Here is a 70,629-nt window from a genome sequence, read left to right on the forward strand (position 1 = left end):
CCGAGGCTTAGGGGTCACCCCCTCGTTGTCTCTACCGGGTCCTGGGTGCTTAGGGCAGGTGGTAGTCGCCCTGAGTGTGAGGGCCTGATCCAGAAGGCGGCTGGGGCTTTGGGATCTGGACTGGTAGGCTTGCACGTGAAAGGCACACTCCAGACTGAATCATTGACTGTTTCTAGGAATCAGCTAGCCCAGGAAGGTGGGGGGAGTCCCTTCTGGGTCAGCAAGGCCCCAGATGTCAGAGCCTCAGAGCCACACGGCTGCTACACAGGCAACACCTGTGTTCTGTGGAGAGAGTCTCTGGAGAGGAAATTGATGGGATCTGCCATTGGGTTACATGCAGGTCATGAGGGAGCAGGCGGAGTCAAGGATGCTGCCCGGCTGTGGGCTTAAGCGATTGGGTCCCCTCACTCTCAAGCAAGTCTTCGAGGGCTGAGGAGACACAGCTACACTCAGGGAGCCTAAATTCTCGTAGGGGAGCCAGGCTTCAAGTAGGGACGGTTGGCAAGTCAAGTCGGTGGCGCTGGGCTGCCTGGAGGACTGGTGTGCCTCACCTTAAGTGACAGAAATGTTACTGAAAAGCAATACATAAGGCAACTTTCATATTAACAATCTAATAAGAATAGAGTAATGTAATAATATTCAGATGCAAGATTTCCCTCTTGTTCCTGTGTTATCATTTCAGCGATCGTGATTTCTAAAAGACGTTCATTTATCCGAGGCCCAGGACTCGAGATGAGGGTTTCTGCTGCTACAGTCCAGGGATTTCATGCTTCTGTAAACCCATCTCATCTGTGTTAGGAAATGTCTTTATCAGAATTTAAGATTAAGGCTTTAAAATATATAGATTCTTTTGGGGGGAGGCGGTAATTAACTTTATTTATTTTAATGGTAGTGCTGAAGATTGAACCCAGGACCTCGTATGTGCTAAGCACAAGCTATACCCTCCACCCTAGACTCTTTGGACTGTGTAAATAATTGCCTTTTAACTTTTTATTTCATAAGATCTACTTCTGTTAAATTCAATAATATGTAACAGCAAACAACTTTTATTATTATTAATTATTTTAAAATCAAGATGAAGAAAACAGAGCACCCATGACATAAAATAAGTGCTCAATAGACGTTTTTTTCCTGTAATTTTGATGGTGTAGCTTCCATGAAAGGCAGGACTGGTGATGCATTTATATCTGCTGCAAAGCTACAAAGATGCTCTCCCTGCCGAATAGAATAACCTTAAGCCGGTGAGGGGCTAACTGAGCTGGGGCTGTCCTGTCACCTGAAGTGAACATTCTCAAGGTCTTGCTGGTTTAGGAGTCACACATCTGCTGTGAGGATGGAAATACTGATCGCTGGTGAGAAATTTGATCGTGTGGTTTGGGACAGGTGATGAGGAGTTGTGTGGCTTTCCCAGACCAGCTTCCCTTGATGCTGGAATTCCGATTGGAATTCACATGTTTGAAGTGATCAGATGTCACCTGCACGCATTCATTGTTGTTTTCAGCCTCTCTGTTTTACAGGAAGTGTCCTGTCAACTAGGTTATAAATACTTTGAAGGGGGGCTGTCCGGTGGCTTTTATATCTTATGAACGTAAACCCCTCTCCAGCACCCAGAACAAGGCTCTCCTTAATACATACTTGTTGGTTAAATGGGTGGATTAATTTACATTGCATAGCTGTCAGCTGGTGGATCTATGTCAGACCAACCATTTTTTAAAACAAATATAAAAAAATCACATTTGTGCATCAAAGGACACTATCTAGAGAAGGAAAAGACAACCCTCAAAATAGGAGAAAATATTTGTAAATCATATGTCTGATAAGGGCTTAATATTTAGAATCTATAAAGAACCCTTACAACTCAACAACAGCAAAAAAAAGAAAACAAAAACCCAATTCAAAATGGGCAAAGGACTTGAATAGACATTTTTCCAAAGAAGATATACAAATAGCCAACAAGCACATGAAAAGATGTTCAACATCATTAATCACGTGGGAAATACAAGTCAAACCACGAGACAACACTTCACATCCACCAGGATGGCTCTAATCAAACAAACAAAAAATGGAAAATAAGTGTTGGGGAGGATGTGGAGAAATAGTAACCCTTGCACATTGCTTGTGGGAATGTAAAATGGTGCGACTGCTAGGGAAAACAGTTTAGAGGTTCCTCACAAAGTTAAACACAGAATGACTATATGATCCAGCAGTTCCATTCCTAGGCACAGACCCAAAAGAACTGAAAGCTGGGACCCAGATACTTATACATCAATGTCCGTGGTAGCGTTAGTTACAGAAGTTGAAAGTGGAAACAACTCAAGTATCAGCCAATAAATGAACTGATTTTTTAAATGTGGCATATCAATGAAATACTATTCATCCACAAAAAGGAATGAAATTCTGATACACACTGCAGCATGGATGAACATTGAAAACTTTATGCTAAGTGAAAGAAGCCAGGCACAAAAGGATAAATGTTGTATGTCTTCATTTATATGTGATGCCTAAAATCGGCACATTCATGGAGACAGAAAGTGAAATGGTGGTTGCCGAGAGCAGGGGAAGTGGAAGTATGGGAGCTGGGTACAGAGTTCCTGTTTGGGAAGATGAATAAAGTTCTGGAGATGGATGGTGGTGATGGTTACTCAGTATTGTGGATACTTAATGCCACTGAATTGTGCACTTAGAGATGATTAAAATGGTAAATTTCATGTTATGTCTACTTTGTCACAATTTTTAAAAATCACTAAAAAGAAAAAAAGAAGTCACATTGGGGCAGCGTCCTGTGCATGAGGATCTGAGAGGGGTCTGGCTTGTGTAGCATCATTTACCCCAGACAGGAGGGATATTCTGCCTGCCTGTCTCCCCTGTGCCCTGGGATTAGGACACGCTGGTCCTTTGTGTGGAAACTGCTAGACACATGGAGGTTTATCCCCAAGACTGACACTTGTCAGAGCTGGGACAGCAGCCAACGTCCACACAGCAAAAACCTCTTCAAGGGCCCAGATCTTGTCTCTACTCTGCATCCCTCTCAAGGCCTCCTCGATTGTCCAGCTGCAATTTTATTGTAAAGGGTAACGATGTGTTAGCTTACATCAGGCATTTTGCCTTGACTACCAGTCCAGGGCGGGAGAACGTTGGGTACACGTGAGTCCCTGTTACAGAATAAAAGGCTTATGAAATTCACACGTATGCCAGGGTCTCTGAAACACTTTGTTCTCAGAACCCATGCAGTTGGGTAACAGGATAATGGTGTTCTCTGAACTCTTCCAGAATTAAGTGCCACATGGATGAGACCCCAAATGAGTTTATCTGAATTAAGTTCCAGGATGTTGGGTAGCGTTAGAGCACAGCTCCCAGGTACTTGAAGAAACCTGAATTACAAATAGAAAACTAATGAGTGCAGCCTTAGAGGAACCAGCTTCACAGAAACAGATATTTAGAGGTGAGACAGGAAGTGTAAATGGAGCCCTAATTAACACATCGCTTATTGTGCTTTCCTGCAATTGGGAGATTAACCCTGACACATTTTTACGTTGAACAAGTGGCACTCGTTGGGTGCAAAAGACAAAACTTCCTCTCTCCCCACGGCCGGTTCAAGCCTGCTGTGATGCTTCTATACCACCTTTGGATGAAATCTAAAACTGAAATTTTGGATGAAATCTGAGTTTTCCAGCCTCTCTCTCCAGGCAGGATATAAAATGTCTCATCCCATGTAATAGTCAGAACCCTAAAGTTACAGCTTCTCCCCGCCCCCAGCTCCTGGAGGGGAGGGGCTGGGATACAGTTTTTCCGCTGAGGCGGCCCTCCGCTCCCCAGCGGTGCTCTCTGCCTGCTTCGGAACTGCAGGAAGGAGACAAGAGAAGGCAATAAGTGATGTTTACCTGGACTGGGAGGTCCTGGGCTGGCATCACTGCTCGCTGGATTCCGCAGATATTCAAAGCTTATTATACCAGACACTTTGGAAATTCTTAGGAGATTTCAAAAGGGAAGAGCTCACCTGCTGTTCTTTTGACTCCAGTAGAAACACTTTCTCTGGCTGGTCTTTTGTTATTTGTAATTCCATCCCCAGCCCTCGGAGAGCAGACCCCTTCCTCCAAGCTCTCCTTTCCCCTCCAGGCGGTCCATTGGGAAGATCTGAGACTCTTTGAGACACACATCTGGTCCCCAGAAGCTCCCACCTTGGACTGGCTCTCAGGGAAAGAATGTCACTTGCCAGGGGGTGCTTTAGCCAGGCACCCCCTCCCCACCTTTAGATTTCTCAGATGGGAACTGCACCTGGCCCTTGCGGACTCGTGCTGCCCTCTGAGTTCTCTCCATAAAGATCCCTTCAGCCGGCGAGAGGGAAGAGGAAGCAAGCCCCTGCGCCACCACATGGGGGCGATACTCACGGGACACTGACCACTGAAAACATTCTTCCCTCATCTCAAACGAGCTGCATCTTTTTTCTCCCTCAGAGTAAGTTATTGGGTGATGGATGCAAAGCAGTCGCTTGACCCCTCCTTTGCCTGTTTGTCCCTCGTCCATACCCTGAGATTAGGGATGGTGGCCTCTCAAGATGGGGCCCGCGGCTGAAAGGGAGCCCAAAGGAATCCCTTCTGAACCCCTTCTGAACATCTCATTACACACGCTTTTCATGACCATAATAAGATTGAGGGCAAAGTAAGGATTTTTTTTCATCTTTTAAGAGTTTTGCATAATACTAAATCTAAAAGGTGAAGTATTTTCAGCAGAATTCAAGGGACCTATGAAAATCACCAAGTGGCTTCAGGAGGCCCAGAAAATTTTTCCAAAACAGGAGTCACTGGGAAAACTCCAGCTACAGTCCCACTGCCACCAGAGCATCAGTGGATCAGAATTCTCCTCCACTGGGTGAGTTTTGTCAGGAATATGAGTGATTTCCCCGGTGCCCTCCTTCCTAGGTTCTAAAACACAAATGCATTCTCCTTCCTCACCTAACCTCATCAAGAAGGAACCCAGACACCACCTCAGGTCATTTCACACACATATATCACCTCCATGAGCAAGCACCCCATTGGCGGGCACCCCTCACCCCTCCTTTTATCCCCTGGTTCTACACTGTGCGAGGCACATAGTAGGATCCAGGCAAAGCCTGAACTGAATTACAATCTGAGGATAAAGTGGGAAGACACGCAGAGATATGGAATTTATTCTTTAAGGATTTTACTCTTCTCCTTTAAAACATTCTTTTTAATTAGATTTTAGATATTAAAAAAGTCAATCTGCTGCTTTATTTTATGACTCTTCTGTTATATTAAATTGTGCCCTTGGTGGCTTAGAACTGTACGAGTAAAGTCTATAAAACAAAATAGCCGGTGTGTTAAAACTGCCTATATTTTTCAAAAGTGGACCCCTAACGTCCTCCTGCAGAAAAGCCAGGTGTCCTAACATGCAAGGAAAGAGGACACAGTGTTCTATTGCATCTACTTGTCCACCCAATATCCATCCTCCCTTTCTTCTACTAACAAATCCTTGATTTTATGCAGTGTGGCAATGTACACAGTTACAACACTACATTTCCAAGCTTCTCTTGCAGCTGAATATGGCCACATGATTAAGTTCTGGCCCAAGAGATGTAAGCAGAAGTTGTCAAGTAGAATTTATGAAAAAGAGGATGGACAGCTGGCATGTGCTTTTTTCATATTCTTCCTCCATCTGCTCTTTGCTTCTTGCCTGGAATGCTGATGTAACAGCTGGGGCTCCAGCAACTCTCTTGGGTCGTGAGGTGACAGTAAGACCGGAAGTCACATGCTAAGAATGGCAGAAGAGAAAGGTAGGAGGAACTCAGGACCCTGATGACATTGTGGACTTTTGACCTCTGGAATTGTTTTTTAATGTGAAAGAGAAATTAACTTCTATTTTGTCTGTCTCTTTATTTATGACTTCTGTCATTTACACACCTCTTATGTGTTACATCTGTCATAAAGGATCACTTAGGCACCAATCATTGTATTTTACCCATTTTGGAAAGAAATCTCTCTTGAATGCAGCGTATACTCTCTTCCTTTTTAAAATAAAGCGCATAGTGAACACAGGGTTACTAGGTAAAATATATCCAGGATACTTGTAAACTTGACACCCAAAAAACTTGAATTTCAGATAAGCAACAAACAGTTATTGAGTAAAAGCATGTCCCAAATATTACATGGGACAAACTTATGCTAAAAAATAACGTGTTGCCCATCTGAAATTCAAATTTAACTGAGAGTCTTGTATTTCTGTTTGCTGACTCTGCCAGCCCCTCTTCCTGCTGTTGCCTGTGATGAGCTGTGTGGTGATGCAGTGGGGACCCACGAAGGCATGAAAGGCTCTTCCCCCTTATGGAGATGAACCCAGATCACCTCGCTTTTTATTCTTATTCAGCTCTTTCTAACATTCCTGTCTCTTCTTCGGTTGCCAGTCTATCGATTGCCTCGTCTGTTCCTCTCAAAGCGTGCCTGCCTGTCCAAGCCCTCTCCCCACTGATGATGCTCCCTGACAATCTCTGGGCAAATGCAGAGTTTGGAACATGTGCCCTGGAGCTGGAAGTCTGGGTCCCACTCTGGGTCCCCCCACTTTCAACTCCATGACCTGGGGCAGCTCATTCGACCTGTCTGAGCTTGGTTCCTATCTAAATAATAAGCAGGCAGTCAGAGACGCCTCGTGGGTTTTGTGAGGCTTAAACGTGGGGCAGGACCCAGCCCTTAGGAAGCGCTCAGCAAATAGGGTAATTGCTGTGTGGTGGGCTGAGCAACCGGATAACCAGGCTCGAGAAACAAGGATCTAAGGAGAAACGTTCTATGAGTAAAATATGAGCAATAGGGACGCTGAGGTCACCGAGAGGAGGGGTGGGAGGGAGCATGGTGGCTGGAGGCCCAGGTCAGAGGGAGCAGGAGAGCTCACGCTGGGGGGGGGGCAGTGGATAGCATGTGTGTTATTGTGTTTCCCCCCCAGATTTGTACTCTGAAACCCTAACCCCTAGGACCTCAGACTGTGACTGTATTTGGAGATAAGGTCCTTAAAGAGGTAATTAATTAGGTGGTGGCCAAAAAAAAAGATGTAATTAAGTCAATGAGAAGTCATCAGAGAGCCCTAATCCAATCTAACTGGGTCCTTATAAGAAGAAGGGATTAGGACGGACACACACACACACACACACACACACACACACACACACGGAAAACCATGTGAGGACACAGCAAGGAGACAGCCGTCTGCAAACTGAGCAGGGAGCCCTCAGGAGAAACCAGCCCTGCCAGCACCTGCATCTTGGGCTTCCAGCCTGCAGGACTGAGAGAATGCATTTCTGCTGTTTGAGCCACCCCGTCCGTGGCTCCTCGTGGCGGGGCCCCAGCAGACTGCCACGGTGTCAGCCCGAAGGCGTGGGCCAAGTGCCGGAAGCAGTCAAACAGCCCTTGACCCCACTGACATTCTAGTTGATGCTGACATCTGTGGTGGGGTTGACACCAGGGACTCTTCCGGGCACAGGGAGTCCAGCGATGAGCGCTGTCTCGTGAGCGAAGAACAGAGGAACCAGAGAGTCGCAGATGTGAGGCTGTGGGGACCCGCTGGGAAGAGGTGGGGAGCAGGGAGCCAGGAGCCGCTCTGGGAAGCTGATCCAGAGAGGCTCTTGGTTGGGGGGAGCTAGGCTGACACTGAAGGGGAGAGGGGGCCTGCAGGCAGAGGAGTTCCCAGACAGCAACGGAGGCGGGGCTGCCGGAGCCCAGCGGGAAGGAGAGGGCAGCTAGAGGAGGCGGGAGGCGGGAAGCAGGGGCCTCCTGGGCCTCAGTAGGACACTTGCATTTTATTCTCAGGTGAGGGGCAGCTTGCAATGGGTGTGCGATTGCAGAGGGCCAGCCTGCTGGGCCAGCCCTTCCTCCCAGCCTGTGTGTCAGGGATGACGGGGTGACTTCCCTGGGACGTGATCTGTGGAGCCGTACATGCGGGCTTGTGGGGAGCCAACTTTCACTCAAGGGGGAAAGTTAGAAGTCTCCGAGCGGTGATGATCATAGGTTTGCCTGGAATTGAAGGATTCCCCAGGGCACAGATAGAAAAGAAAGGAAGTGTGCTCGATCATTCATTCATTTGTTTACGAATATGTTTGGAGCCTCTACTGCCTGCCAGACACAGTTCTAGTGCTGGGGACACAGGGGCGAGTGAAACAGCCAACTTCTCGGCTTTGCGGGAGGTTATGTTCCAGTTCAAGGAGACAAAGAACAAATAAATAAGTCTCCAATGTCAGGTGCTGATAGATCCGCTCAGAACAGAGAAAAAGCCTGCAAGAATAGAGTGAGGAGTGGTGCTGGTGTGCCATTTTGAAGAAGAGAGGGACTCTGACACGGAGACATTTGGGCACAAGCCAAGAGAGGTGGGTTCCATGGGCACAGTGACAGATGCTCATGGCCAGGGTGGTCGTTCCAAGGACCCCAGGCAGGCTTCCTTGCAATGAAAATATTTTTCCTCAGGCAGCCAGGGCCTGAAGATGCCCCCATCACCCCTTGGCAGTCAACGTCTTCATTCTTCTTTTAAATACAGACATTCCAGGGAAAAATCACATCTTAAGCCAGTGAACCTTCAGGGTCTCAGCAAAGATACATTAATAATCGATGGAGTGCAAGCTCACCTCTAGTCCAGTATGGCCTGAATGTGTGTCTCTCCACTGCTCTGCACATAGTAGGTGCTCAGTAATCACTTGTTTTCCTTAATAGAAGCTTTATTTGCATTAAGGAGAAATATTTAATGCACACAATTCAAAATGATGGATTTTTTTTAACACCCTTATTGTAGTCTGGTTTCTGTACAGTGAACTACACATATTTCAGATGTGGAATTTGATGAATTTTGATAGATGTAGACACCCATGAAGCCACCACCATAATCAAGATAGCTAACATTTCCATCACTCCCCAAGGGGTGCAATTTTCAAATTCCCAGTTTATCCCTTCCCACCCCCTTTACCCCCTGGTAACCGTAAGTTTGTTCTCTATGAATCTGTGAATCTGTGAATCTGTTTCTGTTTTGTAGATAAGTTCATTTGTGTCTTTTTTTTTTTTTTTTTTTTTTTTAGATTCCATATGTAGGTGATATCATATGGCATTTTCCTTTCTCTTTCTGGCTTACTTCACTTAGAATGATGATCTCCGGGTTCATCCATTTTGTTGCAAATGGCATTATCTTATTCTTTTTAATGGCCAAGTAGTATTCCAGTGTGTGTGTGTGTGTGTGTGTATGCGCGTGTGTACACACATACCACATCTTCTTTACCCAGTTATCTGTGGATGAACATTTGGGTTGTTTCTATGCCTTGTATTTACTATTGTAAATAGTGCTGCTGTGAACATTGGGGCACATGTGTCTTTTTGAATTATATTTTTCTCCAGATATTTGCCGAGGAGTTGAGTTGCTGGATCGTATGGCAAGTCTATTTTTAGTTTTTTACAGACTCTCCACACTGTTTTCCACAGTGGCTGCACCACTTTACATCCCCATCAACAGTGTAGGAGGGTTCGTTTTTCTCCACCCTCTCTCCAGCAATTATCACCTGTAGACTTTTTGATGATGGCCGTTCTGACTGGTGTGAGGTGACAGCTCATTAGTAATCAATCACTTTTCAAATGAAGAACTGAGAAAACCTAGTGTGGACATGTAAGCTGGCAGATCAGATATGTGAGAATGTATGGTTTATTTAAATAGACTGAGAGGCAGACCGGGAGGGTAGAGATTGCTGTCCCATAGCTGACCATAAAGAAGCAGGAGGAAGAAATAATGTAACTGGGGCGGAAGAGTTCTTACTAATTATAAAATGCATTTGACTCTGCCATCCTCGTGCCCTCATATGTCAGGGCTCAGAGCAGATGACCTCTGCTCAGCACAGTTATCAAACTGTACAGGAGATTCAAGGCGATTATCTTCTGTTGAAGACGAAAGCCACCCTTTTGGACCCCTCCTTGGTGTTGGGGGTTTTGTGTTGATAGAGAAAAGGCCAAGCACATGGAAATCATCACAGAAACTTTTACTCATCCGGAAAAAAAGCCACTGTGATGCAGTCAACGACGTCCTCCAGTCCCAACTCAGATGCTTTGCTATGTAAAGGTCAAGGGACTTTTTATGATTTCAGAGGCAGGGAATCTCCTGAGTCAGATGGCAATCTAGAGCTCCCCCCCGGGCAGCCCTTCTCCTGGGCCTTTGAGGGTTCTGCCTCGTCCTAAAAAGAGGAATATTTTACAACAGCTTCCAGATAGGACACTTAACTTGAACCTAGCTTTCTACTGCTGTCACTGAACATAAAAGAGACAGCGGGATTGTTGCACATTAAACCCGCATCAGGCAGCCAGTGAAAAAACTGGGGCTGTTTCTGCCTTCCACCCCCGTGCGTGCCAGCTGCTCGCTGCCAGTGCGGGAGACCCAGAGAGGAACTAGAAGGCTGAGTTATTTCTCGAGGTCCACGTCGACAGGGTCGTTGGCATGCCAAAGCTATAAAGATTTAATGGCTAAGAAGAAATCTTCCATAGATTAGGACTTGCTCTTGAAGAAGGCAGAAGGTTCCCCAGATGTGGTAAAACAGTCTGGGAAGGAAGACCCAACACGAGGACCCACAATATTGGCAGTTCCAAAAGACCACCATTGTTCCTAAGTCTCTTCTTTCTTATTGACTGAAAAATGGATGCTTGTTTCATGTTAGTTATTGACCTGACAGGTGTTTTGTTAATCATTAGTGACAAAGTTAGATGTGCAGTGACGTCTCCCCTCCGTTCTTAGGATGACTTCATGAGCTTATCTGCACAGTTACCTTTCCTGAGTCCCTTATGTGTGTCTAAAGGCTGAAGAGGTGTCCCTGGTAGAGATGGCAAAGGGCAACTCTCGAAGTTAGATCAGCACAGAGCACACACACAAAACACCCAATAAACATCCGTAAAAGAAACAAGTCAGAGCCGTGGGTTGGATAGAAAAATCAATGGTGTTCAAAGAAGACATCCAGATGGCCAACAGGCACGTGAAAAGATGCTCGATATTGTTAATTATCAGAGAAATGTAAATTAAAACTACAATGAGGAATCACCTCATAACAGTCAGAATGGCCATCATCCAAAAGTCTACAAGTGATAAATGCTGGAGAAGGCGTGGAGAAAAAGGAACACTCCTACCCTGTTGGTGGGAGTGTAAATTGTGCTGCCACTATAGAGTACAGTATGGAGATTCCTTATAAAACTTAAAAATAGGGTTACCATATGTCCCAGCAATCCCACTCCTATGCATATATTGAGAGAAAACTCTAATTTGAAAAGATACATGCACCCCAATGTTCACAGTAGCACAATTTACAATAGCCAAGACATGGGAGCAACCTAAATGTCCATCAACAGATGACTGGATAAAGAAGTTGTGCTATATTTATGCAGTGGAATACTACTCAGCCGCAAAAAGGAATGAAATATTGCCATTTGTGGCAACATGGATGAACAGAGAGATTATCATATTAAGTGAAGCAAGACAGAGGAAAGACAAATATCATATGATATAATTTACATGTAGAATCTTTAAAAAATGATACAAATGAACTTATTTACAAACCAGAAATAGGCTCACAGACATAGAAAGAAAACTATGGTTACCAAAGGGAAAGGAAGGGAGGGAGGGATAAATTGGGAGTTTAAGATTAACATATACACACAGCTGTGTATAAAATATACAACAAGGACCTACTGTACAGCACAGGGAACTATATTCTCCATCTTGTAATAATCTATAATGGAAAATAATCTGAAAAAGAATATATATTGTGTGTGTATAACCTAATCACTTTGCTGTACAACTGAAACTAACCACAACATTGTGAATCAACTACACTTCGATTTAAAAAAAAAAGAAAATCAACGTTGTCAAGTCAAGAGAGAGAAGGATCTGCGAGCCCAGCGCGGTTGAGCAGAAGCGTGGAGAAGAGCGCATGGCCTGCAGCCAGATGGCCTCAGTCCTGCCACTTGGTCGCTGTGTGACCCAAACCTCTTTGCGCCTTAGTTTCCTTGACTGTAAAACGTGGGTGGAGGGCAGGGTACAGCTCAGTGGTAGAGCGCATGCTTAGCATGCACGAGGTCCTGGGTTCAATTCCCAGTGCCTCCATTAAAATAAATAAGAAAATAAATAAATCTAATTACCTCCCTCCAACAAACAAAAATAAATAAATAATTTTTATTAAATAAATAAATAAAATGGGGGTGATACTGACAGTGCCTGATGCAGAGGGTTGGAGAGAGAACCCACTTTATTCGTGTTAACCAAGTCAACACAAGTAAAGCATTTAGAGGGCCAGCATTCTGTCCACGTAGCTCTTAGCTTCTTATAACCCAAGGGCTCCGTGTTGTGGCACCTCCAGAGACTGCGATGGGATCAGCGCCTTGATATTCCATTGCTGTTGGTTCTCGTGGGAAAACTTTTGATGGACAATGTAGTGGGTTGAATGACGGTCCCCCCTCCACAAAAGACATGGAATCTGTGATGATGACCTCATGTGGAAAAGAGTTTTTGCAGATTGTACTTAAGTTAAGGATCTCCAGAGGAGATCATGCCGGATGAGGATGCGCCCTAAATCCAATGACAAGGGTCCTTGTAAGAGAAGAGATGAAATGAGAAGGGAGGCGGCACACAGCAAAGGATGCCACGTGAAGACAGGCAGGGATGCGGTGATGCATCCACGAGCCAAGGAACGTTCAGAATGGCCAGCAACCGGCAGGAGTCAGGGGAGGCATGGAACGGATCCTCCCCCGGAGCTTCCAGAAGGAACCGCCCCGCTGACATCTGGGCTTCAGACTTTTGGCCTCCAGAACTGGCAGACAATACATTTCTGCTGTTTTAAGCCATCAAGCTTGTGGCAATTTGTTCCTGTGTCCCCCAGGAGACCAATGCAGAGGACGCCGTAAGTCTCCAAATCCTCGGAGGAGACTGAAAACAGCTTGCTTTGGCTTCTAAGCCTTAGGTATGGTCTTGCTTCTGAAAGCAAGACAATGATATTGGTATTTTTCCTGTGTCCAAAGAGTTGAAACTCCTTGGCCTAAGTCTGCATGACATCTAGGGAGGGAAAATTGAGTCACAGAACAGAGAGGTGACCCTCAAGGTCAGATGAGGAAGGGGCAGAGGAGGGCGGCTCACCCAAGCGGGGGGTGGATGACAAAATTAATGCGAAGTTTGCAGGGCAAAGAATCTAAAGACCCAAATTCTGATCCAGGTTCTGCATCTCACCAGCCAGTTGACCTTGGATGGTTTCTTGGGTCTCAGGATGACCCATCTGTGAAATGGAGGGTTTGGGGTATGCACTGTCTGGGATTCCTCCCACTGGGACATTCCTTGAGTCTGCGGCCACAACCAGGGGGACAGCGTGGAGGAGGAGAGTGCTGACAGCCTGACGGGGGCTGGTCCTTGCCTCTGTCTGCCAGCACAGCCCGTGCTGCACGGCCTCACCTGTCTGAAGCCCAAGAGCCAGGGAGGTGGGTGAGGGCAGCCGGCGGATGCGGTGCCCACGTTGGCGGTGGTGCAGTGCAGCAGCGTGGCCCTGTGTGTCCCAGGCAGGATGCCGGCAACACAGTCTTCCCTCCTCGTCTGCTTAGAAACAAGTCACACACCAGGTCTCACTTCAGTAATGAAATATACATGAAATTGATGCAATTGGTCCTTCTGAACAATTTACTCAGGAGTCTTAGTTCCCCTCCCCCTCTTCTCCTTTATTGTCCTTTCTCAGACTCCGAATTTGCATTAAATTCAAAACCTGGGAATCCCTTCTTTCCCCTCACCCTCTTCTTCTCAGTTTATCTATTCTGCTCTATCTCTTGTGGATTATATTAGGATGTGCTATTTTAGCCATATCTGCATTTAAAGTGCTTCTCTCTCCTGGAATTTCCCCAATTAAATCCTTGTCTCAATCTTACATGATACTAACTTGCACAGAGGCAGGAGCAAAAACTTCAAGAATCACAGACATGTTAGGACAAAATTTACACTTTGTGGCCATCTTGTACATTTCATGTGCCTGCTAATTTTTAAAAACAGGGTTTTCTTGAAGGAAAGCAAAAATAGAGATTTCCCAAACTGTTGAAAATTTGCCAGCGGACAGAGAGGAATTTTCCTATACTTTTCACCCTGGGTCTACCTCTGTCCTTTTTTCAGTGATGTGATGGTGTAGACTTTTGTCTGAAGCAAAGCAGTCTATCACTCACTGCCCCTGCTCTTTCCTGGGCAAAAGGCTGCAATTCTCAAACTCCTGAACAAGTTACATCTTCTCCAAAATGGGGTCCCAGGAAAGAAGGAATCAAGAATTCTGCAGTCCCCATCTTCCTTTTTTTTTTTTTTGGCAAGAAAAGCATCTTCAGGTGAATAAATGTGGGAGGTGGAGCAAAACCTTGGACCTGGTGGTAAGGAGGCTCTTTGGAGACGTGTCTCCGTAGAAGCGGGCATCTTGCAGTGTCAGGGGTTTAAATTAAACCAAGGGGAGGGGAAAGGGGTGAGACCATCCCCGTGCCTGCAACGTTGACTCCTGGCATCATTTCGGTGCAGGGACCCAGCTGACACTTCTTATTTCGGGTCCTGCCTCCCCGGCAGCAGTCTGCAACTTGCCGGCATCCAGGCAGGACAGGAGTCGGCAGCCGCTGAACAGAGGAGAGAGGTAACTTTCAGAGAGGGGTGTGTGGGTTTCTTGATGCTCAGTCAGCTCATTTTACATGCTCCTTAAGTAGACAGCAGAAAGATCCCCTTTTCTTGGGGTTTTAGAGAAGCTTTCTTTTCTAAAAAGCTGTAGCCTTCTCCCCGCACTTTGCAGAAACTCTGGCTCCATGAAGTTCACCCAGGTCCTTCTCTGCATGGCTTTCCAGCCAAGCAGTGTAAGGAAAGCCGAGTCAGTTTCTCACAGGAGTAAATTTTTCAAAATAACTTAAAGATGCTATTCAAATTCTAATTTTTTAAATTGGGTTTCTTTCTTATGTTGGTTTCATGTTTGCACCCTGTGTTTTAATTCAGCTACAATGACTATAAGTTTGTGGAGGAAATTTTGGTAAGGGTTTTGTGATTAAAAAATTAATACTACCGCTCCATTGCAGTCCCGCTGCAGTCCCGCTGCATTCCCAGAAACCTGGTTTAGCTGCAGAGGCTACCACAGTGCGGTCTGCCTCTTCTCTTTATTTACCCTTGCTAGAGTCCGAGTCTCTGATTCCCACCTGCCTGGCTTCCCCAAGCCCCCCGTCCCCCCCCCCCCCGTCTCCCTGCCCACCCACCCTCTGCAAAGGACCCCGGTAAGTGAGCTGATGTCCGTGACACTTGGGGTTTGAAGGAGAATTTGGACACTGCAGCTTTAAGAATGCCGTACTGCGAAATCTTTCTCCTTCAAGTGACTGCAGAACCTCAGCAGCAGGAGGAGGCTGCAGGAAGAGGAGGAGGAGGAGAGAGAAAGGGATACCCACTCCTCGGGTCAGTCCGCTGGGTAACTCGGACTGGGGAGTGCTCAGCCTTGGGCGAAATCCAAAGTGCAGTCAGGACCTGACTTCGGGTTGGTCCACACGCTTGGGCAGGGGGAGAAGCCACAGACTTACTGATGAGTTTAAGCTTAGTCCTTGCCTTGGGTGCATGCGTCTGTGTCTGGTTAAAGAGCTCTTTAAGCCGTGAGGGATCTTTAAGCTGTGTGGCTAGAGAATCCGGGTCTGATCTCTACTGTGATCTTCCCAGCCGGGCTGGAACCTGGGGAACACAGATGCCGTCTTCGCTGCCTTATTAATCAGGGGTGGAGGTTTTCTTCTTGTGGGTTTATTGAGATGAGCTTTGGAGGGAAACTCGAAACAGTGATTTGTGACCGCAGGGGCAGAGGCTGCAGCATTTAAGAATGGGTGGGCTGACTTAGGTGTTAGTAGTAGGTGTTGAGTGGTGATGCACGGGGTGCCAGGCGGTCGTGGGGGCTCCAGAAAAGCTCATCTAGTTGAGGATGTGAATTGCACAGAAGCAGCAGAAAGCAGGCTTTGGGCAGTGACTCCTTTCTGGGGAAATACAGGAGAAGTCCAAGGCGTCTGAACGCTGGTCGCTGGGACCAGACTCCTCCCTACCCCACCAGAGGGCCGCCCCTAAGGCAGTTGCTGCCTCAGTAGGTGGCAGCTGGAGGAGTGCCAGGGCTGGCACTGCTGGCGTGGTATTCCGGGACATGCGGAGCTTGGATCCAGGTCTGTGTTGGGGGTGATGTCATGCAGGGCCAACGGTGCCATGTGCCCAGGTGGTCCCAGGCACTGGAAGGACTGAGCTCCCATGCAGTTCTTCCCAAAGCCAAAAAGCCATTTTTACAAAAAAAAAAAAAAAAAACAACAACAAAAAACTTTAGGTCTTGCAGTAAATCTGCTCTAAGGGTGTGCAGTAAACCTCTCAGCTATAAATGATGCAGGCAAGTCCTTGAAACAGCAACTGGGTTGAGACCAGCACTGTGCCATGACCTCCATGGGTTCCTGCCTCGTGTTCTGGGTCTTGCTGTAGACAGGAGCCAGGTGTGGAGGCTCGTCTTTAGAAAACTCTGCCCGCACTCCGGCCAGGGCTGCTTCAGGGGAAGCTCCCTGGAGCATGAGAGATGCTCCCAGCAAACCGTCTGCAGGCATCTGGGAAAATTCAGGCTCACAGACAAATGTTTCACAGCGTTGTAGACCGTGTAATTGCCTAGACTGGAGAAGCCCTCTGCGGGTGAGACCAAACCCCCTCTCGCATATTAGAAGTGTCTTGATTCTCTGCTTTCACAATCCCCGTCCTTCTGTCTCACTCCATCCACTTTTGTATACACTCCCTGTATATTTAACACCATCTTTGACCTCTGCTCGTAAATCTGTGCTGTGTGTTTGCAGAACCCCCTGAGATACACAGCAACTCTATTTTTCCAGACTGACATCCTTGGACGTGAACAATTTCGAGCCTGGGGTACCCAGATGAGTCACTGAGGCCCCACACAGGTTCTTTTGTGGTCAGCATCCTGTGGTGCTCAAGATGGAGATTTATCTGTGCATCAGGCAGAAATTGCCCCTCTCCCAAGAAAGCTGCTAGGATGTGCTGTTTGGACAAACCTTGATGAGTTTTCCCTCATCAATGGGATGGAGGTGTCAGTGGCCTCTCCACCCTGGGGAGCAAGACACTAGAGCTGGCAGGCCCAGGCAAACTCCTTCCCCATTTGGTGCCTCCCTCCCCACCCGGATGACAAACGAGCATCCTTTCTTCCAGGAATTAATTCCTTTATCTCTCAAATTAGCCAAGAGAAAGGCCTCTTGTGAGTGACTGCAGAGCAAATGCCACTGTGAGCCCCAGCATCCTGTCCATGTCCACTGGTCCCTGGTCCCCTAAGGGGAGGCCAGGTGAGACAGGAACTTCACAGTTGTGCCCTGAGGGGAGCAGGTACCCTGGAACCCAGCTCTCAGACATCACCGGGGCTTGTGAAGTGAATGGCACATGAGGCCAATGTGAGATGAACAAGGGGCCTCTAGAGCTCCTCGAGGTGAGAGGCCATCTTCCGTCAGGCAGGTGCTGCCCAGGCCAAGGAGACCACATCCAGGCAGTCAGGGAGGAAGCAGCCAAGGTGGCGTGAGACCCTCAGGGATGGGCAGGTGGGGCGGGCCTAAGCCCCTGCAGGGCCCTGGACACCCTCCTCAGTCAGGGAGTAGAATGCGGAAGCCAGCTGCTGGCAAGAGCTGGCCTGGCCCTGGACAGCAAGGGATCCGCATTTCCCAGGTTTTTCTCAGGCAGAAAACCAATGCGATTGGTGGCCATGCCCCCCATCCCCCCATCAGATCCACTAGCCCTGGGGCTGCAGCAGGGCGGGAGCAGGAAGAAATTCTCCCCTCCCTGCCCATGGGTCAGATCTAGTGGGGTGACAGGGGCCTGGGCTGGTCTTTAAAAAGAATTCTCTCTTTCCATCCCCCAGAGTACTTAGAGCAAGCGCACGATAGCACTGTGATCTTGTTGAGGGGAAATCGTTGAGCTTAGGGCTAGAGCTGGCCCCTAAGTTAGCTAGGGGTGTGCCTGGAGGGGCAGGAGGGGGCGGGCGTCTGGGTCCCAGGCTCCCCGGCCTGCCGCTCCGCTCGCAATGCACCAGTGCTGACTCAGGGCTTCCCGGGCCCTCCCCTCTCCCACCCCATCACCTGCCCCAGCCTTGGCCAGCCGAGCCCGCGCTGCTGCTTCTCCAGGTCTCCCTGCGCAGGGCCAGTTGGAACCCAAGCTGCTGCGGGCCCTCCCCCGCCCTCCCCCGCCCTCCCCGCCGCCCGGGCCAAGTCAGCAGTGCTGGCGGCTGCGGGGCTGCAGCAGCGGGCGGTGCAGAGGCCCTGCACCACTGCTCCGGCTGGCGGGCGGGCGGCGCGTCTCTGCCGCGCTCGCGTCCCGACGGCCACCTCCCGGCGGCTGCGCGCAGCCACCGCCGAGACAGGACCCGGTCCCTGATTGGTGCAGCGAGTGAGTCTCCGGCTTTATTTATACAACCTTTTCTTCACGACTCTACTTCATCCGAGTTGAGGGCTGGGGCCGGAGGCAGCCTCCCCGCATGATAAGGATGACCAACGGGGCTCTTGTACTGACTGGCTTGTGCATCCTTGGATGGGCCATTGGCACAGACACTTCTGTATGGAGCACCCACCAGGTGTGCGACGTGATTTTCGGAAACCTCCATAGACGAACAAGACCTGCAGCAGCTCAGGAGGACTGGAAGGGTGAAGGCTTTGAGATGAGCCCCGGGACGCTGGGCCTGGGCCCTCGCTTTGGACCTTCTGCTCTGAGTGGTGGACACCAGTCTGGAAAGCGAGGATGCCTTTCCAACTGAGGGGTAAGAAGGGGTTCCTAACTCAAGCATCTTCTTGGGTAAGGGCAGAGGGACTTTCTGGGACCATATTCTTGAATGCTCCACCCAGGATGTCTGAGAAAGCCTATGGAGAAAGACTGAGGCACAAAGATGGTGGGAGAAAGGTCTTTTCCCAGTGTCATGGAGTTAGTTGCAGAAGGTTAAAGTTGGACGTGGAGGAAGTCCAGCTTCCCCTGCAGAGGGAAGTTGAGTCAGCAAATGTGGGCGGGGTCCAGGAGCTGCTGACCCTTCAGGGTGATGTCAGGGAATTCGGTGGGGGGAGCCGGGGGCTGGGAACAGAGAGGGTAGCCCGGCAGAGGCGGGGGATGTCCAGACAGCACCTTCTGCCCAGAATAGCAGCTTCTGGTGTTGGTCCTCTGTTTGCCAGTGGCATGAAAATGCTGTCCGACTTGTCCCCTGGGGCCTCTTCCTGGCAAAAGCCTGTCTCCTGGCAAGATGGGAAGTGATGTCACACTGCACACAGGAGCCTGCTCTTCTGGGCCTGTTCACGGTTGTGAGCCAGTTCAGAGACTGATACCTCTCGCTGTCCTGGACCCTGGACTTCCCCCGGGCAGAGCCTCAGTGCTGGTGGCTGCTTCCTCCCATTGCTCACTCGAGTGTCTCCACCTTGGAGGCTGCCCTTGGAGCCTGCATTGCCCTGGGAGGGGGAGGGAGGAGGCAGAGGGGGAAGAGAAGGAGATGGCAGGGGTCATGGGGCCTGCAGACCCTGCTTCCTGCTGATGTCATCATTTGGGGGGCCTGCCCAGGCCCATGGCTGCCCCAGAACTGACACCAGGAGCCCTCCTGCTCAGCCTGGGACAGGCGCAGCGCTGCGGCTGCCAGTCTTCCTGCCAAGGACATAGGGACAGGCGGCTCTCCGGGGGACCGCCTTCACCCTCTGGGCAGAGCCAACCGGCCGGCTGAGTCCCTGGGGCTCCTCCAGGTACTAAAGTGCAAGGAAAAGGTGGGGACCATGATAACAAATGGTGGGCCTGGATTTCAGCTAGAAATGGGCCACTGGGGGTGCTCACCTGGTAAGGTGGCTGCACTCAGAAGATAGGGAGTACCAGGAGGCAGGCGGGGGATGTGGGGAAAGACCCCAAGATGCTGCTGGGATCCTGGGGCTCCAGGACCAGATCCTGACCTATGGTGCTTCTCCACTGACTGCTTTTGCTTCTCACCCAGTGCAGAGTCACCAGTTCCCCTGCTGTGCTCATTTGGCGCAGATCTGATTAAGGATCAGAACCTGTCCTCCCTCTTCTGCATGTAAACTTTAGCTCCACAAATGAAGGATGCTTCAAAATCATCTGATGTAAGCCCTGAGCTCAGAGACGAGGACAGTGAGGCCTAGAGATTAACCAATTTGCCCAAGGAGACAGGAAGCTCAGGGCAGACCTGGGAGTCCCCAGGATATGTTTCAACCTGCCTGTGGGACAAGGATGAAGTGATCAGTGCTGGACTCATCGGTGGCCCTGACTCAGGTGACCCACCCCAACTAGGACAAGGTAAGGAAATTGGGGACCAGGAGGTGACACAGACCTGAGGTCCAAAAGACCATGGGGCAGAACTTACTGGACATGGGGCAGTGCTGTTCTGGGAACTGAATGCCGCCTTTGAGCAGGTTTGCAGCACCTCTGGTTTACGATTCGCACTGGATGAAGTGTCAGGGGGAGAAAACTTGGGGCTTTTTTTTGCCGAGTTGTTCCTCTTTGCAATTCTGGGAAACCAGGGCCGCCTGAGCCTGGCGTCTCCCCGTCAGGTTATTAGCGCTGTAACTCATGCGTCCTCCAGCAGAGGGCGCCTGAGGACGCGGGAGGGAAACCGGGCCCCTCACCGCGGGGCAGGCGATTTGCTGGATGGGGATAGTCTTATTGGGTGCCATGCGTTCAGGAGAAGAATTTTCCAGGATTTTGTTTTGACTGATAAAACAGAAAGTTTACTTAGAAGTTTCCCTGCCGTTCTGGATCTGTGTCATCTCCTGGGTCCTCCCACATTTCGTTTTGACCTCTTTGAAGGGTCTTGGGGAGAACAGTGGGGAGGGTGGACTGGGCCCTTCCTTGTTCCCATTTCTCAGAGTAGGCGTTACGAGCCACGTGCGCATCTGTTGTCTGAGGAAGCTGAACAAAATGCCCAGGGAGAGCTGACCATCCTTGAATAGGGTGGCAAAGGACCGAGGCAATGGCCCACCAGCAACCCTACACTGGGCGTTCCGGTCCATTTGCAGGATCTTGGGTTTCAGGTGGGGCCTTGTGCCCACCCCCTTTTAGGGGAATGTTACAGAATGACAGTAACCATCCCAGGCAGAGTCTACATGAATCAGCCACTGGGTTTGGCCTCATTTTTTTCCAACAGCCGCTCCCCCGATGGTCTTTCTGTCCTTGTTTGGGGGTTTCGGAGTCTCAGCGCACTTCCGGGCCCAGTGAGTTCCCTCTTTCCTCCCCAGCAGTTCCACTTGTTTAATGCTGATTTGGGTTTGTGAGTAGGACCAATCTGAATGCCCAAAACACTAAAATGCTGCTCACTAGTAACCTTCCACAACGTGGAGGTGAATTACCATGATTATCTATAAAGTGGCCGATTTTCCTGTGTCATGGGATGACCTTTCCTCTCTATGGCAAAATGTGTTTTTTAGCTGGCAAGCTCTCCTGCCCAGCTGGAAACTTTTTAGCTCTCCAGTTGGGGCAGGTGCAAGACTGTGTCGTAAGCACTACACATCTTGTTGATGTAATGGCTGCAGGGCAGGAGAGCTGCCAGACCCCTTGTTAAGACATGGGTTGACTTGACAGAGGTGGAGGAAGTTAACCAAGAAATCTGACTGGGGCCATCTCAGATGGGACCAATAGGCAACACAGAGCTTTTTTACTTTGCTGGTGTAAAATATTATTTCTCCCCCAAAATTCTTGATCATTTGGTTCAACCCAACAAGTATTTACTGGGCATCCACTGACATGAAAATCAGAGCTGTTGAATAGGTACAAACAATATATGGCATGATACTTGCCTTTAAAAATTAATAGCATTTGGTGTGGGGGGGTGGTAATAGCTCAGAAGGTAGAGTGCATGCTTAGCATGCACAAGGTCCTGGGTTCTAGTTCCAGTACCTCCATTAAAAAAAAATAGCATTTAGGAGAAAGGGGTAAATTAGAAATTTGAGATTAACAGATATACTGTCGCTATATAAAACAGATAAACAGCAAGGACCTGCTGGATAGCACAGGGAACTATATTCTATATCTTATAATAACCTATAATGGGAAAGAATCTGAAAATATATATGTGTGTATGTATAACTGAGTCACTTTGCTATGTACCTGAAACGTTGTAAATCAACTATACTTCAATTTTAAGCAATCAGTCGCTTTTCCCTGTATGACCATAGAGTTGCAAAGCACCAAAGGATGGGGTCACTTCTCAGTGACAGAGTTGATGGTTCCAGTTCAGTCTTTTCCTGGCTGAGTCAAGGCCCAGTCCAGAGTGGACACTCAGACGTTTTGCCAGTGTGCTGGGTCACTTGAGTTTAGAAGCTCGGCGAGGGGTTGATCTGTCCCATCCGGGGCTGATTCCTATCGTGGTGGGCGGGTCACTTGCTTTCTTGGGGTAACTTGCTTTGAGGTTGTTCTGTCTGCTGTGGGTGAGGCATCTGGCCTGAGCTGCGTGTTCAAAAAGAATTTTTAGATCTGTAAAAATATCATTTCTAGTAAACAGTGCAATTCTCTTGTGTTTTGAGCTGTGTATGTGTGTGTTAAAAGCATTCCGTTTTTAAATTTTAAATGTTTAAAATGCACTTTTCTAATCCAGTTTTGACATTTCTTCATTCTGTAAACTCCCAGGTCCCTGAGACATGGCAAATGGCCTGGATGCCTCGCATCCTCTGAAGGGCCCCACCTCACACCAGGCACTGCCCCTGCCTGGTCTGAAGGTCACCTTGCCCTGCAGCCCCAGTGTTGTAAATAGTCCGTCAGGGCCTCAGGGATGCCAGGCGTCCTTCTGAGTAATAAATGTGCTTATTTCACAGCAGGGAGTGGACCAGGCAGAAGTGGGGGTTTTTTCCTTTTTAAGGTACAAATTGGGTTTTTCTTCAAAACAGGAGGTGTGAGATAGGGCTGGCTCATGGTAAAACAGTGCAACGGGCCCCACTTGGCTTTGACGCGGCCCCACTGGCCTCCCAGGCTGCCCCGTAGGCTCAAAGGGACTCCAAGTCACCAAGGAGCCACTACCTTGCGCCTCTGCTCAGCCTGGTGACCCGAGCGCCACATTCCTGCTGCATCTGACATGCCTCTCTCTCCCTTCTACCCTAGAAGTTTGCAGATTCTGTTGGGGAAACCAGCACACACAGGCCTCTGGAAGGCACAGACTCTCTTGGACATTTCCTGGGACTGTAACACCTTCGCTCAAAGTGGAGGCTCCTCCTGGGAAAATCACCCTTTGGAGAGAAGGTTGAGGGAGACCCGAACAGACCTGCCGTCACCTGCAGGCTGCTTCTGTGCGCACCTGGCCCCGAAGTACGCTGGCTTTCACAGCTGCTTTGCTTCTTGGCTTCTCTAGGTCCTCAGAGGCCAAAAATGGCTGCTCTCCCAAGGCGTTCCTGCCGGACAAATGGGAAAGACCCAGCTCCAGCAAAGAAGTCCTGTGAGTGCTCTTTATCTCTCCCAGCTAGGAATCCAGATGCTTGCAACATGCAGTTTTCTGAGGGTTGTGCTAAGCTTTCTTCCTCTTTATAGAAAGACATGAGTGACGCTCGTCTGTGGCTAAGTACAGTGAAAGGGGCGATGGCTGCAAATACAGAACTTGGCAATATCCGCCAAAGGGACTGGGGGTGAGGGTTGGTGTGGCTGGCCAGAGGAGAAGGGGTTCCACTAAGGACAGTGACCTGATGGTTCATTCATGAGACACACCCCTCTGGTCCTCATGTTGGAAATGTTCGTAGATTCTAGGATCTGGCTGCCTCTCTTTCTGGCTTTCTCGTGGACCTCGGCTATCCTTGAGAGTACACTTTCCTTCTGTGGGCAGCCCATTCTGCCAATGACTGTGTCTCTTTAACATCTGCCCCGCTTCACAGTGGTCCCACTCATCCTCGGCATTTCTACAGCATTCTCCACTCGACACTCTCAAAGCCGAGTGTGGAATTCTGCTCAACCCACCCTCCAAGGGCTGATCTCTCTTCTATAGAACAATCCACATTTCCTGCTGGCATGGGTTGACTTTCCCCCTCCTTTTTTTTTCCCTTTCTAGTTAATAGAATAACATGGTTATCTTTATCAGAAATAAAGTGCTTATGTTAATATTTTCTGAATTAGGAAAGAACTGTCACTTTTTTCCTCCATGACCCTTTGGCTGTAAGAAATGAGTATTGTGAACATGAGCCTAAGGACCAACTTTGTACTGTTTCCTCTAGTGTCTTCCTGGGGGCCCAGAATGGAAACTGGCTTCATGGTTACAGCCTCTGGTTCTCACTGCCCACTGATGGTGGTGGTGGGGTGACCAAGGATGGTGGATGTGGGCCCCCAGGGTCTTGGTCTGGTTCCTTTGGTCTCAGGGAGAGGGGGGAGGACTTCTTGGTGTGTTCTAGGATCAGCAAGGAGGCTAGTGTGGGACAGAGTCAGCAAGGGGGAGAGTAGTAAGAACTGAGGTCAAGGGTCAGTTGGGGGCTGGTTCATTTGAGCTTTTTAGGCCACAGAAGGGACTTTGCTTTGACTTTGAACAAGGTGAGGTGCCACTGAGGGTTCTGAGCAGAAAAGTGACATGATCAGTCTTCATTCTAAATAGATCCTCCGGGAGGCTGTGCTGAGGACAGACCCTGGGGAGCAAGGGTCCAGGGAAACCAGCTAAGAGGCTATGCCCGTCATCCAGGCAAGAGAATGATAGTGGCTTAGTCCAGAGTGGAAGCAATGAATGGGGAGAGAAAAAGCAGAGAAGAGTCTGGATTCCGGCTGTATTTTGAAGGTGGAGCCAGCAGGCTCTGCTGATGGACCGGACATTGGGGGAAGTGAGACAGAGGTCAAGGGTGAACTGCAAAGATTTTTGCCAGAGACCTGGAAGGATGGAGTTGCTGAGGGTGGAGACGGGGGAGACTTCAGAGGAGAGGTCTGGGGAGTCAGGGTGGAACCAGGACTTTAGTTTGGGATGCATCACATCTTCAGATTCCTATTACACATCCACAAGACTGAGTTAGCCATTGGCTATTAAAGTCTGGAGGTCGTGACTACAGATATTGATTTGGGAGTCATCAGTGTATAGATGTGAGGGGTAGGCATTGAGGCTGGATGAGATCACCCAGGGAGAGTGGGTTGGTGAATGGAGCCCTGGGGTCTTCCAACACAAAAAGGGTGGGAGCTGGGGAGGAACCAGCAGCGGAAACAGAAGGAGTGGTGGGTGAAGTTGATAAGAACCAAGAGAGAATGGCACCCAAAAATCCAAACAGAAAGGAAAAAAAGAGTTTCAAGGATCAGGGAGGGACCAGCTGAGTTAAATGATGCTAATGGGTCAAGCAAAATGGGGCTTGGAATCGACCACTGAGTTTAGGAACGTCGTCAAGGTCATTGGTGACCTTGGTGACATATGAGCAGAACAAAAGCAAGCTTCAGCGCTGCCTCCCTCGACCCAGTGGGCAAGAAAGAGGATCTGTCAGATTTGGGCTCGTGGCAGCGAAGTGGGCGGGCACTGGCCCAGCAGCCTTCAGGTTCTGAAGACCTCCTCGGTCAGGGGATGCCCGTCCCTTCTGCCGTAGGTCTCAGCAGGCGCAGCTGCAGGGTCAGGGGCCTGTCCTCTTGTCTCCAGTGATTGCGGAGAGACAGCCTCCAGGCCATTTGTTTGGTTAGGCCAGCCAGGCCCCGTTCTGGTCCCACTGGCATTCAGCACTGGGCTGCCCAGCAAGAGTGACTCATCAGACCTTTCCAAATTTTTTGTCCAAACTCAGTCACACGACTACCTTTCAAACACCACCCTTGTGCTCATATTCAGATTGCTGCATTATAATCAGAGCACGTCAGCTGGCTTGATTTTGAAAGACCTTCAGCCTTCAACTAAGTTAAAGGACAGTTTGGCAACCAAAGAAAAGTCTCCTTACCATGTTGTGTTTGGGGATCCCAGCCCCCAAAAGTGGATGGTCATGGAGACCCCTATCAATACCTAGTTTGCTTCATGTAATAAACAGTGTCTTAGAGTAAACATACTGGGTGGGGAACCATGTCCTAGGTCTCTTTCTCATAAGGTCTCTCAACATAAGCCAGTGTGTGATACGGCCTAGTTTTGTAATCCTCTGATGCTCTGGCTAATTTGGGATAGACTTCAGAGCTGCACTGTCCAATACAGTAGCCACGAGCCACATGTGCCAATGCCATGGGGAACTGAACGTTATTACATCTAATTTAGTTAATTCATTCCAGCAGTCATGTGTGGCTAGTAAACTGGACAGCAAAGACACAGAACTTTTCCATCATCCAGGGCAGCTCTACTGGACAGCATCACACCATTTTTAACCTTTTAAGTTTGATGGGAGGAGGGGGTAGAGAGAGAGCAGTCAAGGAATCTTCTGAAACTTTGTGTGATGCAAGTTGTTGGGTTTTTTCCTTGGAAATTCATCAGAGTCTCAAAGGATTATGTGACCCAAAAAAGATTATGAACCATCAGTCTGGAGTAGTAGGTAATATATATTTAGATATAATATTATGTATAATATGCCATGTATTATATAATATATATGTTGTGCAGTAGCAACTGGTGAGGCAGAACATACCTTTTTATTTAATGAGAGAAAAGTTGGGTACTGCCTGTTTCTGGCAGTGGAGTCCTGGGGCTGTCTAGAGCAGTCTTTCTTTGTCCTCAAGGGTCCCTGTGATGCTGGGTTCTGGGACAGGATAAGACTGGAAATCTTTAGCTGAGGAACGGCTGTAGCCGGGTAGAGCTGTGCTCCCTGCCCCCGGTAGAGTGTAAAGATTGCTGGGAAAGCGATTGGAAATTCACAGTGCCTCAGGGACAGGGAGAGAGGAGTCCCAGAGCTTTGGTCTGTCTGGGATGAACTGGGATGACCCAGTGAGATCAGTTGACAGGAGGGACCACACCTCAAAAGGTGAGTCATCTGAAGCCAACCCCAGGATTAGGAAGTCCTACAGAAGGGGATGGTCTTAGTGCCCTGGTACAGGGTGCCTTAGTAGCTTATATGGGGGTTGATGGCAGCCTCGAGCCAGAGCATCTGGGCTCACATCCCACCTCTGCTGCTAACTAGCAGCATGACCTGGGGTGAGTTATCTAACCTTAAGAGCAAGGGTTATTCTGAGTGTTAAAGAAGTTAGTATCTGTAAAGCATTTGGGCCTGAGTCTGGCCAAGGAAGACCCCTCCTCTAAGTCCTGGGGAGACCTCCAGACAGGTGACCTGACGAGCCAGACCTCCTCTGAAGGGGTGGCCGGGGCAACACCAGGACTGGCAGCCTTGGGATGGGCTGCGGCTCTGGGGGTTCTTCGCGGGAGGGTGGGCCCTTGTCCTTCTCACAATCCTTAGGACAGGAGCTTGGGGCCATTGTCCTTTTAAACATTAAAGGAAACTGGCCCTCTTTTCCTCTGTGAGCTGGAGAAATGGGAGGTAGCAGTTCCATGTATTTATGAAAGGTGCAGGTAGCAAACATACCAGGCAAGTCTCACTTTCCTGGACTCAAGGTCAGAGAGTTTCCACTCATCCCACCAAAATTGGAGGGGGTTCCCTGTGTGCCTGCCGACTTTGTCAAATCAAGCCCCTGTGTCCGGAGGTGAACTGCCTTTGAGATGCAGTCGAGGTCCAAATGCCACACACATCTGCTGCTTACAGCGGCTGGGGGATCAGATGAGATCGCGTGGGTAAAACACGTAATAGTACATAACGTATATATAAGGGCTTGATAAGTGGCAGCTAAATCATGTATGTATGTGTATGTATTAAATATCCATTGTTCTATTGATCAATCAATTACTCCATAGACAGATAGCGCCTAAAAATAAGCTGACCTCTGTCTCTCTTCAATGAGGAACAAGGTGGATTTGATGCATAAGCCAAAGAGCAACTTTAGGAGCTGGGGAAATAAAAGAACCTTAAAGCTTAGTTAAAATGCAGAGTCAGCATAGCAGTGAGTAACCACTTAAAAATAATTCTCCCCTTTGTACAGCATTTTGACTTCTCACATTTACTTGCTGTGTTTTAATCCAGTGGTGATTTCTTCACGAGCCCTACAAGCTGAGCCTCCCTATTCAGAGATGGGGCTTTGCAGAGCGTGCTCGCTGACACAGGGGCTCTGTAAGCGCCAGGCGGGCTCCCTGGAGCACTTCACATGCTACACACACACGCACACTGGCCCGTCCGCCTTCCCCCCACCAAGGAGCTCTCTGATGTTGGGGCTGCAGTGGAGTCCGCCCCCCCCCCAAGTCTCCTTCCTGCTGCAGGATCCAGTCCAGGGCCCTGTGTCCCTGCAGTCCTGTCATTGCGGGCATTAGAGACAGGCTGCTGTGGCCTCTTGGCCACTCGCCCCTGAGATGGCCACAGTCAGGGCCCTCACAGAACAGCTATAGCCATAGGATGCCCGACCCTCCTGTACCACTCAACCTGCAGTTAGATCTGCTAAGTCAAGGGAGTCAGCATTCAGGAGCGCCGGGGCTTTCAGACAACCGGCTGGGTTCATGCCGTGTATTCTGACCAGGAAGGAAGAATGGTGGCTCTTTTTTTTTTTTTCCTACTGAGATATAACTTACATACCATAAATTTCACCATTTAAAGCACGCAATTTGGTGGTCTTAGTATCTGGTCAGCCCTCTGTATCTGGAGGATCCGTAGCTGTGAAGCAGCCAACAGCGAACTGAAAAAAAAAAAAAACCAAAAAATTTCCAGAAAGTTCCAAAAAACAAAACTTTAATCTGCTGGTGCCAGCAAACATAGCATTTACATTAAATTTACAACTATTTACATTGAATTAGGTATTATAAGTAATCTAGAGATGATTTAAAGTATACAAGAGGATGCGCATAGATTATATCCAAACACCATCTCATTTTATATAAGGAGCTCGAGCATCCACAGATTTTGGTATCCTGGAAACAATCCCCCCTTGGATACGGAGGGATGACTATATTCACAAAATTGTGCCACCATCACTATGATCTATTCCCAGGAATAGATTGTTATCTTTTTTTTTTTTATTCACATTTTTGGACAACTCAATCCATAGGCCAACTGGGGAGTCCTTGGGCTTCTGTGGCTAAATTTAAGACCTGAATGCCTCCGCAAATGCACTGTTTTGATGCTGTGTGTGAGGATGCAGGTTTGGCACAGGATGGCAGGGAGCGGGGGATGTAACTCGGACTTTGTCCATGCTACCCCTGTGGCCCCATTTCTCCGTAGCCCTCTTGCTTGTAAATCAGGGGTGTGTGTACGTCTGGGTGCTAGATGGATTCTAGGGGAAACACAAATGAGCTCAGCATCCTTGTGCCTGGCAGTGTGGGGAGAGGTGACATGGACTTTGGCATATGGTGAGGCTTTTGTAAACCAGTCCTCACTTATGCAAAAATAACTAAAGGGAAAAAAAAGAGGCCTGGATATGGTTTGGCCTCTCTGGATAGAAAAGTGGGTGAGAATCTGGTTATTTCAGTCCTCGAGTTACCAAAGTCTGGTGTCTCCCACGTGTACTCAATCAATCTGGTAGCTGCCCAGGTCAAGGCATTTTGGTGGCTCTGAAAGGAAAGCAAGAAAGGACCAATGAGGGAGGAGGTCTCAGCCGGAAATACTCGCAGGTGTCTATATGGGTGGAGTAGGGAACGTTTGCTTCTTTGGGCCTGGGGCTCCACAGAGGTTCCTTAGACGAGCTGTTGAAGGCATGGAAATGCCTGCTGCATGCAGGAACTCCACAGGCTGCAGTCCTCACAGTTACCCTGAGGGGCAGGGCATTCATTCATTCATTGCACAATAGTTACTGAATCTGTACCATGAGCCTGGTACTGCCTATTCAGGCGAGGACGCCGAGGCTTGGAGAGGCTAAGCAATTTGCCAAATTGAGGCCAGGTGGCAGGTGCTTAAGGCATGAGGCTTGGGGGTCAGAAAGTCATGGATTTGGGTCCTGGTTCCACCCTACTCTCCTTGTGATGGTGGCCAAGTTTTACCTTTCTAGTCCTTGATTTCCTCACCTGAAAATGGGGCAATACTAGTGTCTATCTCAGAGTACTGTTCTGAGGATTGAATGGGGTTATCTGGGGGAGGGTTTTGGATGCCTGGTACACTGAGCACTCAACCTGAGTTGGCTGTTATTAATATTATTATGGCTTGAGGTCACACAGCAAATCAGGATTAGAACCCCCTTTTCCCTTCTGTCATCTTGTGCTGTCTCCAGAGCTATCACCCTTATTGAATCCTCTTGTCTTTGAGCATCTGCAGAGGCCTTCCTCATCCCACCCACCCCATGGTGATGGCCACTGGGGGTAAGGCTCTCCCCAGCACTGCTCGTGTGAAAAAGGTAGGCCTGACCTGCAGCTCTGCAGTGCACCCTGGAATTCTCACCTGCTGGCTGGCTCTTTCCTTCTCTAGGACTGTTTCTCTAGAAAAAGTCTGTGAACATGGGCTCCACACAGACTCATATGTGTGGGCCTCAGGACTGTCATCAGGCAAATGGGGACATCTCACACCTGGCCTCCACCTGCTCCCTCCAGGGTGCCCAAATGTGATCACACACATGGGCAGCAGCTGCTTTCCTGTAGCTGCTTCCCTGTTGTCCCCCAAGGACCACTTTCTCCCAGTACAAGTCGGATGAGTCTCCTGGGGCCAAGAAGACCTTCCCCTTTCAGCTTTGTCCATGTGGAGGAGACAGGTGTCTGTCCGTTTGCGGTGCATCTCGGCGGGTGCTACAAGTGTGTCTGAGTGTGAGTCTATGAACGGGGTTTGATTCTGAGGATGCAATTTCTGTCCTGCAACGACCCTGAGAGCAGTAACACTTGCAGAGGGAGGTCTGGGGGACTCCTCTTCGGAACTCCGTACCTGGGCGCGCGGGCTGCAGGGCAGTTTGTCGCTCAAGGGTCCTAGGTCTGAACCTGGTCCGACTGGGTGCGGATTTACGGTGGTTGGGGGAACGGAGTGGTGACAGGAACCCCTCCCCACAGCAGAGAGGTTGTCTTCAGGGCCGCCCCTGCACGTGTGTCCCCATCAACCCGGAAGGCGTCGCGCCCCATGCGCAGGGCAGCGTGGAAACGCCGAGTAAAGAGAGCCGCGCACCTCGCGGGCTGTCGGGCGCCTCCCCGCAGCTCTGCGCCGAGGCCCCGCGTTCAGCCGGGACGGGAGCACTGAAGGCCGGCGCTGGGGGCTACGACCGGCCCCTTGTGTCAGTCGAGCCCTGCCCGGCGCGGCCCCCGCCCGGCGCACCCGGCTCCTGAGCGCCGCGTCTCGGCCGTGCCGGCCGCCGGCCTCTGCGCCCCGGGACGTGAAGAGCAGTCACTCTGGCGGCCCGCAGCGCCGGGACTTGGGGGCGCGGTGAGTGGGGGCGGCGCGCCCGGCCGGTGGGCGGGGGCCGCGGCGGGGGGCCCGTTTCTGGCACTAGAAGTCTTTTCCTGTCTCCTTGAATCGGGGCTGCGTAGGACCTCCGAGCTCTCCGAGCTCTCCGAGCTGGCAGTGTCGCGGGCACGACAGGTCCAGACCCAGGACACCTCCTCGCCCGCGCCGGGGACGCAGATTTTTCCTTCCCTCTTCTCGGGGAGAGGCTGGCGGCCTGGGCTTCGCGGCGAGCGTCCCCGTGGTTTCTGTTTGCTTTCTTACAGGGCCCTCTGGATCCGCCCGGGCTTCGGTCCGGCCGCGGAGGGGCGAGGAGCCCCCGGGAGGTTCGCGATGGCCGTGGAGTCCGGTCGTCGACTCCGGAGCGCTCCCCGGGACCCCGCGGCGGACGGAGGCGAGGGTCCCTGCGCGATTCGCGCTGTCATCAGGGAAGCACCATTCCAGGCAGGCGGCGGAGGGCCCGGGGGCCGGTCCCCGGTGCCCGGGGGTACCCGCCTCTCGGCCGATTGCGTTCGGCCGCCTTGCGGCGCGCCCCGCCGCCGCGCCCCGCCGCCGCGCCTCGGGCCTCAGGCAGCGCGCACACCCCACCCCCGACGTGATCCTGCCTCTCGCAGCTCTCCCGCCCCATCCAGCGCGGGCTGGCGCCGCCCCCACCCGCCCCTCCTTGCCTACCTGGGTCCTTTTCCTGCTCAGATGGAGGAGATGCCGGCGCCCGATCCGTCTAGGGTGAGTCGACTCCCCGGATCTGGAACCGGAGAGACGCGTCTCCCGCCCCGGGGCCGGGTGATGCGCGCAGGAGGGAGGACCTAGAAGCGGGCTCTGCCTGGGCTTGCCTGGGCTTGTTCAGAGCCAGGCTGCTTCCCTCAGTGACCGCGCCGATCTGGGGGGATTTCAAGATTTTGCGGGAGCCCTGGAGCCAAGACCCGGGGAGGTGGAGGCTGGAAGCGCGGGTGACCTGCTCGCCCCGTCCAAGGGCGAGCCCAGGTAAACGCTTGAGTTTTCGGTCTGTGTGAAAGTTGGTAAAGTAGGAGGCGGAACTGGATCAAATACTTTAATAATAGTAATAATGGGAAGTCTGTTGAATTGTGTGGCCTCCGAGTCATAGAAAGAATTTCCAAGAAGCAACAAAATGCTCTTTGATTTCATAATCTTTGGAGAGAAAGGATCCCTTTTTTGGGTTTTGCATGGCTGGTTATTTCTTTCCTCCTCACCCCACATCGTGGGTGCATCAGGGCTCACTGGTCTAGGAGTGGACATGGGGACTGGTTTTACTGCCGCTGCTCACCCACGTGGTACCGGAGCAAATACCTTGACCTCTTCAAAGTGGGTGCATTGAAACTAGTTCCCCAAGGTGGTTGTGAAAAGTCTCATGTGAAAAGTGCTTTGGTCGCGAAAGTAATGTTACGTAAGAAGTCAAGTCCGCCAGCTCGCGTTTTAAACAGAGGAACAGGAGACAGGGTTCCGGCGGCTTATAGTCCTGCAGACTAGCCTCCCCTCCCCTACTCTGCCTCTCTCCCCCGTCCCCGCACCCCCGTCCTCCCGCTGTGGAAACACTGTCCAGCCTGGGAACTGCAGGTCAGGATGAAGACAGGGAAGGCGAGGGAGTGAGCCTTCAGTGGTTCATCCTCGTGGCGGGGAGCAGCCGGCGGCAGTGCGTGGATGCCCCTTCCCCCAGGTTCGATGGATGAGGCTAGCAGTGAGGACAGGGTACCTGCTTCCGTGCCTTCACCGTTTCTGTGCTTGGTGGGGCACAGGGAGCAAGGGGACGCCGTGGCTGGGCAGAAAGACCCAGGGCCTGTGCCCTCCTGTTGTATCCACACTGGTCTCCTGCAGCTGAGAGGGGTGGGGAGTCCTGGGTAAGCACCTGCAGAGCTCTCTCACAAATGCCAGGAGTCATGTCAAGGGGGTAAAATGCAAACTGTGAGTCATGTGGGGCCAGTTGTGCCTCTGCCCCCAGGTCTGAGAGACCTTTGGGACAGACGGCCACTCCCCTGAGCCTCTGTGCAGCAGTTGCTGAGATGGGTGGGCTGAGCAGGAGAGGAGGCTCCTGTACTCGCTGACATTCCCCTCGAAGATCTACCCAGGAGCAGAGGGCTGATGGGGCAGCATCCACTGGTACCCCGGGGCCCATGGGCATCTGTTGCCCTGTGAGTTAGTGGCCCGTTTTCTGAGCTTCCCAAACCTGGGGACTGGTCTGGACTGTCCATCTCTGTCCAATCCAGATTTCTCTCCAGCCTAAAGAATCCCCTGGTTAACAGGCTTGGCAGCCCCCAAGGACTGCACTTTTAGTCCTCACCCCAGGCCCTTGGCACTCTTCACAAATCAATAATGGTGGGGGAGGGTATAGCTCAGTGGTAGAGCGTGCTTAGCATGCACAAAGTCTTGGGTTCAATCCCTAGTACCTCCACTTAAAAAAAAGATATTAAAAAATTAATAATGCTAAACTTAGACCAGCCACCCAGTCCTTTCCATCATGCCAGGCAGCTCCACCCATTGATCGTGGAAGCTGATTGCCTTCCCAGCCCTGAACCTGCCTTTGGAACCTGCCCTGAGCTAGGAGGTATAGGAAGATGAAGGGATGAACAAGATGCTGCCTCTGGGTGGAGGCTGCTCAGCCTCTGGTTAGAAAAGATCAGACATATACAACAAGAAAGTGACTAGCCAGGACTCATTCATTCATTCAGCAAATATTTATTGAATCCTTGCTATTTAGGATTGAGAGTACAGCAGTGAGCCAAATAGGCAAATTCTTGCTTTTGTGGAGCAGCTGATCTTCTGATGGAGAAAACAGGCAATAAATGCACAAAATAAATATTTAAAGCAATGTTAGGTTGTGATAAATATGACGAGGGGGTTGGAGGTGAAGAGTGCTGGGGAAGGGGTGTTATTTTGCTGGGGGGGGGAGTCGTCATTGAGGTGAGAGGAGGGCTTTTCAGATAGAAAGGTCAGCACATGTAAAAGTGCATTTGAGAAATTTGCAAGAAAGCCAGTGAGGTGGAGGTGAGTGGTACCGGTTAAACCTGGGCAGGGGCTTTGCATGCCCCGAGGACTTAGCATAAAATCCAAAGGGTGATGTTCAGCAGCCTTTGGAGGGCTTTGAGCTGCAACCGTCCTGATCTTATGTTTTCAAACAATCCCTCTGGCTGTTGTGTAGCCATACGCACAAGAGTGGCAGCAGGGAGATCTGATGGAGTCTGTTCCTCAGTCCAGCTAGAAACCACATCGGCAGGACGGGGTTTGCAGCCTGGAGGGAACAGAGGCAGTAGGTTTTGAAGGTGGAGCCAATGGAATCTGCTGCTGGACGGACATGGGGAGATGGGGCAGGAAAAAAAAAAAAGAGAAAATAAAGATGACTTCAAAGTTGATGGCTTGCAAAGATGCATAAATCATTTACTGAGACGGAGAAAACTGGGAGGTGCCGGCTGCAGGCTTTTATGGGGGATCTGGAGTTCTGATTTGACTACAGTAAGTCACCTGTTGGACACTCAAGTGGAGATGGTATTGGGTGTTGGAACCTGGAGTGGAGGAGAGAGGTCAGGGCAGGGGGTTCGCAGTGAATAAGATGGTATCTGATTCCGCAAGACTGGGTGGGATTGCTGGGGGAGTGGGTGGTGGAGGTTTGAGGGAGAACAGAAAGTGGGAAGTAGTCATCTTGGAGAATGGGGAGAGAATGGACAAGGGAAATGACACAACAGTGCCTGATGGATAAAGATTTGTTGAGTGGATGGATAGATGGATGGATGTATACATGCACTGCTGTGGTGCTGAGTGTCTGAAGGCCAAGTAGGGGATGTAATAGGACTAAATTCTCTGGGATTTCAGGAACTCACAGGGCTGGGGAGAGGCCAAGGCAGCTTTGTGAAAGTAGAAGGTATTTGATCTGAGCCTGGGAGAGCAGCCAGGGTCCTGAGACGGTTGAAGAAGGAATGGTAAATTGAAGGGAACAGCATTAGCACAATTAGAAATGCACGAGGCATGTTTAGGAATCTGATGCAGGTAGCGGAGTTAGACAGGGTGGAGGGTTCTTATGAAGGGGGAGTTGGTGGAGTGGAATGGCTGAGGGCCCCTTTCCCCTGGGGACTAGGGGACAGAGGGAGCGTCGGGATAGTGAGAGAGTCTGCCCCTGGACTCCGTCTTCATTTCCAAGCCTCCACCCTGACAAATCCTGGGTGACCGGGTCTACACCTGCCACCCAGCCTAGGCGGAGCGCCTGACGGCACATCCTCTGGTCTGTGCGGTAGGGACGGCGTGGGGGTTATGATCCTCATTTTTGATAGATGAAAAGTGAGGTGTAGGGAGGCTATGAGACTCAGCTCCTTAGAGGGTGATGTGGGCACAGTCTCCCCCCAGAGCTCTCCAGAAGATCCTGCTGATTTTACCCTGGTGGCCTTTGCTGGAGGGGTTCCCTGCATCTCGTGTTAGGACAGGAGAGGATGGAGACACCTGCTTGTATCCCACTTGAGTCCTGGCGTCAGCACACCCATCAGTATCTTTTCCTTTTAGGCTGTCTGACAACAAGGGCTGATGTCTGCGGTCAGTCAGGGAGGAATGGCCCCGGCTGCTTTAAATTCCAGTTTCAATGAAGAAAGAGTCCTTCAGAGTGAAAGCACTTGGTGGCTGGCCTTGGGCGTCCCCTCCCATCCCGGGCCTGGCTGTAGATCCCATGCAGGGTCCAGGAGCGGGTTTGGATCCTTTCTCTCCGTTCAAAGGCACCTCGGTTCCCTGCTGGGGCTCCCAACATCCATTAAGCGCATGACCTGGAATCAAGGCCTTGCCTTCCAGGCCCATCATTGTCACTGGCTGCTTGGATCTAGAAATGTGACTTAACCTTCCTGGATTTGGTCCTCGTCAGTAAAGTTGGGCTTACGTTAGGACCCACTTCACAGAGTTACGGTGTAAAATAAATCAGCTCATGCGCCTCAGCTATGCAGTGGGGGCTGTGGTGGCTGCTGGTTATACCGGTGATAATGCACTTTGCCTTCACAGATGTTTAATACCTTTACCAAATCAGAAGGATCTTTCTTTACCCTGATAGAATTTAGTGAGATTTTTGGAGTTTTTTTGTTTGTTGGATTTTTGCATTGCAAATATCCCTCCCTTCCCCTTCCTAGGAATTGCCGCTTTCATTTTTTTTTTTTGATAAGTTCTTTGTTTTATTTTATTTTATTTCATTTTATTTTATTTTTACAGGTTGACTGCACATACACATTATATTGCATGTAAATACATATAAACAGTATACTGCACATTTCTGATGCTTTCATTTTTGTTGTTGTTGACTAATGTTGCAAATATTTCAACAGAGCAAGATGCCTTGGGTCAATGCAAAAAACAAAAACAAAAACAAAAAAACAATTCTGCTCTGGTATCCCTGGCTGTGGGCAGATGGTAACTGACCCCAGTGCTTAGGGGCAGCCCCCATGTATGGTGCCCATGATCGACCAGTCTAGTCCTGGGGCCCCACCCTGACCTCCATGGTACCAGGTGACCGACTGCACTGTCATTTGATGCTTGTCTTGTGCTTCCTGAGAACGGTGCTGACTCACTCCTCCCAGCCCCCGCCACCTGGCACCGGCTGGCAGCTCCTGCCTGACTCCTGAGGCTCCCTCCCCAGGCACGCCCATTCTTCTCTTGGCAGGTCAGCTTCAGGCTGGGGGCGTCCCAGCTCCCTAGGGGGAAAGCAGAGTGCCAGCACTCAGTAGATGGGAAAGTGGGCGGAGGAAGAGAAGGTTCCATCCAGAGAAGAAAGAGCGGCCAGACAGTCGTGGGGGAGGGGTGTCCTTCCTGGGGGAGGGGTGTTAGTTGACTTGAGCCGAACTGATTCCTAATCCTGGTGTTAAACGTATTCTGAGGCTGTCACATCATTTCACAGCAAAATTAATGAAACTAGACTTGAAAGTGGGTGACTACTGCCGTTATAACCCCCTTTTATTATGAAACCCGCCACCAGTGATGGGGTGAAACAACTTTGAAATCCTGGACCATGTTATCAGCCCCTGATCGATAGTCTCTCCTCCAGGATGACTGCAAGGCAGGTGCTGGTTCTCAGAATGATCTACCCAAACCCCAAAGCAAATTCAAGTCCCTCGCCTCTCACCCGGAGATACGGAGAAACAGTTCTTGATAATCTACTGAGAAGCAGCTGCTCTGGGGACCTGGGTTGAATTTACTTGCCCTGGGTACCACCCGGTTATCTCCCTGCCCGGAACGCCCATCTCCCTGATCAGGGCAGAACCAGGTGAGGGATGTGGGCTGGGGTGTGGAAAGACCCTGCGAGGGTGAGTGGGCAGCTGTGGTGGCCTTTGCAGCAGGGAGAAGGGCAGACAGGCCCAAAGCAGTATTTCAGACTCAGCCTGCACCCTGGGGCCCCAGAGCTCTCAGAAGCCCCCTCTGTCCTGTCCCCCAAAAGCCATTTAACCCCAAAGTACTTCAGAAACCTCCCTTCCCTTAGAGCCACTCTTAAGCCACATCATTCCACACCTTCCATTCTCTCCTCTTCACCGGAGACTCACGCCTTCTCCGGAATGCTTCCAGAAATGCCGACTTCAAGTGTGTACATATAGTGCTAATTATGCTCGTTTCTATGGATTTTTTCCATTTAAGCCTAATTACTGTACTGGAGGCTAACACACTTATCCTTAAATATGTGTCAAATGAACTGTGTTAGAAGTTGTGTTTTAAGCAGTGGAGAAACAGAAAGAACGTTGTCTGGGAGTGAGATGGCCCTTGTTTTATCCTTCATTTCCCCGGTGCTGGTAGGTAAGAATTTAATCCTCATTTCATCTCTCAAGACATGTTCTCGTCTTGGAATAAAAAATTCCCGTCCTGCCTGCCTCACAGAGGACGGCATCATTCACAAGTACTCCGTGACCCACCTCGTGTTCACGGCTCTGTGCGACAGCCGGCCAGACAGGCCGTCGCTGCCCGCATGGACCTTATGGTCCAACCAGGACAACAGAAGGTGGATAAGTAATGCATAAATAGCGAACGTTTATTGAGTGCTTACTGTGTGGTAGGCACTGTGCTAAGCATTTTTCTTTCTTTCTTTTTATTTTCTTTCTTTATTTTTTTAAGGGGGGAGGTAATTAGATTTGTTTATTTTTAGAAGCAGTACTGGGGATTGAGCCCAGGGCCTTTGTGCATGCTAAGCACGCGCTCTGCCACTTGAGCTATACCCTCCCCGCGCAAGCATTTTTCAAATATGACCTTATTTAATCCTTATAACAGCGCTGTGAGGAAGCTGCTGTTGTTCCCATTTTACGTATGAGGAAACTGAGGCTTAGGGGGTTTACATCGCTGGGCACAGTGTGGTTAAGGCGGAGCCTGGGCCGGATTGTGTGCAGTCTGACTCAGTCTGCAGTCCTAGTCACTCTGCTGCTTCCACGATGTGGGGGAGACTGCGAGGCGCCCTGAGAACCAAACGGTGTGAAGGCTCTTCGAGATCTGCAATACTGCTACCTTGACCCTCTTCTCTTGGTCAGAAGTGAGTCCCGGGTCCCGTGCACACTTGAGGGGAGGGGGTGGCACAAGGGCATGAGCATCACGGAGCCACTGAGAGTCCGCCACCGCCATTTCTAATTCTATCCGTGGTAGTTTCTCGTCATGTCCACAATTTACAATTTAAAAAAAAAGTCAGGACACTAGCAGCATGTCTTACATTTTTTCCTGATCCCCCTGGATTGCAAGGACCTGCCCTCTGGGGGAATTAATATCGTCATGGCTGTTTCCGTGGTTAAATGGTCCCAGGAATTTTATGAAAGAGAAAAGAAGCTGCAGGAGCCTGAGGCAGAGTCGGCAGAGAGTGAGGCTGAGCCCAGGGAAGAATTCAGACGTTTGATCGAAACTTTAAATTCACCCCACTGCTTCACTCTTTTATTCATTCATTCTTATGTTCTGGCGTTCGGCACCCTTTGGGAGGCCCTCCCTGGGTGTGTGCCCTGCTCTGGGCCAAGTCCCCTCACTGCACCCTGGGCAGAGTTAACGAGAGGAGAGGGTGGGACACCCTCTGCCTGGGACATCTCGGCAGCTTCACTCCCCGTGGGCGGGGGGACCGGCCTGGAGTTCACTGCGGGGACAGGCGGACAAAGGGAACAGTATGCTTCTTCAAACAGGACAAGCACAATTTTACCCCGTCCCGCTGAGCCAGATTGTCACTCTGCACATGCATGACTGTGCTGTCGGTGTGGAACGATGGCCTGAAGCCCCAGCCCCAGGGCGCCGGGCTCCTTTAAGTGTTGTCGAGTGTGTTTTCCAGCATTTCCACTTCTTCTGTGGCTCTGCACCCCTCTACTGTCTCTCCTTGGTTTTGTCAGTGAATCTGACTTCAGCAGAACTTCTCCTCCCTTCTGAGTGGCTGCTCCTGAATTACTGTGAGGTCAGAAATCGCCGTCTCTAGGTCAGGTTAGCACTGTGCGTCAAGTATGAGTTAATAAGTGGATCCCAAGGGCAAGGCTGCCCCCATCCCAACGTCAGAATAAAGGGGTGGCTGTCATTTGAAAACAAGGCATTGCTTTGATTTGTTTTTTTTAAATATTAGTCACATCACTTACTTGATTTTGAATTTCAGCTAACTGTAAAGCTGGGGTGACTGTGTTTAGCCGAAGAGGGTATTGATGAACAGAATATGAGGAGACTGCAGAGCACAGTCCTGGGGGTAACGATACAGTCTGAGGAAGGGGAAGGAGCAGGGAGGCTCAGCAGGCTCTTCCCGCCCCCCCCTCCCCTGCCCCCAAGCCCCTGCTCCCTCTCTTCCTGTTGCAGTTTAATGAATTGACTGATGACTCCAGGGGTATATGAGTTTCCTGTGGCTGTTGTGACGAATGACCACAAACTGGGTGGCTTAAAACAACAGAAATGTATTCTCTCACAGTCCTGGAGGCTGGAAGTCCAAAACCCGGCAGAGGGAGGCTGGGGGAGGGCCCTTCCTGCCTCTTGCAGCTGCTGGCGGGCCCTGGCTTCCTGGGCTCGTGGCTGCATCACTCGGTCTCTGCCTCTGTCTTCACATCACCTTCTCTGTGTGTCTGTGTCTCCTCTTCCGACTCAAATCTCCTGCCTCGGTTTGTAAGGACACTTATCACAGGACTGAATTAGGGTCCAGACAGATACCCCAGGGTGATCCCCTCATCTTGAGACCTTGAATTAATCCCATCACAGAGACCCTTCTTCCAGATACCATCACGTTTACAGGCATCAGGGATTTCACGTGGATATCCTTTGGGGGCAGTTTTTTGGTTCACCACACTGGGCGATGCAGCTAAAGGGTTTAGAACAGCACCTGGCGCACAGTGTGGCCACTGTCAATTCTCTGGCTGTTCTATTACTCATCCTTTCATCCATTCACTGAGCACCCGCCCTGGCCCACCACCACGCTGTGTGTCAAGGATACGGAAGTGAAGTGAGGCGTGGCCCAGCCCTCAAGGGGACACCTGCTGTGTTTCCAGATGTCTGAGGTCTGCTCTGAGCACAGGCGCTCAGTTAAGTAGACTCTCCGGGGTGGGTCTGCACACCTGCTCACATTACAGTGTTGTCTCTTTGGGGCGTGGCACCCTTGGTTCCAGGCGCCCAACTTCTGAAAAGTCCAAATCACTGTTGAGTTACAAATCAGATGGGCTCAAAGATAGCCTAACATGTCAGCATCATTCCGTACATTTAGAGTTTTTAAAACGCTGTCCCACCTGCTGCCTCACCTGTGTTGTGCACTCGCTCACAGACGATCCAACTGCTACTCCGCCCGATCACCAGCGAAGGGTGTGAACCTGGGCTTCCTGACTCTGAGTGCAGGCTGGCCAGCAGCCCTGCCTGTCTTCTCCCGCCCGTGCTCGCCCCTCCTGTGAGCCTTTCTTGGTGTTTTCTGTGCTAGGTGCTGAGAATACAAGCAGGAAGGTCAGCCTCGGTCTGGTTGGGGGTGGAAATGACGGGTGATCCTTGAACCTAGGGGGCCCACAGCCAGGGCATGAACCATGCTTCCCCTAGAGGGAGGGCTGATCGAGGCTTGAAGGACAAGTTAAGGTTTGTTTGTTGAAGCTGGAAAAAGGGTGCTCAGCACTGAGACCAGCCCCGTGAAGCGCAGAGGCAGGAGCAGTGGCATCCGAGGGAGCAGCACACTCTGGCCGTGATCTCACGGAAGTCTCCCCGTTTGCCATCACCCCCACCCAGCCTCTCTCAGTGAGCTGGTTTGTGGCTGAAATGTAAAAATTAGAGCTTCGTTCTTTTGGCTTAAGCCAGATAGCAAATTTACTCTTTGCCAAAATGTAAAATCCCCTGAATGGGCGAGGCTCCTGCTCAGCCAACCAGTTTGCAGGTCATGGTGTCTGGTTCTTCTGAGGACAGGTTTTGCTCAGTGAACCGGGGGTCAGGCAGGATCTGAGGACGTTGCATACTTGCAGGCGTAGGTGGGAAGTCCCCATCAGTATGTGGGGACAGGAGCAGAGGGGACAGCACTTGAGATCCACAAACATCCCTCCTTTATCATTTCTGTGGGGCCAGCCTTGAGCTGTCTGACTACCCTGCGCCATGGGGTCCTGCTGCTCTGCCTTATAAACAGACTAGATGCTTGAGCCCTTCTTTTGGGTGCCCAGGGAGGGAGTGGGCTCCCCCATTAATTTACTGTCCAATGTAGTGAATTCTTATCTGCTTGGCTTCTGTATCTCTTCCGCTCTCCCCACCGTATCCCAGACCATCAGTTAACCCCGGAGCCTGGACCCCAGACTGGGCTTCAGGGAGCTGCTCCCCTCTTGTGTGACTCAGTGGGGCAGCACCTCTCTGGGATCAAAGTGAATTTTCCATTTGGCCCACTGGGAATATTGCTTTTCTTCGCCTTTCTACTTGTGTGCGTGTGTGTGTGTGTGTGTGTGTGTGTGTGTGTGTGTGTATTTTTGTTCTTAAGATTATTTTTAATTGGAGTATAGTTGATTTACAATATTATGTTAGTTTCAGATGCACAATATAGTGATTCAGAATTTTTATAGATGGTACTCCATTTAAAGTTATTATAAAATACTGGCGACATTCCCTGTGCTGTACAATACATCCTTACAGCTTAGTTATTTTATAGGTAGTAGTTTGTACCTCTTAGTCCCCTCCCCCTAGCTTGCCCCTCCCCTCTTCTCTCTCTCCACTGGTAAACACTAGTTTGTTCTCTATATCTGTGAGTCTGTTTCTGTTTTGTTGTAGTCATTCCTGTTTTATTTTTTAGATTCTCACATATAAGTGAGAACACACAGTATTTGTCTTTCTCGGTTTGACTTATTTCACTAAGCATAATACCCTTCAGGTCTATCTATGTTGTCACAAATGGCAAATTTTCATCCTTTTTTATGGCTGAGTAGTAGTCCAGTGTGTGTGTGTGTGTGTGTGTGTGTGTGTGTGTGTGTGTGTGTGTGTACACCATATCTTCTTTATCTAGTTATCTTTATCCATTGATGGGCACTTGGATTGCTTTCATGTCTTGACTCTTGTAAATAATGCTGCTTTGAACACTGGGGTGCATGTGTCTTTTCAAATTAGAGTTTTCACTTTTTTCAGATATACTCAGGAGTGGAATTGCTGTGTCATATGGTAGTTCTACTTTTAGTCTTTTTGAGGCCCCTCCGTACTGTTTTCCACAGTGGCTGCACCAGTTTACATTCCCACCAACAGTGTACAAGGGTTCCTTTTTCTCCACACCCTCTCCAGCATCTATTGTTTGTGGACTTTTTAATGATGGCCCTTCTGACTGGTGTGAGGTGGTATCTCACTGTGGTTCTGGTTTGCGTTTCCCTGGTGATTACCGATGCTGAACATCGGTAATGTTCTTTTATGTGCCTGTTGGCCATCTGTATGTCTTTTCATGTGCCCGTTGGCCATCTGTATGTCTTCTTTATGTCTTGCACCCATTTTTAATTGGGCTGTTTGTTTTTATATTGAGTTGTATAAGCTGTTTATATATTTTGGATATTAACCCCTTGCCAGTATCATTTGCAAATATTTTCTCCCAGTTGGTCAGTTGTTTTCCGTTTTGTTGATGATTTCCTTTGCTTGCAAAAGCTTTTAAGTTTAATTAGGCCCCATATTGTTTATTTTTGCTTTTGTTTCCTTTGTCTTAGGAGACAGATCCAAAAAAATACTGCTACAATTTATGGTCAGAGAGTGTTCTGCCTGTGTTTTCTTCTATGTACCTGTATATTCTCAAGCTAAAGACACAAACAAGCTTTAGGTCATTATTTTGAATATTAATTTATCGACGTATCCATTTTTCCTTACACATTTTACAATGTATACTCTGCTGTTAAAATGTAAAGTTGTTCTGGCCAAATGTTGCATTTCTAGTTTTACTGTTGATGTCAGCAGCCCATACAAATATTAGAGCATGTGAGTTGTCCCTCTACATCAGCCCCCACTCCCCTAGCTCAAGCCCTGCCTCTGGGTATCTGGGTCCTTCCTGTAGGACAGGGGAACCTGGGAAGGTGAATGGTCTAGGGGACACCTGGGTGTGCATTATTCACCAGGCTGTGGGTAACAGAGTCCGTGGAGGGGAGCCCAAGAGAAGTGAGAGGCTGAACTGTGGTGACACTGCTGGGACCCAGGCCTGGAGCTGACTGCAGGTAGAAAACCTGATCTTGGGTTCCTAGCGCCCAAAGTGGGCTGTGATGGAGGTTGACATGGCAGTTCAAGGAGGCTGTGCCTTGTTCGAACTGAGTTGAACAGGCTGGGTGGCGAGAGGGCGCCACGCTGGGGGAGTAGGTGGGGAGATACATTTTAGCCCTGCACCACTTTCCTCCACATTGTGAACCCCAGCAGGCAAGCGATAGATCCGGAACCTCATCTTGGTCTGCGGGGACCACTGATGGTGACAGCCACCTGCTCAGGAGGTGTCGGCAGGAAACATGGGGATGTTCGGGCCGCAGCCTTCCTCCCACCCGGGCTGCTGGCCTGGCCTTGGCTTTCCCATCCCGGCTCCTCTCTCCCGTCGCCTCTGCTTTCTCTCTGGCCTTTGCGGAGTCTCACTTGTGGCAGTTTTCTGGGGTCTGGTGACTGGGAGCTGCAGCCAGTGAAAGACATCCGTGGAGAGTTTCCTGAGCAAGTGAGGTGTGTTCCCAGGAAAGAGGACATGGATGCGAGATATTCTGTCCTCTTTTTTTTTTTAATATTCTTTTAAAATGATAAAATTAGTAATAATGCTCATAAAAAGTCAAACAGTTCAGAGGTAGACGAAGTTAGTGGGTTGGGCCCATTCTGGCCTGCCTCTCCCCTCACTCCCAGCTCCCCAAAGGCGGCCACTGTCAGCCCTGGGCGTGGGTCCTCCCCAGCTCTTGGGGTGGTTTCTGTTGCCTGTTTGTTGAGCTTATGGCAGAAAAACCTCCAGGAGTGTGACGTGCTCTGTATACTTCCCGAGCCTCCCTTTCTCTGGGACTCATATCCTGACCTTCAGCTGCAGGGCTCTACAGCTAGAAGCCAGGGTAACCCCCAGATGCTGAGGCCGCCGGCCCAGCTCTGGTCCCTGGGGGCTCACCAGACAGGAGTGACTCTGCGAATCCTGTTACTCAGGTGCCTCCCATACTCAGCTTGTCTGCCGAGGTCCGGGGCGGGGAGTCTGGCTGGGCTCAGTCAGGGGTCTCTGTCAGCTCCCAGCGTCCTCTGTGCCTGGCCTTTGTGTGATGGGAAGGTGGACACCTGCTCTCCCTTCCCATCCCCCTGCACACTTGGACATGTGTCTTCTGCGTGTCCCACTGGCCTGGCAGGTCAGGAACGCAGAAAGACTGCTTTAATGGGTGAGGCTCTTATTTATTCAGGCGAGACAAACTATGTGAAAGGTCGCTGAGGCCCAGGAAGCACCTCCCACAGGTGAGGTTGTCTGCTGTGACAATGAGAACTGTCACTGCTCTCTCTCCACAGCTTCACTGTGAGCTCCCCGGAGCTGCACGGCGGTGGGGGGCGGGGGTGAGTTCTGAGGATTCGGACCCTTGGCCGAGAACAGCCAGGCAGCTCGCCCAAGCTGGGGTCTGTTCCTAGAGACCCCGCCGAAGATACTGGCCCCATGATCACCCGGCCTCACTGCAGGTAGCAGGGGGCCCTCTGGGCTGAAGGATATGTCCAGTGATTAAAGGTGACCATTTGTCCGGGACTTTTCAGGAAGAGAGGAAAACCTTTTTCATTGTATTAGAGCCATTTCCCAGTCACAGTGCTGGTGACCTTTGGGGCAGATAATTCTCTGCTGTGTGTCTGTCCTGTGCAGCGTGCGATATTATCAGCACGTCTGGCCTGTGCCCAGTAGATGCCAGTAGCATCCTTACCCCAGGTATGACCACCAGAAAGGTCTCCAGACATTGTCAGATGTGCCCTGGGGGGACAGAATTGCCCCCCCCCCGTAGAGCCCCTGCACTCGAGGATGCAGAGCAGGCTTGCAGCGACCCCCGCCTCGGCATCGTCAGCTGCCTCTCACTGGGGTGCGCTTTTCTTTGTTCCTTTTCCAAAAGGCTGACCTCATCGGGCTCATTTGTTTGTTTCGTTGACTCACCCGGCTCTAACCACAAGCAGCCTTCCTACTTTGGGGGATCCCAAATGACTTATCCCAGGACTCTGTATGTAAATTTAAAAGATTCTTTTCTAGTAAATTCAAGGTAGACACTTCTTTTTTAGCTCTGCTTGGGAAGTCCTTGCCTCAAACATTCAGGGGCCTTCCGGGTTCCTGCTGAGGATTTTATGGTGAGCATCCTTGCAGTTGAGTTTTCTGGAATCGCCAAGCATTTCTCTCCCATTGGTTTGGGTCTTAGCCCAGTGACTAGCAGATGATCTAAGGGCCAGGGCGGTCTGAAGTTGGCCAGTGCTTGCGGGATTTTCTTAAGGCCTCTGACCCAGGTCTGGCGGGGGAGGAAGGCGAAGCACTGGCTGTTTGTGAGTGAGGAGGAGGAAGAGGAGGACAATGAGGTGGATGAGGAAGGGTGGTCAGGTCACAGGTGGACCTACCCGGAGTCACACCACACTGCCGGGCATCAGGCCCCTTGAGCAAGGCCTGGCCTGTTTGTGGCCCCTCTTGGGGTCACAGAGAAAGCTTCTGGCTTTGAGTTGAGGCTTCACAAAGCACAGTGCTGCCCCGAGGACGGATGCAATCCTGAGGTCGGAGGTCACGCCTTCTCCTACATTTGGTGAGCAGGGCTGGAATGCGGAGGAAGGAGGTTGGGTTCTGTCTGAATTCTGCCACTGGTCCTCTCTTGGGCTCCCTTCCATGCCTCACTGTCTCCTTGGGGAAATGGATTCTGGTTTCCTAGTAGGAGGCTTTAGATCTTAGCACCTGCCTGACACTGGAAAACTCTAGTTATCAGAACATCTCAGTGTGCCCACAGCTCTCCTCTCGGGCTGCTCTGCTCCTGTTCTGCAGTGGCTCCCAGAGGCTCAGCTTAATTGGCTGCCTCCAAAGCACGCGATTGATCTTGAGCAGTGGCTGGGATTCCTGGGCCCGCCCCCAGGCACGCCCATGGCCTCACACTCAGCCAGGGCTGAGCTCAGGTGCTCACTCACTGTCGACTTGTGCCTGAAGGGCCGGGGAATGGTGCAAGGGAACAGAAGCTAGATCTGGCCGCCAGGGGCTCTTCGTCTTGGATGGCGGGACAGTAGCCAGTCATGCTGCTAGACCAGATGCCAGCAGCCCCACCAGCTGTGCCCATCGGCACCCTAGCTCATACCTCAAGCCAGGACCGCCTCTCACAAACCAGACAGCATCCCAGGTGCTCAGGGACCCTTGCTGGAGGGCTGGGACCAAGAGGCATGGGTAGGCCTGTGTGCACTCGTGGCAGAGTTTCGGGGGTGCCGGGAACTTGCCCTTTGTCCTCTGGGGCTGTTCGCCCTGCTTTCACCTGTGCTGCGGCCTTGGCAGAGCTCCAAGTCTTCCGGATTCCAGCGCCCGCGGTAGCCAGTCTGTCGACTGCCGGGGGAAAGCTGCTTTCCCAAAATAGCCACCCAGAGAGAAAGAGCAGCCCTGGAATTTGACCCTGACGATCACCGTGAAGGCCCTGCCCAGGCTCCTGGTCCCACCTGGCTCCACCTCTGACCATCACCGAGGCGCTGTTGGTGGGTGTGGGGGCCGGGTTTTTCCTCTCTCCCCCATCCCCTTTCCTCTTCCCTTTCGTTCTTTTCTCCACCAGCCTTAGGTTTAGGATCCAAATGACTCAGGAGAGATGTTCTGGTGCCTGATTGGCTGGGGGGGGGGGGCAGGTCATGGGTTGGGAGCAGAGAAGGGGGGCACCTGTGTGCCAGCACCTCTCCGCAGGTGAATGCACACCCATGGCGGGGCCCGGGCCCGGGGCGGCAAGCCCGGCAGGTCGGACAGGTGGAGCCAGCCCTGCGGCTGCGGGGCCACAGCTGAAGATCCCATCTCCATCCTCCCTCAGCCCACAAACAAGGTAAACCACCTTTTAATTTTTTCTGCTGCTTTGAGTTCACTGTCAACTTCAGGCGACACTTGTAACTTGAGAAAAGGGCCTTTGGGTTTGTCAGGGGAAATTATGAGTTTGTTTGGAGAGATTTTGCTGTGTTCGTGTATGGGAAATGTGGCCTTGGGTTTAGAAAAACAAGTCTAATCGTCCAGTCTTTGGTTCTGCAAATTTCTTACGGAGCCTGGATGCTAAACGGCACAGCAGGAAGGCAAGGTCCAGAAATGATGAGACTTTTCTGTGACTCCAAGTGGAAAGCTTGAGGAAGACTTTGTCATGGTTAGGGCTGTCTTCCTGTCCCATAAGGAGGCTTTGGGCCGGGGGGCTTCTTCTGCTCAGCGTGCAGGCCTGGCTGTGTCCGGGCAGTCCCTACTCAGAGAAGAATGAGTGCTGGGCTTCTTCTGAAACTCAGATTTATATTATAGCCCTTGGGCTGGATTTTACCTTGAAGTTGTTTGAAATTTCAAATCACCTCTCTTGTTAAGAAGACTAAAACCAGTCTCCAGCATTCTCACACGCATTTTATTTAGCCAGGGAATTGCTTCCTTCATCTTCGGGATATTACTGGCCAGAGGGCAGGAAAGGAAGAGCACAGGGCTGAAGAAGAAACCCAGTACACTCTCTCCCCCGAAACAGCAGCTGGTTTTGTCCTGCTCAGCACCGTGGAAATGTGTGCGCCGTCTTCCTCTCAGGGATCCGTGCCCTCCCGGCTGCCACCCCACCACGGGACATCACCGGATGCTTCCTGGGAAGGGACGGGCTCAGAGCAGATGCTGCGACTGTCTCGGAGAGCCTGGCACTGTACAGGGAGAGAACAGGGAAGCTGCTTCTGCTGTTGAACCTTTTGTGAGAGACATTTTCTGTTACATGGTTTGCTTTTTTGTTTTTTACTTTTTTAATTCCAAGGTAATTTGTGGTGCCCCAATTATTAGATTATGGGACAGATCAGTCAGGTTTCCTTCTTCTGCAAGGAGAAGGCTCTACTCAAAATGATTTAAATATTCAGAACATTAACAAATTTATAAAACATAAGTGCAGAGGTCGGGCAGCTTCGTGATGGATTATGTCCAGGCTCAGCAAGGTCACGGAGGTAGACTCTCTCGTATTTCTGCTCTGCCGTCCTCCACATACTGACTCCTCTCCTGCCAGCTTTCCTCCCGTCCCCTAACCGTCCTGCTCGTCCTGGGGTCCCTCATTATGAGTAAGGAAACCTTTCCCAAGCCCCACCCCCATCTACACACTCCCTCACCGCTGACTTTCCCATGCACCTCATTGGCCAGAATTCTGCCTCGTGTCCAGCCCTAGCCAGTCAGTGGTGAGGGGAGGGGTTATCGTGAGGAATTCGTGAGGCCTATCTGACCAGTGAGAGGAGGATGGATTACCCAAACCAAATAAAGACCTGTGAGCGAGAGAGGGCATGGATCTGGGGCAGTAGCTGCTACATTGGAAATTTACATTTATTCAGATTTCTAACTGATTTAGGGGGTACTACAACAACTCTTGCTCCTAAAATGTAATTTTTTTATACTTAACTTTTTTTTTTTTAATGGAGGCACTGGGGATTGAACCCAGGACCACGTGCGCTCTACCACTGAGCTATTTCTCTTCCCATATACTCAATTCTGAATGCAAGGGCAGTTTTAGACAATCGTGGTGTCCATCCTTAGCCTTTTACCTCCCAGGCGGCCCTCTTCCTTAAGCATCTGGGCTGGTGGTTTTTAAAAGTTTGAGCTTTTTTCTGTCTTGATCAACCGGCTACCACCCAGAGTTGGCTTCTCAAGACTCCATCCCTAAGAATGAGAATAGGAGACAGTAAGAGTTCTAAATATTAAGAGGTGTTAGATGAACACCTCTCTGGCTCTACAAAGGGCAGTGGCAATGGGGTTCTGGCTGGAAGCTCCCGAGAGCCAACAGTGCACCTGCCGTTTGCTTGCAACACTGCAGTTTGCAAGGGGCAGGCCTCCACTAACATCACCTCCCAGAGACTTGCTGGAGTTTTCTCTTTTCTCCAAGGCAGGCGTGGGCAGCTCCTGAAACTTGGGGGAAATAGGGTGGAACACATGGAACACAGTGGGAAAGCTGGTTCCAAAAGACATGGACCTGACAGTAATTTTTGAGGCTGAAAACATCCAAGTTGGTCTTTTTTTTCTCCCATCCCTGAGACTCCCACTCTTAAGGCTTGTTTCTCTCTATCCCGTTTCGAACCTGGGCAGAAGTCACCTGCAGATCTGGATGGATCTCTGAATCTCCTCTGAGCCACCATCACCTTCTTGCCACTGGGTCAGGTTTTCTGGATGAGATCAATGCAGGGACAGAAAAATTCCTGCCCACTTTTAACGTCACTGTGAAACGCAAGAGGACACTCTGGGCAGATATTGAACACCCACAATTTCTTTGAAAGCCTAGCAAGGAGTGTGTGATGCAAAACCGTGACTCGTTCTGAGTACCATGCCTCTTCCACCAGGACGGGCACGTCCGAAGCACTTGTTCCTGTGGTTCAGAACTGCTCACAGGTGTGATTTTGCATGCCTGTGATTTCCTGCTCGGCTCTCTGTCTCCATCGATCCCCAAAGGCCCGAGATGTCTGCCATCCTCCCCGTCTTGTCCTCAACGCCCCGTACATCACAGGGGCTCCAGTCGGCATGCGATGGGTGCATGGTGGGGATATGAAAAATGCTCTGTGGAATTAGGAAGGCTTCCAGGGTGAGTTTCCACATCTCCATGGATGGAGAGGGGTCCTACTTTCCCAGGAATCGTAACATCCAAGAGCCTTGTTACCAGAATCCACTTTTTCTTTAGTGCTTTAAACTTTTAAGTGTTAGGACCTTAAAACGCCCTTGATGAAGATGACCCAGTTTTCTTGCATTCCTTCTGGTTCTGCAGCAAGACGTATTGGGCCTGGGGCTCAGGAGGGCCTCTGTAAGGAGAAGCGACATGAAGGCACCATCAGGGTCCTGAACTGAGCTCTAGGCCTTTTAAACATCTTGTGCAGCAGAAGCTTGCCTGGTAACTGGACCCAACGCCTTTCAGGAGAAAGGAAAGTACATTTAAGTATGTTCACTCTGACCTCGGGTTGTGACTTCCAGGAAAATCTGATTTGGTGAAAGACTGCTGACTTCTTGTGTTTTGTATTTCATGGAACACAGTCAAATTTTGTGTGTTGACAGATTATTCACCCTTGCCTAAAGTCCTAGCCTCCTCTCGCTGACCGCAGAGATTGTCCTTTCCATCTGAGGGCCCTGGCCGACCCACCCTGGTGCCAGCTGAGCCCTGGCCCTCTGTGGGCAGACAACTTCATCCAGGTGACTGCCTAGATTCAGAAAATGGGGCTCTTTATGGAAATCAGGGACCGGGGCTGCTTAGCAGTGGAAGGTGCTTCTGGTTTGGCTTCGATGCCCCCAGGCCCCTCTCTTGCTTTTCTGAGCCATCTTTCTTTCTAGACTGGATCAGAACTTGGCCGGCCCCTTATCTTCACCCTTCCCAGACTCTTTTACGCCTGCTCGTTACGCTGCTGGGGTTCAGAGCCCGTGAAACACACGGGCCCTCCCACCATCTGCAGCAGCAATGCCACGTGCGGGTCCGCAGCCGGAGAGCATCCACAGAGACCGAGAGTGCCACTGTTGCTTTATTTCCGTGAAGCTGTCTTTACCTTGGGAAGCCTGCCTCTGCTTTCGGCCTTCCCGGGTCCTCCGCCTGGGCTGGGAGTCCAGGGAGGGGGAGGCTTTACTTGGGCTGCTGCTTGTCCCTGTGCTCACTTGAGGACACGGTCACTGCAGAAGAAAGTGCCTTTGGCTCCTTCCCGGACCTGCTGGGTCAGAAGCTCTGCTGTGCAGCTGGGAATCTGCTCTGTCACCAAGCTCCCAGGCGACTCTTAACACAGAGGAGAGCTGAGAGCCGGTGCTCCAAGCTGATGAACAGGCTCTGCCAGAACTGACCTTTGGGGTAAAACTGGGGCATATTTTTTTCTGCTCTGAAAGATAATAATTAAGGTCTGGCCTGGCTTGCTTTTTAGACAGAGCATGCATTCACCTGTTTGGGAGCAGAGGAATAAGATAGGAGGGCACCCCCGTTAGCACCCCCTGGACAAGCCTGTGCCCTGCCTCCTGCTGTCCCGCTGTGTGAGGGGGAGGCCCTCTGAGGGGTTTCTCCTCAGCAAGGAGATGGTACTGGCTTGTGAGCTGCTTTGATCTGTACCACCTTGGCTGGAACACAGGTTTCCAGGACCTCCCATGCTGGGGTAGAAGTCACACTGAGAACACTCCTGCAGGACCCCACGAAAGAGGAGCAGTCCCGTGGATGGTCTGCATCCAAAGCAGTTAGTCACGAGATCTTCAGGCCGCCTCGGTGTGATGGTCAGTTTGAGGCATCCACGTGGCCTGCCTGTGGTACCCAGAACCTCAGCCAAACACTAATCTAGGTGCTGATGTGAAGGTATTTTGCAGATGGGGCAACATCTACCATCAGTTGACTCTGAGTGAAGATTATTCTCGAGAATGTGGGGGTTGAGGGGTTCTGATCCAGTCCACTGAAGGTCTTAAGAGCAGAGCTGGAGCTTCTGAGGAAGAAGAAAGTCCCTGCGTGGGCTGCAGCATCGGCTGCTGCCCAAGAGTCTCCAGCCTCCCAGGCTGCCCTGCAGATTTCAGCCCCTGCAGTCCGAGAGCCCATTCCTTGACATCGAGCTCTCGATCCACATCTCCCATGGCAGAACTCTGATACGCACTCTAAATGGTACCCGGGACGGGGCAGCAGTCTGTGCAGCTTTATGCTGTGGCTTCCTTTTCATGTAGACACGCGGGTTTTCAACTTCTGTCGTTTTCTTTTTCTCTTCCAGGAAAGGGCTGACTTGTGTTTCCCTCCAGGTCAGTGGCCAGCCCTATTGGGATCTGTTGCTGGCCTCAGCTTTCTCCTCCGTCCTCTCTTTCCTCCCCACATTTCCTTCTTCTCCACAGGTCCTAGGGCGAGGCGGGGCAGGCCTGCCCCTGAGTCATCGGCAGGGCCGGCTGTGAGTGTTTCTTTGGCAGTGTCTTAGCTGGTTGTTGTGAGTAATAGTGAAGGAAGCAATCAGCAAGTATACTGCCCTAGAAGTGCTGCACATTATGGGGCCCAAGAGGGAAGAAGCGGGCAGGAGACGCGAGCCAGCGTGGGGCACCGGGCAGGGCGGTGGAGGCTCCGCTCCGCCGTGTCAGCTGGTGAGGGCTGCGGCGGGGGGCAAGCTCCGGGCCCCTGGAACCGGCCTGCTCACGGATGCTGGAGGGAAACCGCGCACAGGCCCAGCCATGGGTGGTTCCTGGCTGGGAGAAGTTTGCAGGTAGGAATGATGATGGCCAGTTTTTACGGAGCACTCACTATGTGCGAAGCCCTGTCCCAAGCATCCTAGATGTATTCTCCCAGGAACAAGAGTCTGCTGTTATCCCCATCTTACAGAGACGAAAACAGAAATACAAAGAGCAAAAGTAATGAAGGGTGCAGTTGACGGAACCGGGGTCCAAGCCGTCTGGCTCCAGATCTCTTAACCACTGGCTCTTGTCCTTGGAGATGGGCTGGGACGGTATCACTACCCTGTGGACCCTCTTTGCCCAGTGAATTGAACATGAACACCTTCCACTTTTTCTCTTTCCCTGCATGAGATGAATTTCAAATGCAGTCATATGCTTTGGAGAATGTGCCTGCGTGGGCCTTAGAAGATATGTCTGCCTTGGGGAGAGGTTTCCTTTTCAGCGGAAGCCAGGCCCAGGATGCTGATGGCAGTGAGAAGCTGGTGGTGTTTTCTGCTCTGGTGGCTGAGAAGGGCTCCTCCAAGGAGCTCGTCTGAGACCAGAGTTCAGTTCTCCAGCTCCCACCAGCTCCACCTACAGATGCCAACCTTGGGTCTGGTGAACTGTGAGGCCAGCTGGATGCCATGGCAACAGGAACTGGACCTAAGCCACTAGAAGATGGAGAGTGAAGACACAGTGGTGGCTTTTCCAGGTTTTGGACCACGAGGACTGCCCACGGCCTCCAGCAAGCCCGGCATAACCCATCAGCAGGCCCTGTGCCTCCCCAGAGTCTGTTCAGTCAGCCTTGGGTCCTTGCCTCTCTGCTGCTGGTGTGGTGTTTGTGTTCTTTGCCATTGGCCCATGACTACACCGGTTCTCTCTCCCACTGATTGTCCCGCTGTTCTCCAGCCTGGCGCTTATAGGAATTCACACAAGTCCCAGAGGTGAAGCCATAGGCCAGTGGCTGCCTCTTCTGACCCCACTAAGATAAGTCTCCAGCATCCATGAAGTGATAGGTTCCTTTGATGCAGACTCAGGACAGCACCTGCTGTGACCGCCAGCCTCTGCATGTCCCCTCTGCTCCCCTTCCAGCCACTGCCCAGGGCAGCTCCCCTGCTCGTGCCTACCCGCCCGAACCCCATTTCTTGGCTCTGTCTTGACTCAGTCCTGCCTGACACTGGAGGGGAGAGGAGCCTGTTTCCACTCTGACTGCTTTATGAGAGTCAGAAGGCCCTTGGAGAGATTTCCTTGGCCTTGACACACTGTGGCTGAGAGGCCCCTCCTCCAGTGGAAGCCAGGGCTCTTCCTCTTACTGCTGGAGAGCAGAGCGAGCAGCCCAATCGGATTCCTGCGGGAATTGTTCCGTTTCTCCTCTGCTCAGAGGGCTTGCTTCAGAGAGGGTCCCTTTGTAAAGCGCGCTGGATGGACCACGCCCCGGCCGCCCAGCCCAGCTCCCCTCTGCTCCCCGGGCCAGCGGGGGCGGGGGTGGGGCCGTGGATGCCTGGGATGCCACACGCAGTGGCAGGGCCAGCTCGGGCCCCTCACGGGAGCTTGGACTGAGGCAGCACTGGGATCACTCGTGAGCCGAAGTCTTTACATTTTTCCCGGTTTTAGGCTGAAGTCAAGAATGCCTGCCTTCTTTGTCTACTAAGTGAAGTAAGCCAGAAAGAAAGAAAAATACCGTCTGATATCACTCATATGTGGAATCTAAAAAAAGGACATAAATGAACTTATAGACAGACTCACAGATATAGAAAACAAACGTAACGGTTACTAAGGCGGAAAGGGAGTGGTGGAGGGATGAATCGGGAGTTTGAGATTTGCAGATACTAATATATATGAAATAGATAAACAGCAAGTTTATACTGTGTAGCACAGGGAACTATATTCAATATCTTGTAGTAACTTACGGTCATGAAAAAGAATATGAGAACAAATATATGTGTGTTCATGTATGACTGAAACATTATGCTGCACACCAGAAATTGACACAGCACCGTAAACCGGCTATACTTCAATAAAAATATATATATACAAAAAAAAAATCCTATCTCCTAATTCAGTCACATTCTGAGGCCCAGGGGTTAGGACTTCAGCACGTGGATTTGGGGGAGTGGGGAGACACAGTTCAGCCCATCACTGGGGTTTTTCTGGACACTTCCAAATCAGATTTTAATAGCTTAACAGTTATCTTTCCAGCCAAGACATCACCGACTGGAGTCTGTTCTCCATCCACAGGAACAGGCAGCGTCAGACCCCGCGGCCACAGAATGTGGCTGTGGGAGGTTGCTTAAGGCTGTGAGGCTGGTGACTTAATACTGACTTTCAGATGGACACAGGAAGAGTGACCATACAGAGGACAGGGGCCAGCCGTGCCTGGGGCCTGCAGGGCCCGAGCAAGAGGAATGAGTGTGAGGTGGAGGATTCGGGTCAGAGATGGGAAAAGACCATCAGGCTTGAGGGGAAGCGAGGGTCGGAGGCCAAGGTCATGAGACCCGCACTGGGTCACGGGGTGGGGGTGGGGAGTGTCCAGGAGGCGGGACCAGGTTTGTAACTGGTTCCCAAATGGCCTGGGAGCTTTGTAAGCCCTGAGTCTGATTCCCCACCCTCCCACCCCACCCCCGTCTCGGGCGGGGCCTGGGCGCCTGCACACTTAGAAAGGTCCCCAGGTAGGATGTAGATGAAACAAGATTGCCCGTGAGGCCATCATTGTTGAAGTTGGCTCATGGCTCCCTGAGGGTTCATGTATTTTTGTACATTTTGAAATTTTCCATAAGGAAAAAAAAAAAAAAAACTTTTCTCAAGAGATAGTGGATGGGGGGTGGGAAAGGGAGAGAGACATGGGGGAAGAGAAAATGAGAACAAGAAAAAAGCTGCGAGGAGGTTCCGATGCCAGCCCAGGTCAGAACAAAGATGGGAGGAGGAAGCCTGTACTGGCGCCGGCTTCCTCTGACACGGAGGAAGCAGCGCCCCCTGGTGGCCAGAGGCGGCACTAACAGCTGAGTCATGACCTGGAGACGGTGTGAACCTGGAACCAGGAAGGTGTGTGTCCCAGGAATGACTGTGGAGGGGGAGACGAGGCAAGCCCTTGGAGCAAGCTTTTAACCTTGGTTTTACCATGGACCCCTCGCCCACTTACCAATGCCTGTAGACCCAAAAGGCCAACAAATACACGGATTAATAAGTAGAATAATTATAGTGTAATATAATTATCAGAATAGTTGATAAAACCAAATCTGTTAGAGTGGTACACATGCTCCTTATTAGCACATTAAATCAGATCTAGCAGAAGCTGGCCTAGTAACGACTGTGATTTAAAAGTAGTGATGGCACGAGTGGTCTTTTGAGAAACCTGCAACATGGTGGGAAAATATCTGCTATTTCCATTGTTGATAAACTCACAGATACTGCTTTAGAAAAAAAACCCAAAAACTCCTGGGACTTGTTTCCACATTCATAAGTAAAGGAACTGCTCGATTCTCGTGGGAAGTTGGTGAAAACAGACACACCTGGACGCCCTCTAGGTTACTGGCCCACAGGTAAGAGCCCTGCCTTAACAAGGCCGTGGGGGGTCCTCTGCTTCCCTCACCACCACTCCAGCGACTGTCATCTGTCAGATTCCCATCATGCATTCCACGGACTGACGGAGGACCTACTGTGTGACGGACACCGTGCCCAACGCAGACCCGTCCCTGCCCCTTACCAAGCATGGGTCGTTCCACAGAGAGACGGGTGATAAACAGGACGTAGCGCACCCTCTGCGTGCTCCACATTTAGGCCCCACGTTCCTATTGAACATAGTATGGAATATCTAGCAATGTTTCCTGCATAACTGAGATATAATTCTTCTCATTAAAAGTTTTCTTTTAATTCCATTGGCTTTGAAGCCAAGTTCTCAACTTAGTTTAACCCATAGTCCTTTTTTATAGAGCAAGAGAAGTCTTGCATCCTCTGGAAGATTCTGAAGGGCTTCTGGGAAGGAGAGGTGCTCACACTTTATATTTCCTCCCCGAACCCATGTCGAGTCACTGCTCATTCGCAGCAGCCTTATTCACAATAGCCCCAAAGTGGAAACAACCCAGGTGTTCAACAGATGAATGGCTAAACAAAATATCCATCCAGTGGACTATTATTTAGCCACAAAAGGAAATGGAGTGCCAGTGCGTGCTACGTCATGGATAAACTTTGAACGCATTATGGTGAGTGAAAGAAGCCACACATAAAAGACCACCTACTGTCTGAGGCCATTGACGCGAAATGTCCAGAAAAGGAAAATCCACAGAGACAGAAAGTAGATGTGGCCAGTGCTGGGGAGAAGAGGCAGTGGGGAGTTATTGCTTAAAGTGCACAAAATTTCTGTTGGGAGTGATGAAAAAGTTTTGGAAATAGTGGTGATGGTTACACAATCTTGTGACTGTCATCAATGCCAGTGAGTTGTATACTTAGAGTTAAAATGGCAATTTTTATGATATATGTCTTGCCACAATACAAAAAAGAAAAAATCACTGCTTAAAGACATCTTTCTGAATACACTGGCTCATCCCGCCCACCCCAGCCATTGCAGTCTCTGGGCTCCCTCCACAGACGTCTCTCTCCACACTCTGTCCCGGGGAACTCTCAGGTCTCCTGGCTTCGCACTATCTTCCCCACCCCGCACCCCCACCCCCTGCCATGTCTAATAGGAATCAAACGCTCCCAGAACTGAGCTTCTCCTGTTGCCTCCCCACAAACCCGCTCCCTCCAGGGAAGAGCAGACGTCTAGAATCTTCCTTGTCTCCTCATTTGCTCACACTCACATCTGACCCCTCAGGAAATCCCATCATCTCTGCATCTAGAACACGCCCCTGACTTCTGCCTCCATCGTCCCTCACCTAGACGATGCAGGAGCCTCCACGCCAAACTTTACTCTTTCCAAGTAGCCACCTCACACCTCCGCTCAGCCCCAGTGGCTCCCGTGTCACTCCGTGTGGAAAAGTTGAAGTCTTCCTGTTGCCTGCAGGCCCCTCATGACCTCCCTGCCTCTCTGCCCTCTGCTCCCCTTTCGTGACGGCTCCAGCCAGAGGCTCTTTGCTGTTCCCGGACCACATAGGCTGCAGTCTGCCTCGGGGCCTTTGCACATTAACCTAGCTGTCCTAAATTATGAAAATTGTGAGTCAACACCCAAGCTGGCAAAGTTACTGAAACTACTCTTTGGGCTCAGAATGAGCTGGACCAGAAGAAGTAAAATATCCCCAAATGACAGACTTGAGGAAGGGTGTGACTGAGGATCCCAAGTGCAGGTGGACCCCCCGCGTGCCTGAAGGTTTTTACTGCAGCGGAGAACTCTTTCCCCACTCCTTTTAGATTTTTTTTTTAACCCAGCATCTCTTTTAAAGGGAAAAATGGCCCTTCCCCCCGGTGTCTCAGGACCCTGTCCTTCACTTTAGGATCTTGTTCAAACGCCATCAGGGAGGAGGTCTCTGGACACCTGTATAAAGCACACCCTCACCCGCTTATATACTCTTCTCACCCACGCTTGTAATTTGACACGTTGCATATCTGCTGGTTGTTTATCGTCTGTCTCTGACGAAGGCAGAAGTCAGGGACGTGTTCTAGCTGCAGAGATGATAGGATTTCCTGAGGAGTCAGGAAAACTCTTCCAAGGCGAGGATTTCGTTTTGTTCAATGTCATATCTTCAGGCAATTAGTAAGGGCTCAATAAACATTTGTGGAGTAAACAAATTACTAGAATCCCTGATTTGCTGAGCTTCCAGAATATTCTGCAGATCACATTTATAAGCACTAACAGATCACTTGAGATCTGATGGTCCATTTTACAAAATAAAATCCTGGGTGAAAGGGGGGCTCTGGGCCCATTCATGCAAACATGGCATCCCCAAGTCCTCACTGCCGCCTCTGGACCCGTTTCCCCTGTATTACTTGCTTGTCGGGGTTAAGGCAGAGACCAGGCTGCCGTTAACAGCGGCCCCCAGTAGCCGGAGGCTCCGAGGAAGCCGACGTTTATCTCTCTCTCACATTCCAGGTCAGTGGGTGACTCAGCCACCCCCTCATTCAGAGACCTGGGTTCTTTCCTTTTTTCTCCACCATCCGGTAGGTTATGTTCCGTGTCTGCTTGTTGAAGCTGTGTGGCTGGCACCTCAGTGTTCTGGTCATAGTTGGGGGCAGGAGCTGGGTGACAGGGGCCCTGTTTTAAGGCAGCCCACATGCCCCACTCACATTTCACCAGTGAGGGCTGGTCATGTGACCACACCTGCTTGCAGGGGTATCTGGGAAATGTAGTCTCCGGCTGGGTGGCCATAAGCTCAGCTACTTACTACTCAGGTACCAAGGAGCTAGCTGCTGTGGGCTCCATTTTCGAGGTGAGGAAACTGAGACTAGGGGAAGTTCAGTAACTTGCTCAAGGCCACACAACAAGCAAATTTTGGCCTCAAGTCACCAAGTCCAGGGCTCGGTCTACAAGCCCCAATAGCCCTTATTCACAACAACTCTGAGGATTTTCTGTCCTTATTTTTGGATGAGGCACTAGGGGTCTAGAAAGATTAACTGGTCCCTGCCCTGTAGTGTTTTAATTTCCTATTTCTTTGTAACAAATTACACAGACTTGGTGGCTTACAAAACAGCACCTGTTTATTTTAATCTCACAGTGCCTGCAGCTCAGAAGTCTATCCTGCCTGGACAGGGTCCTCTGCTCAGGGTCTCACACTCAGGCGCTGGCGGCTGTGTTCCCAGCTCTGTCAGGCGGTTGGTGGGGTTTGGGGGTCTCAGCTTCCAGCAGTGTTTCTCAGGGCCTCTCACACTGTCACCCCAGGGGGCTGTGTCCTCACACCGAATCCCCCTCACATGGAATCTCCGTCTCTTCAATTCTCCCTGACTTCCTCTTCTGCTACTGGCCAGAGAAAACCTTCCACTTGTAAATGGTTCCCTGACTAGACCGACCTGGACCGTCTTGGTCTCTGGAGGGCGCCAGATAGACTTCGTCAGCTGGCGCTGCTATAACAAAACACCACAACACCACAGACCGAGTGGCTTCAACAGTAGACGTTTATTCCTCACGGTTCTGGAGGCTGGAAGTCCAAGTTCAAGGTGCCGGCAGATCTGGTTCCTGGAGAGAGCCTGCTTCTGGGCTTGTAGCCTGCTGCCTTTCTGCTATGTCCTCACATGTTGGAGAGAAGAAGCTCTGGGCTTTTTTCCTCTTCTCTTACAGAGGAACCAACCCCATTAAGGTGGCTCCATCCTCCCACCTCATCGAGACCTAATTACGTCCTAAAGGCCCCACCTTGTAAGACCATCACATCGAGGGTTAGTTTCAACACGTGGAATTGGGGGGAGAGGGAGAGGGAGCACAAACATTCCGACCATAACAGGCCTTTAATGACATCGTCAAAACCCCCTTGCAGTACCTAGATTAGTGTTTAAAGAAATAACCAGGGGACAGGAATCTTGAGTTGGGGATGTCTTTAGAATTCTGCCCGCAAAATATATCCAGGACAGGTGTCGGACTAGAACCTGGGTCTTCCGCTAGAGAGTACAACCTCCCTCCTGGTGCCAGCAGCGTCCAGCCAGTGCCAGCCAGTCTCACCTACAGGGCAAGTCCCCCAGCAGAGGTATAGAGGAAAACAGCCTCTCCCCTTAGCGGCTCAGCTGCTCTCTAATTTGGCCCAGGCAGCTGGGAACTGCCGAAGTGGCCACCCCCAGGGGCTGGTGCAAGGTTAAGAGCCTGGCAGAACTAGGGGCTGCAGAGTTTCTGCTGGCGGGAGGGCCAGGGGCCCGGCGAGCTGGGGGCAACAGCCTTCAGCCTTTGGGCTGGGGAGGGGGAGGGCTCAAGGGGACGGCGGGGCGAGCTTAAACACAGCCCACTGCGTGCTGAGGGCTTCTGCAGAAAAATCCACCCACCTGCTCTGCCCCTTGAGGGAGAGGCCCCTGACTGCAGAAGCATGGCAAGTCAGGCTTGTCCTGTTCCTCCATCTGTGTGGCCTGATGGTCACAGGAGCATGCCAGGGGTTCCACAACCTCCTTTGTGGATGCTGGGAGTGGGGGAGCACAGAGAGGGGCCCCCCATGAACCCAGTTCCTCTTCCATGGCCGTTGCTCGCAGTGGTACCTCAGTAGAAAAGGCAAGACAAGCCATATCCACCTTCAAAGAGGGAAATGAGAAAGGTGGCCAGCCCACATTTCTAGCACCAAGGTGAGGAAAAGTCCCTCTTCTGTCCTAGATTTTAAAATAACCTACATGGCTTGTTACTTAGGTTGAAGTTGAGCTTAGAAAGTCACTTCGGGCTCCTCCAGTCTAGAAACTCCAAACTGTCACCTCCTTTACAGTTGTCAGAGAAGAAGCATCTTGTGCCAGTTACTGGGGTACAAATAACTATCCCCTCCCGAGAAGCAAACCGAAGCCAGCCTGCTCCCAGGCCACTGGCCTCTCTGGCTCTGGGCCCCGAGTTCTGCCAGACAACTGCAGGGCGAGGGGGGCTGTCATGATGTGCCAGGACCTTGAGACATGGCCCCTTTGGCCCTGGTCGTGGAGTAGCAGACAACTGCCGGCTGGCTTGGCACAGATGCTAGAGAGATGACTCAGGGTCAAAAGAAGAATCTATCTAGGTTTCTCACCAATTCCCCCAAGGAAGAGGAGGGAGAGAGAGGCCTGAGAGACCAGAATTTAGAAGGTGGCTGACAGGACACCGCATCCCACAGGCGGAGAGAACCATCAGCGGGAGCTTGGAGCCTGGGCTTCTCTGGGTCTGCTGCTTTGGTCGTGCCTCCCTGGAGGACCAGCAGCCCTGGGATGGGAGAAGCAGAGCCCAGGCAGGGCGTCAGATGTCACGGCTCCCTTTGGCGGAGACCACACTAGCTGGTTTCAGATCACCCAGCAACTTGGGACTTGTGATTTTCACCTCCTGCTTCATCCCTGGACTCATCGGGGCAACATCGGTGTGATCAGACTGGGAAATTAGCTTCAAGCTTAAATCTAAGCGATTTGACGCTATATCATTGCATGTCTTTCCCATTTTTTTTCCCTATCGTGGCAAGTCTGAATGTTCTTTGAATGTTGTTTTCCAGTGCAAAGAAGATGAAGCGATCTCCTGGTCAAACTTGCTTGTGAAATAACCAACCGATCACCTGGGGGAGTGGGTGAAGGGCTCTTATTTCACCAAAGCAGGAAAAATACAGTCAGGCTTGATCTGTGATGGAGATACTTGCCAGAAGACCTCTCCTGTCTCCTATTCTTCCCTAAATAACCAGAAGATTAAATGATTGTGATCTGGGGAGAGAGTCCATTCCAGGCTCTTGCATGGCCATGTGCCAAAGACCTGGCTGGTTGCACAATCCAAGCTTAAAACTGTTCACACTAGTGAAAAGCTGAGAGGCTTCATTGACAACTGGGATCTGTTCACGGTCTGGGGTCCTCTCAGGAGGAGGTCAGGGGCTTCCTAAGTGACTCAGAAGGGAAGCAGCTGCTCTTCAGCCTCTGCAGAACACAGCCCGTGAATACACTTACTCAAGCTGCTGAGAATTCTTCTTAGTAACTTTTTCCTGATTAAAGAAGAATGTATGCTCCTTCCAGCATTGCTTGTAACAGTCAAAATCTGGGAACAACCCAAATGTCCCCAAACAGTAGAAAAGATAAATAGATCCAAAAATATTTTTAATGGCATACTATACAGCAATGAAAATGAAAGAATTGTATGAGAAAGTGGATGAATCTCACACAAAAAAATGTTGAACAAAAAATAGAAGACACAAAAGGGAAAACCGGTGATTCCCACTTGTATAAAATTCAATGACAGGCAAATTATACTGTTTTCTTAAGGGATGCATGCATGAATAATTTTCAAAAAGCAAGGAAGTCACTGAGGAGGAAGAAAGAGGTTTGGGAGGAAGTTTCTGGTGTGCTGGTAATGTTATATTTCTTGCTCTGGGTGGGTATTTGCTTTATAATTATTTATTAAACTGTATATTTGTGTTTTAGGTACTTGTCAGTATGTTTTTTAAGGTTAGACACAAAAAGATAATCTATGCAGATGATAATCTTTGCCTTTTATGAATCACATGCAAAATCAAATCCATGTAAACTGAAAACTACATCACTGAAAGAAATTAAAGATGATATAATTAAATGGAAAGACATCCCCTGGACATAGATAAGAACATTTAATATTAAGGTAGCATTCTTCCCCCAAAATTATATGTATATTCAATGTAATCCCTACCAAAATCCCAGCTGGATTTTTTTTTTTTTCAGAAATGGAAAAGCTGATTCTCAAATTGATACAGATTGCAAGGGGAACCAAACAGCCAAAATAATACTGAAAAAGAAAAACAACATTGGAGGACTCACACTTCCCAATTTCAAAATTTCCTGCAAAGCTACAGTAACCAAAGCTGTGTCATACTGGGAAGAAAGAAAACAGGTGTCAATCTTCATAAGCTTGAATTAGGCACTGGTTTCTTAGATATGGCACCAAAGATAATACACCAAAAGCACAGCAACCAAAGGGAAAAAATTAGGTAAACTGGACATCAAAATTAAAACGTTTGTGCTTCCTAGTATACTATTAAGAAAGTGAAGAGACAACCCACAAAACGGGAGAACATTTCTGTCAATCATATATCTGATGAGTCTAGTATCTAGACAATATGAAGAACTCCTACCACTCAATAACAAAAAGACAACTTAACTGAAAAATAGGCAAGGGATTTGAACAGACGTTCCTCCTAAGAGGATATGCAAATGGCCAATAGGCATATGAAAAGATGACCCGCATCATTATTAATTAGAGAAATGCAAATCAAAACCACAATGAAACACCACTTCATACCACTAGAATTGTTAGAATCAAAAAGCAGATGATAAAAGTGTCAGGAGAATGTGGAGAAATGAGAGCCCTCATACACTGCTGTAGGAATATAAAATGGTGCAGCCACTTTGCAAAACAATCCAGCAGTTCCTCAAAAAGTTAAAAATGGAGTAGCTATATGACAGAGCAGTTCCACTCCTGGGTATATACCCAAGACATGTATATACCCAAGAGAAATGAAAATATATGTCGGCACAAAAGCTTCTTTATGAATGTTCCTAGCATCATAATTCATAATGGCCAAATTGTAGCCATCAGTTGATAAATGGAAAAACAAATGTGGGATAGCCGTACGATGGAATATTATTAGGCCATGAAAAGGAATGAAGCACCCTACATGCTACAATGTGGATGAACCTTGAAAATGAGCTGAGTGAAAGAAGCCAGTCACAAAAGACCACTTATTATCTGATCCCGTCCCTGTGAAATGTCCAGAATAGGCAAATCCATAGACACAGAAGGTGGATTAGAGTTGCCAGGAGCTCGGGGGAGGGAGAAATGGGGAATGACTACTATTAAAAAACAAAATACAACTGAGTAAATTGTAAAGATTGCATTGGCTTTATTCACTCATCATGAATCACCCAGCATCCTACCTAGCAAACAGAAAGGAGCTCTGAAGAGCTGTACACAATGGAAGATTTTTATAGGCAGAAGATGGGATAAGGAAATTATTCTAGCAAAGAGCTGATTATTTCAGGCAAGGTCACCTTCCTTTGGGGGATGGCAGGGGTCTATCAGATGGATTCCCTCACTAGTGCTAACTAGGAAGTTCCAGATCAAATGGTTAAAAGTACATTCCTGGGAGAGACGGAAACTGCAACTAGGTAAGGTGTGAGGTCTAGGTTACGAGATGTGAGCTTAGAACAAGTGACTCCATTTTGGACCTGTTACCTCTCTTTTGACACTACTAACTGTGTTTCTTTTTGAGGTGATGAAAATGTTATGGATTACGTAATGATGATGGTTGCACAAATTTGTGTCCTATAAATCTCTGTACACACTTAAAAGGGCCAATTTTATGGTCTGTGATTGGTATCCCAATTTTTTAAAGTGAAATTTTCAAAAAAGAAGAAAAATTGGGAGTTAATGTTTCATTTAAAAAAAAAAAAAAAGCTTGCCTTATAGCTCAATTTTAAAAAACAGCGTGCTTATTGTAAGAAAAATTGGGAACACTCCCTGGGGGAAGCACCACTCGATGACAGGTACCATTGCTTAAGGAATGAGGATCACACTCTAGAGTTGCTTTTATTACCACTGGAAAGAACACCTCCATCCCCTTTCCCTAATATACACCCCCCTCCACCACACACACACACACACACACACACACACACACGTGTGCTGGCTAAAAGGCAGGAAGGTAATATTAGCCCTAGAAATGCCAGTCCATTTCTCCCAGGACTGGACGTCCTAGCCTGCTGGCAAGAGCTGGGGGTTCTAGGGGGTGGGGGGGAGGGAGCGCGGTGATTCGGACAGGATGTGGGGACTATCAGGTGGAATGTGGAGGGCACAAGAGTGTGGTGTGAGGGCTGGGGAGGCGGCACGGGGGTGGTGCTGGGGAGCTGGGAGGATAGGGAAGGAGGAGGGTAGAAGGTGCGCCCGCAGGGACACGGCGCTGCGGCGTGGACAGGGCTCATGGGAGGGGCTTAGGGGTCCAGCACCGGGCTTCAACCGGGACGTGGGGGTCACAGGGTGGGGCGTGGGGGTCGCAGGGGCGTGGTGTGAGAGCGGGGGCGGGGCGCCGGGGCGGGGCGCCGGGGCGGGGCGCCGGGGCGGGGCGCGGGGGCGGTCCGGACGCGGGTGCCATGGGGTGGGGCGTGGAGGGCGCGGGCCCGGAGGAGTCAGGAGGGGCCGGGACGCGGGCGGGCGAGGCGGGGGCCGGTACGAGAGCCGCTCCCGGGTGGGTGCCCAGACAGCGGCGGCGGCCGTGCACGGTGCCCGGCCTCTGGCCTTGCGGCGCCCCGGCCCCGGCCCCCTCCGCGCCAGGCCATGCCTCCTCCCGCGCCGCCCACCGTGCTGGTGCCGTCGGAGCGCGCCGTGGTGCTGCTGTCCTGCGCGCTCTCCGCGCTCGGCTCGGGCCTGCTGGTGGCCACGCACGCCCTGTGGCCGGACCTGCGCAGCCGGGCGCGGCTCCTGCTGTTTTTCCTGTCGCTGGCCGACCTGCTCTCGGCTGCCTCCTACTTCTACGGGGTTCTGCAGGACTTCGAGGGCTCCTCGTGGGACTGCGTGCTGCAGGGCGCGGTCTCCACCTTCGCCAGCACCAGCTCCTTCTTCTGGACAGTGGCCATCGCCCTCTACCTGTACCTCAGCATCGTCCGCTCCATGTGCGGGCCCGAGGCCCGCCGCCTGCTCTGGGTTTTCCACATCGTCAGGTGGGTGGCGGCCGCGCTGCTTTCCCTCGAGCCCGAGCCCGAGACCCCTGGCCGGGCGCCCAGCGGGCAGTCTCCTCATGCCCCGCGACCGCCCTAGGCTAGCGGGCCAGCGAGATGATGCCAGGCTTGCCTGAGAGATGGACCATTCCTGAGCCTCTCCGCAAGGGTGCTCCTTTGAGGCGACCCCAGCCTGAGCCTCCCGAGGAGGTGGGCGCCTCAGCGCAGCCCCTGGAGGGTGGGGGCCCAGAGCTGGCCCACAGAGCCTGACCCTGGTAACTTGGAAGCACTTGGAGAGCTGGCGAAGGCACGTTAGGCCCTACGTCTCCTGCTTCGTTGCGTTCTGGTCATCCCCGCTGCCCAAGGGGAGAAGCACCTGGGATCGGGGCTGGGAGATAAGTTAGGTGGCTGCCCCAGGCTGGCGAGGTAGGTGTGGTGCACTGAGCCACTCCCAGGCTGCCCCTCCACTCAGCCCTCTGCCAGACACACTGCTTCAGCTAAAACATTTAGGAGGGACAGCCTTGTTTATTTTATCTTTGCCCATCTCTAAATCAGGCCCCAGTCGCTTGTTATCGCTGTTCTAGATAATCTTTACTTTCTAGAGTTCAGTAGCTCTGAAATTGAGGTCAGTGGCAGAGGCTGGTCTGGAAGAGGGCTGCCAGCTGCCTGAAGTCTCTAAGAGTAGAGAAAACCAAGGCCTTGTCCTGCCCTGGCTTTGGAGTGTCTCATCCAAGTAACCCTCACCTATGGAGGAAGGTTGGCCCCTTCCTGGTGTTAATCTCAAGATTCAGACATCTGGTGGTGTCCTGTGCTGAACCCAGGGCAGCAATTTTATAGAGCTTCTATCCTCTCTCCTTCCAGATAAGTGCACCAAATGCTGCCCTAATTATAGGTCCTCTATGTTAAATACTTGAGTTCTTTCCAAGAGACTGAGGCTAGTCAGCACTTTGGTAGAGACAGGTCACCTGGGTGTCACAACAGTGAGGTCACAAGCCTGCAAGAGTCACTTGACCTCCAGGTCTCAGAGCTGTTGGATCGAGGCCATTCAGTCCCTGGGAAACTCAATGGCCTGCTTCTCAGCTGTTCAAGTCAAAACTTTTGCCCAGAGCCATTCAGACGTGCCTCAGGGGGCCCACCGAGCAGGACTGCCTTTCCTCTCTCTGCATCCTTCCTGGTCTCCAGGTCCATTCCCGAGACCCCATCCTTGGCAGGCTGCGTGGGTGTGGGCAGCGGGGGGGCGCACGTGCACTTGAGAAGAAGCCAAGACTCTGCAAGAATCTCTCCTCTTTTCCCCCCTCTTTTGAAAAATTCTGAATACAATGTATTTTTTAAGTGATAAAGAGCCTGGTGCAGCTCCTGTAGAAAAGACAAATTTCCTAAGAACCCTGAGTTGGAAGTTCTTTCTGTTCACTTCTGGGGATGTTTTCTGTGATGCCTAAGGAAGGCCTAAGAAAGTCTGCGTGGCCTTCTCTGGCCATAAAAAAAGAAGCAAATTGTTCATCTTGTCTGTTGGATGTGACCCACGTGCTTCTTAAAAAGAAAAAAAAAGTTTCCTAAATCCAAGCTAGTAAGGAGCTTTGGCAGTTTATTCCCTTTCAGAAGTTAGCACGCACGTTGCACATCTAAGAATTGGTAAAACCTGTCCAACAGGCTCGTGTATTGACCTAGATCTTCCAAGACTGTCTTGCTAAGGACTGTCCAGCGACTTTCTTTGGAGGATTAATTTCTTGCTGCTGAAGGACCTCTCAGTGTGGGAATCTCATCTTCAGACACAGGCGACACAGTCACCCACTGGTTAATCTTTTCAAACGACTGGAAATCAGTCTTCTTCTTTAAACCTTTCAGTCTTGGAAAATATTTTAAAATATGACAACACAAAAGGTTGGTATCTCTAGTCTGTAAGGAGTTTTTATGAGTTGATTTTTAAAAAAAAACTGACACATATCCTGATAAATAGACAAAGGACATTCTAACAATAGTAAAAGCATGAGAACTCAAAACAACACACGTTGTAACAGTGAGGTATCATTTTCTCATTAAATTAGAAGGAAAAAATTAGCGAGGAAGAATACTGATGTGATAAATGCAGGTGAAACTGGTGTTTTCGTACATCATTATTGGCGATGTAAATTGGTATAATCCATGTAGGAAGTATTTGGTTCATACCCCTTGATCCCAGTAATCCTATTTATAGGGACCTGGTCTAAGGAGATAAACCAAATTGCATGCAAAGCCGGATGTACAGAGGAGTTTGTACGGCACTGTTAATGGTAAGAATTTGAAAGCAACCTAAATGTCCAAAAAATAGGGGAATGGTAAGTTACAGACTTCACCTCACCTGGAAGTGTTGCACTGCCGTTAAATATTGACCGTGAATTCTATTAAATCATATATTTTTTAACTGGTATGCTACAGTGTTAAGTGGGGGGTGGGGAGGAAAAAAAAAAAAGCCAGGCACAGCAGGAGGCTAGAGAGAGTGGTGCTCACGTGCAAGTTCCCAGAAAGCACCTGCACGGCCCCGGGGGGCCCATCATAATGTCTGACATAGTGTCCTTTACAGAAAGAATTTTTTTTTTAAATCTATTTGGGGAAAGTGGGCAGCTTAGACTTGATCCTCAGGGACACTGCATGTCATCACAAGCTGCATCAGGCCCCTGAGGTCTTGCAAAGTGAGGTCCCATTCCTCAGCTCATCTGTCATCTGTAACCCGGGTGCTCCAGGTGATCACGCTCCCGGCACAGCCCATGAGACTTGCCCGAGGCTGCACGAGCTGTTAGTGGGAAGCTCAGAGTTAGAACTCGAAGGTCAGTGCTCATTTTAGGATTCCATCTTGTCTCCAGGCCTTGACAATAATTTCTTAAACTGAGAGAGAATTTGGAAATAATTTATTTTTAACTTTCCAGATTTCTACCATTATTAACATTTTACCATGTTAGCTTTACCTTGTCTGATTTTTTTTTCTGAAACCATTTAAGAGGAAGTTGAAGACCTGATGCCCCCCAACTCCTGAATCCTTTAGTGTGTCTTTATTTTAAAAGTCAAGGATAGTCTCTTGCATAACCACACACACCTCCTCAAAGCAGGAGATTAACACGGAGCAATGCCAGTGTCTGACTGCGGGTTTATTGAGGTTTTGTGAGTCATCTAATAAGGTCCCCGATAGCAAAGGAAGGTCCTGGCTTATGCGTTGACTTCGTTTTCCTCTCTCTACCCTCCTTTCATCTGGAATATTTCTTCCATCTTCCCTGGGGTTTCACATTTGATCTTTTTGAAGAGAACAGGCCTGTTACTTTGCAGCATGTCCCCTGCCTGGCTTGCCTGATGCTTTCTCGTGAGTGGACTCAGGATCTGCACTTTGGGCTGGAATCTCAAGGAAACGTGTTCTCGCTTCTTTCACAGCAGTGCCCGACAACTTTGATTTGTCCCTTTACTGGTGATGTTCACTTTGACCCCTGGGTCAACGTGTTATCTGCCGGTTCTCCACCGCAGCTACGCTTTCCTTTTGTAACTAACGAGGACCTCTTGTAAGTCCTCAGACTTTTGCCCAAATGCACAACCACTGATGCCGACAGTATTCGGAGGTGAATCTTCTGGTTGTTGCTGCATTTTTAAGGTTGGGTGAGAATATCCCGTGTTGGAGGGAAAGCCCTGTATTAACTCCCCTCCTGTTGCATCTTAGCTGTGGAGGCAGCATGATACCAGTGCCCCGAATTCTGCATCCACTGGATAGGCATCTGTGGCCATCTATCTGCAGTGCTGGCCTAAGAACGTGCTGAGCAGGTCAGCTGGCAGCTGCTGTGGGCAGGGTCACTTCCCCTCTGATAAGATAAGCCTGAAACCATCTCTGTCCCCCTGCAGAAGGTGCCCTGCCTTTCAGAAGCAGTCGTTAGCACCTCTCCCCCTGCAGCAAGGTAGTGGGTTCCTCTGAACCGAGCCGGCAGGGTCATTAACTGTCTCCCCACCTGTGTGCCCCTGGCCACCGCTGTGCCAGGCACCCACTGGTGTGTCCTGTGAGCGTGGGGGGAGGTCAGGCCAGGGGTGCCTCCTCTCACCGAGTCAGAAGTCAGGGCCCGGGCCGGGCTGGCCACCTCGAGCCGTCGTAGGATTTCTTCTGGCCCCACTGAAGTGGGAGGAGGTGTGGGCATGACCCCTGGCCCACGTGCCCACCTGCTCTCTGGCATTTGCTGGGGGGTTCTGGAAGAAGAGAGTCGATGGCACCCCAAGTTCACCATGAACCACCCCCCCCCCCGTGAGGCGTGGGAAGTTCCATCACAGAGAAAAGGGGAACTATGGGCCCAGAGAGGGGAAAGCCTGCAAGCTCTCTAAGCAGAAAGTGGCCCACCGTAGGGCCGGGCAGGGCCCCAGCGGGCAGGGTCAGAATAGGGGGTGGACACAGAAGCACCCCACGTCGGTCAGTCCTCCCCAGAATAA

General features: G+C 50.5%; 1 protein-coding gene and 1 long non-coding RNA gene across 7 annotated transcripts in view; one reads left to right on the forward strand and one right to left on the reverse strand.

Moving 5' to 3' along the window:
• Positions 1–18,313: 18,313 nt before the first annotated feature.
• LOC123617560 (uncharacterized) lies at positions 18,314–33,800 on the reverse strand. 3 transcript variants are annotated; one of them, XR_006725720.2, is made up of 6 exons: positions 31,983–33,800; positions 29,440–29,509; positions 28,539–28,638; positions 23,279–23,405; positions 20,393–22,470; positions 18,314–19,478 (listed from the first exon to the last, which is right to left on the reverse strand). It is a non-coding gene; the product is annotated as an uncharacterized LOC123617560 (long non-coding RNA). The 3 variants fall into 3 exon arrangements; XR_006725719.2 differs by lacking the exon at positions 31,983–33,800 and adding an exon at positions 30,330–31,972; XR_006725718.2 differs by lacking the exon at positions 31,983–33,800 and having other exon boundaries at positions 29,440–31,972.
• A 31,830-nt stretch (positions 33,801–65,630) lies between these two features.
• Positions 65,631–70,629, forward strand: part of GPR157 (G protein-coupled receptor 157) — a 15,117-nt gene continuing 10,118 nt past the window's right edge. The window contains exon 1 of one of the 4 annotated variants that reach the window (XM_074377492.1): positions 65,631–66,201. In XM_074377492.1, coding sequence (XP_074233593.1) covers positions 65,635–66,201 — 567 coding nt within the window. In that variant the 5' untranslated portion in view covers positions 65,631–65,634. Of the gene's footprint in view, positions 66,202–68,049; positions 68,080–68,420; positions 68,469–70,629 lie in introns of those variants that run through there. The other 3 variants (XM_074377493.1, XM_074377495.1, XM_074377494.1) reach the window with 3 other exon arrangements.

This window comes from Camelus bactrianus, chromosome 13 (assembly GCF_048773025.1).
Source record: "Camelus bactrianus isolate YW-2024 breed Bactrian camel chromosome 13, ASM4877302v1, whole genome shotgun sequence".
Taxonomy (NCBI): Eukaryota; Metazoa; Chordata; class Mammalia; order Artiodactyla; family Camelidae; genus Camelus; species Camelus bactrianus.